The following is a 71,780-nucleotide window of genomic DNA, read 5'->3' on the forward strand; positions in this document are numbered from 1 at the left end:
GCATCAGCTCCAAACTTCTTTAAGGCACCTGCAGCAACTCTGCGGTTTACCCTATTGTCATCGACCACCAGAATTCTCTTTCCACAGAGAAGGCTCTGAAGGAAAGAAGAACCATTGGGCATGCCTTTCCCTTGGGACCTTTTCTTCCCCATGCCCAGCACCTGCAGAAGACATGCAGCCACCATACTAGATCTCAAAGGTTTCAAGATCACAGTATCGGCAAATCCTGCTCCCTTCGCTATATCAAATTCAGAATTGGTAATGCTGGTAGCAAGAAGGATCATCTTAGGAAGCTTGAATGCATGTCCATTCTGTTTCGAATCCAGTTGCCAAACACTTGAAACACCATCCTCCCCAGAAATCCATGAATCCTTCTCCACTAGAATTATATCTGGCTGGAATTTACCTCTGCCATTAAAAAAGAGAGGTTACACCGATCACAAAGTAGCATTCAATTTCACATTTTCAGAAACATGAAAATGTAGGAGCTCTGCCAATGATCTATTTATATTGGCCACTTCACGATTCATCTTTTATTGAAACTATTATTCACTGGGTTTTCAATTCAGGTAAGTTCTTTTATGATCATGTCAGTAAAATAACAAGTGCTCAGCATAATAGATGCGCACTTGCAATAATTCAGGAGACACCCCCAAAAAGCATGATTTTCTTTAATTGCATAACCCAAAAGTTTAAATTATTAAGTGAAGGACAAAGATAGGCTTTTATAGTTTTAACATGCCCTTTCACGTAAAAACCTGCCCTTGAAGTATATATTAAATGTAGACCTGCCGCTAAACTTACCATGAAATTATTTTGCAAACATTGGAACTTACTCTTGACAGTCAAGTCAAAAAGGAAAAAGAGCAAAAATCCATCAACCATCTCCAAGAAACACTCCCAATGCCATAACGCTTTAGCAGAAATCTTAGCACTATATAAACTCGATGAAAAATGAGCACTCCCAATAATGTTCATGGTATGAATTCTAAATGATAAACACACCATGCAACCAGAATTTTGGGCAGAAGATGTGCATCACAGCAGAAAATGACGATAAAATCAGTCATTTTTACTAAGATACAAGGGTGCCACTGTCCAGTAAACAGGCTTACCCTCATGAAAACAGAGGCATGAAAAGTGAAATGATTAACATAGTTTTTCATTGAGTTCGTGCCAAAAGACAAACCATAGTCATCAGCGATGGGCCAAATCTTCACACTTATTTCTTGTTGTTTCATTGGAACCTTTCAATTTCTTAATTAAGATAAAATGGTCAGGGACAGGGACAGCCAGCCAAGTGAACTTACCCTGATGTCAGAGAACCATTTTTCCCACAGCCAATGGCAGCCAGCTTGAGGCTACTTACAACTTCAGCTAGGATCCCAAGCCTCTTCAAATGGTATCTGGTTACAGTAGCCCTAACCGGGTTTCCATCAACAACGAATGCTTTCAATCCTCTAAAGCCAGAAGGCAATTCTTCAGCATTGTGTTTTTCCATATTGTTGAATGTATTTTTCTTGCATGTACCGAGAACAGCAGTGAATGAAAATGTGCTTCCAACCTCAGGCCGGCTAATGAAGTTTATTTGACCACCCATGAGCTCAACCAGACACTTACTTATACTCAACCCAATTCCAGTTCCTCCGTACTGTCTGGAAGTTGAACTGTCTGCCTGCACAAAGGGCATGAAAACACGACCCTGGGCTTTTAAGGGGATGCCGATTCCTGTATCCTCAACACATACTATCAACCCAACATCCTCAGAAGCTTCATTGTTGGTCATTACATTTATTGAAGCATCACATCGGAAATCTTCATCAGAAAAATGCTTAAACACATCCCAACAGTTCTGATCATCTGCTGCTTCACAACCACTCAAGGTTTTGAACTTTTGGGAACCTGATGTAAGCACGCTTTCTTTGGATCCTCCATTTAAACAAGTGTCCACTTTTGTATCTGTCATGGCCTTGGCATTTTCATATAGATGAACTTTAACGAATATATGTCCTCTTTCAGTGAACTGCCAGAGAATATATAGTCAACTATAACAGAAGGTTGAACTCTAAAGAAGGCAATAAAGCTAATAGTGAAAAAAATCATTTGTTCAATCATAAACTCAGTAGTAAATCATAAAATCTGTCTCACTAATTGATAAATGAACTAATAAGAAATAATACAGATACATTCTCGTAGGTTGAACTGCAGAACAAAGTTCAATCAATACACTTACCTTAACAGAGTTGCCCACCAGATTTGTGATAATCTGTCTAAATCTCCCAGGATCACCGACAACAATTTCTGGAACTTTATCAGAAACAAATACTGCCAGCTGTCCTTCCACAATTGATTATGCAACCGTGTTTCAGATATTTAGTACAATGACATATCACATCAAGAATGCCACCAACCATTGATGTCAAAAGTCCAAGGAAAACAGAAAAAATAGAAAAAGACAAAAGGTCAGTTTCAACATAATAGAGTATCTGGCAGTTTGTCTTTTAAAAAAAGCAAGAACCATGAGAATGAAACAGGTCTTTGGCCCTTTAAGAGAATTCATGTCAGCCAACAAGATATGAAAATGCTGACTTGCCTTTATTGTGTTTCTGTAGGACTTACCTCAATACCTTTGTTTCTAGACTTCTCAGAAAATAAAGAAAGGACATCATCTAGTATGGATCGAATATCGAATGGGACAGCTTCCAGCTCTAACTTTCCAGCTTCAATTTTTGCCCGGTCAAGCACCTCATTTATCAAAGCTATCAGTGCCTTTCCACAGACTTGAGCAGTTTGAGCATAATCCCTCTGGGTTGAACTTAAATCTGTATCTAGCAGCAAGGCAAGCATGCCTGCAATCAAACACGGACCACAAAAATGATTATGAAAGTACAAGAACCTAGAACATTTTTCATATTCCAGGAAAAAAAAGAAGATCTTGCATACCAAGGACGCCATTCATGGGTGTTCTGATTTCATGAGATACAGTAGCTAGAAACTGGCATCAAGAACACAATGATACTCAGGTAAGAAGATGCGGCACCTAGAAAACAAGTGGGGGTCAGTTATTCTTAACAACAATGTTCAGAAGAATACCTGGGATTTAGCAACATCAGCAGCTTCTGCCCGGACTTTCAACTCCTGCATTTCATGGAAATCATCCTCAACTTTTACAATATGAATTGCTGCACCATATAAGATGTAACCCACTAATAAACCGATAACAAAGAATAAGAAAGCTGTGGAGAGTGCTGTCCATGAAGTGGCTGCCTTCTCATTGTACCTGCTTAGATTTCAAATTGTAAGCATCTATATGCAGAAAACTCTTCCATTCATCTTACGAAATAATGATCAGCGATTAGATGCACTTACCTGCATGTCATCAGGTGCTTTCTGAATGGATCTCCAAAATCAAGCTTGCTTTCATGCAAAAGAGACAAGTCACCATCTAGATTTTGGTGACCGTACATGATTAAAAGGTCAGAAGAGTTAGTTATGTCATAAACATTCACCAAAATTGCCTGATTCCCAGCAAGCTGTCCAAGTAAATTCTCCACAAGGGACTCAATGTCAAAGGCCCCACCAAGGTATCTGCTTTCAATTCAAATCTCTGTTAATAAATGAAACCAAATTTTATACAAAATATGAATTCTACCAAACAGTAAGGGGTGAAGCATTTCAACTTGGAAGCCCAATTAGACCAGAAAGAAAGGTGACATGGGTGAAATTCCAGCCATATGATGAAACACTGCCATGAGCATACTGTTTGATTGCTAAATGCTAATAGTGAAATGCTCCAAAAGTTTTAAATTGCCAACTCTACACAGCTCAGTAGTGGTTCATGGTTGTTTAGAACAATGGTCACAGTGAGGAGCCAGCTTGCATATAAACACAACAAAACTATTTCTGAGATTCAAGCTCAGCATAAGCAGAAATAAAATCCATGATGTCCATATGAAAAGAAATAGCACCTCAGTCTAAATGCACCTGGTGCGATAACAATTGCCATGAATAAAAAAAATTTAGGTTAATGACTAGCATGTGAAGTAACAAAAAATTTACCTTGCCAAATGTTTTATGCTATTTTTTTTTTTTAAAAAAAAAAAGTTGAATTATCTTGAAGCAGCGAAACTGTCTGTGAAATAGAATGAAATGATCTCTCCTTTTATTAATTATACAATATTTTCGAACTGCACCATCGCAGCAGGAAGATAGGAAAACAAGGAAAGGAAAGCTGAAACAAAGTCACATATGTTGTATCAATAATTGTACCAACAGATTAAATAATATCTCCAGATAAATAATCTCATCACTACTAACACTAACCACCTACAAAAAGGCTAAAGTTTCAAGCTCAAAATTAGTATCTAAAGTAAAACCACAGCGGTGCCAATGAGCAAAAATAGCATCACTGAACCAATATTTTTTTTTTCAATCTTCTAGTCACCCTCAAAATTTCATTTCCGAGCAGAATTTATTTCAAAATGTTAATGTAAACCCCTACCCAAACCAGTCACCAAAAAACTTGGGTGTTCTAAATAGAAAGATAAGTGCACGCACTCACCCAGCAGTTGCTTCTATGCGCTGCGCCGCTGTTGGGCTTGGAGGAAGCTTAGACTTGTAAACAGGGAATGTCAACACAACACCGAGGTGATGAGAACCTAGTAACCTAAAGGGGCTCGTCAAAACAGCTTTCCCTGTAGCCCTAGCCCTCAGTATGTTTTCTCTGTCCTCCTGCATCATGCGGAAGAAAAGATTATTGAAAACTAGATGCTGAAACGTAAATGATGTAAACAAGATAACCAAATTCAAGTCACAAACTCTGAAAATTACCTCCCCTGACATCATGTCAAGAGACTCAATGTAGGAGACCGTCTCTTGAGAAAATATTACAGGAGCGTACTCATCTCGAATGGGTGAGGGTTCTCTCTCCATTGTCTTTATTGTCCACCCATGTTGCCTCTCGAATTCCTGCCTCTCTGAATCAATTACTCTTCGTGCATAGGCTACGCCACTCAACAGTGGCCTCTCAAATGCAGTTCTGGCAGTGTACTCAGCAAAGGTTTCCTGCATTTTGTCAAAATTAATTCTCAGCGTGCACAATCAGAGAACAAGGATTATAAGGATAAAATATTTTTGGTCCTACAAAAACATTTGACAGAGTCATCTTGTATTTTTCCTTTTACATCTTGCAAGCCAAATCGCACGAAAATTTAAACTTCCAAAATTAATTTCCAATGGATTCACCTTAATTCGTTGAAGAACAAAACAGCCTAAACAACTTCAAAGCCACAAACAGAAAGAAAAATAAAACATCTCTTCAGAAATCACAATTAACTAAGCCTTGCATGACTTGTTGCTAAATTGAAGTGAATTTTCCTTTTTGTTGTTTGGGAACATGACAGCAAAAAAACTAACATTCAAAAATCATCTTCCCTTTTTCAATTTTTGTCTTTTCCCCAGCAAACATTTAGAACCTTTAAAATCCAACCAGCAAAAACAGAAATCAAAGTTTCGAGAGAAAGGAGCAAGAACCTGGTCAATTGCAGATGGGTTCTTGTAGTAATGAAAAGTGGAGACAAGAATGGCTAGGGCATGAACATGGTTAACACTAACACTGAATTGATCTTGCAACATCCTTGCCCTTTGATCACACATGCTACCCAACACTTCCTTCCTCCTCACTCTATTATCCGCATCCATGCCATTGTATATCGTCAAACTAAAAAGTGCCATAGCCATGACCCAAAGCAACAAAACTTTAGGAAGCCAAGTCCTGTTGGCTTGTATAAATGTATACCCTCTTTTGGTCCCCATTTGTTGATCATTCACCTTAACAGCCACAGAGTGGTGGTAGCTTTGCTGCATCTTTAACGCCATGGATGAATTCAAACACAACAAGAACTAAGATTTCTCTGTTTCTTCTTGATTTTCTCCTTCTTTCTCTGATCCCAAGTTCATATCAAACCAAGAAAGACCCCAATAGCACAGGGACACAACACGTCCATGTATGTATGAGGCAGGATTCTTTAAAGAGGTGGCAATGTTGCAGCTACTTTTTTCCTTCTGATGTACAAAGAAAATGCACACTGCCGGTGCTTAACAACGAGTAAATGATCATTTACAGCATTGTGTTGCGTGATTTGAGCAAAAGAAAAAAGAAAAGGAAAAGAAGCAAAATTTAGACAAATAAACAAATCTCTCTCTCAATCTCTTCAAAACCCCATATTAAGAATTGAAAGAAAGAGAGCCAGAATTGCAAAGAAAAGGGTTCTCAATTGTTAAGACACAGTCATGAGGATTCTCAAAAGGTGGAAAGCAGCCCATATTCCAAAGACTGTCTCTTTCATTTACTTCTCAAAATAGACTGTTTTGTATAATAAAGAAAAAAAACACTAATCATTTTCATCTCCGAGCGTGAAGATTTTTAGTATTTTTATTTTTATTCTCACTTGTTTTTTACTACTCCTATGTGATAGATAGAGAGAGAGAGAGAGAGATAGACTGGTGGTGAGTGAGAGGTAACAAGACAAAGAGGAAGCACGTTCACTGTTGTTTGTTTTAATATTATAAAATTAGCAGCACTAATCTACAACTCTAAACACAGATTGACCAAAGAACACAAACAGCGAAGCACAAGCAAGCAAAATGCTTTTTCGGAGATTGGAGAGAGATAGGGTTGTTGAAAGAAGGAACAAAGTCAATCAACAATGGTGGAGTTTTCTGTAGAAGAGAGGGAGAGAGGTGGAGGTACTTTGAATGATGGCCAAGTTTACAAGAGTTTCTTTTCTTTTTTTCCTTTTTAAACTTAATTTGGACCGTCTTGATCTTAGGTTTTGTTTTATTTTATGTATTCATTTATAATATAATGTTTGTGTATATAAAACCTTTATCTGAACTTGGCTTTTTAAAGCTAACTGAATGGAATTTTTAGGATTGTTGTAGATACGCCAACTCTCTCCCTTCTTACACAATCTATTAAACTATACCCTGTTAGTCATGACTCTCGCTCTCTCTCCTGAACCCTCCCATGAAAGTCCTCTCTCTCTCTCTCTCTCCCCCCTCTGCCTTCCTTCTATATTTTATTACTGCATCTCACACACCATACTTTGTCCCCCCCTCTCTGCTTATAGTTTGCAGTTCACTCTGAGGTTGGTACGTTTTCGTTGTCTGCATGTTTTTTGGACTCGAACACACTGCAAGAAGCAGCGTTTTTAACGTTTTTCTTTTCTGTGGTTGGGTAAATCTCTATCATTGCATCCATAATCTCTAACAGGAACAAGTTTCTATTTAACATTAATTAACTCTATCAATTCATAACTAAGTTGACATGGAGTATAATGAGGTTGGCCTGATAATTATTTAGGCAGTTTTCAACTGGCTAAAACCGTGTTTTTTATGTTTTTTAAAAATATAAAAAGATAATTTTTTATTTAAAATATTTTTTTGTAGATTTTTATACTGTTTTGATGTATTAATATAAAAGTAATTTTTTTTTAAATATATATTATTTTGATATATTTTTAAATTAAAAATATTTTAAATGATAACCATTACAGTACTCTCACATACCCTGTAGTTATTCTCTTTAATGGATTTTAGAATTCAAACATCGTATTAGGTAGTGTTAGAACGTGGATTTTTCTGTCGACCAGGATGGCAGTATTGAAGAAGGCTAAGAGAAAATGTCAGGGAGACGAGAGTGTGGTCTCTTGGAGCAAGTACGTTATATTCAAAATTTCGATGTTTTATGACTTGTTTGTAATTTATATTATTTTTTAAATAAAAATATTTTTTTCAGTTATATAGATTTATTTTACTTTATATTTAATTTTTATCAAATAAATAAAAATAATAAAATTTAAATTTATAATCACTTAATTATTAAAATTTTGATATTATATCATAAAATCATCTCAATTCAAAAATTTAAACTATTAAATAAAACTCTAATATATAATTTATATTATTTTTTAATATATATTATTTAATTAAAAAATTATTTATATTATTTTTTAATGCATACCTTTTAATTAAAAGATATAGTCTTCTTGCATTTTAGTTTAACCATTTAATTTAATTAGAGACCTTTTACTAGTTATTCCGCCCTAAAAAACCTGTCTCCAAATTGTTAATAATATAAAAATTTCACTTGGATGTATTTATACAAATCCAAGAAGAATCAAACCATGTGCTCATTAATTTCGTTTGCAACTCAAATAAAAGTGTTCGTCGAGTTTCAGTTCCATGTGAAATGCTTTAAAGTCTGGTTATTTGTGTTGGTGTTGTTATTTTTAAAGTAATCATAATTATATTATAATTATTTAGTAAAATTAAAATTAAAATTTATTTTTTTATGAAGTTTAGTGTATTTTGCATTTAAAATATAAGTAGAATCAAAGTAGCTCTTGGCTATTTTTTTTGTTCTACTCTATATTATTTATTTTTTAAAATACATAATATTTTTTTAAAAAAATAATACCATAAATTATAAATTCACTTGTATTGTTCACATTGATGTGAACAATAATTTTTTAAAACAAAATAATTTAGAGTAAATTATAAATTTACTTATACCGTTCATGTTCACATGAACTAAAATTAAAAAAAAAAACTAATTTAAAATGAATTAAATTCATTCACAATGTCATGTAATAATATTTTTTTTCCTCAAAAAATTAACGTAAAAAATTAACGTAAAGTAAATTAAATTCATTCAAACTGTAATTTCAATTATATTCTTGATAATATTTTATTTAATTTTATTATATACTCAAAAAATAATGAAAATTTTAGTTATTATTAGATGAATTTTATATGTAATGAAATTATATATAATTTAATAAAACAATAAAAAATATTTTATATAATATATTATTTATTTTATGATATAACATGAATAGTTAAATTTATAATATTTAAATTTAAAACTATTAATATTAATATTTTATTATTATTTTATAACTTTAATTTAGAAGGTATTATCAACCAAATATATTAAATTATTTTTTATTCAATCTTAATTTTAACCAAACATATATAAATATTAAATTAATTTTAACTAAAAATATATTTTATAAAATAATTTTTTAAAATTATAATTATAAAAAATTATCATAGTATCAAACATATTTCTATCTTGAAACCGTGAAATCGAAAGAAACCATGGTATGGATAGAAAAAAATAAATTTTAATTGATTTTATTCTTCGGTCGATTACCTGCTAGGAGATTCCAAAAATGTCAGCCAACAGCCACACTTCCGCACCTCGTTTAATTTGAAGAACTTGTTTTTCGTACCATCCATTCACTTGTAATTTCAATCTATAAATCAACCATGTACAATTTCCGGTCTCGTTTTATTTGACTAATCATTTATATTTCTCAGCAATGTATTTAGAACTTTTTGAATTGAATTTAATATATATATATATATATATATATATATATGCTGGAATATTTCTTAGTGTTGGGAGTTAAATTTTAAATAAAAATTAATTTTTAAAAATATCACAAAAATAAATCAGAACTTGAGTTACTCTCACTCTAATTTAAAATTTCAAAAGAGAAAAAAATTGAACCTAATTATAGTAAAGAATTGGTTTAGACAATCTATAAAGAAATCATTTGAAAAAAAATAATGGACCCTCCCCTAAATTTATAAAAAGATACCAAAAAACTAATTCCATGAAATAGATTTTGTGGCACAATGGTCATGGAAAATCAGATGCAACCAGATTAACACTTTAGAGAGTATTGAAAAATATGATAACAGTTAATATATTTTTTATTTTTTAACTGCAATCAGATGAGTAGTTATTTTTTAAAATATTTTTATTTTAAAAAATATCAAAATAATATATTTTTATTTTTTAAAATTTATTTTTGATATTAATAAATCAAAATAATAAAATATATAAATATTATTTTAAATAAAATATTATTTTTCATAAAATATTATTTAAAACACAATTCCAAACAGCACTGTAGCCCACAAGATAAATGGTGATAAGAGGTCCATAACTCGTTCCTGGTACAAATTCCCCGTGCAGGCAGAACTGATAAAATATATGCATGATAAGTCGACAAAGACACTAGAATAACGGGAGAAAGAAATTGAAATTTGAAAAAAAAAATAAAAATAAAAAAAGGATGGGGGTCTAGATATCACTGTCACGTATCTCTGAGATAATGACACCGCGACAAGGCAATGGATCTTATTCCCACCTAATTTTCTTCGTATCTCCGTCTTCTACAATTTCCTAGACATCATGACCAGTCTCCTGTTCTATATTTTCACCATTTTTTATTTATGATTTTTTTTTTATTTGACTGATGGCATATATAGAATAATAAATGTTGTTTTTTTTTATGATTTTATATAGTTTTGATGTGCTAATTTAAAAATAAATTTTAAAAATTAAAAATTATATATTATTTTAATATATTTTTAAACAAAAAATATTTTGAAAAGTAATTATTACTATAATCTTATATATTATTTAAAGAATAGATAACTAAAATTAAAATTTTTATTATTAGTTTTATGAAATAAAATAAATTAAAATTTTAAAAATAAAACCATTGAATATTTATTTAAAGACAATTTAGGTAATTTTTATGTTTTACTCAACTACAGATAAAAAATTATTTGGTTAATCAGATAATTTATGGTTTTTACATTGAGCTTTACACATAACAACATTTTAAACCTTGATCTTGTAAATATAAAATAACATGTTTTTATTCATGAAAATTTATTTATTTATTTTACATGTAAAAATTTATATCATAATAATTTTAACATAAAATATAATTTTAAAAACTTACTTCTTTTTAATTATAACTATAAATATTTTTTTAATCATAATTATAAAAATTTTCATAATACTAGACACATTTATTTCCAGTTCATTAAATAACATGTAAGTGGATCTGTTTCCTTCGCGCTCCTTTAATTGTATGTGCAATAGCTTGTCATCTAGCTTAAGGGTAACTTGTTCGAGTGCTAAGGTCCAGTCTCTTTTGAACAGTGCGCGATCAACAACCTTCTTTTATATATATATATATATATATATATATAGCTTATTTATTTATTTTATCCACTTGGTGATTGCACATGTTTTCAAAATCGATTTTTATTTAATTTTATTACAATTAAATGGATATTTTAAAAAAATAATTTAAAATGTTAAAAACTATAATTTTTTATTAGGAAAAAATTCATTTTCTTATTAATATAATTTTTTCTCTCGCAAAAACCTATCTTTCTATTAATAGCATGTTTTTTAATAAAAAAACTAAAAACAATTAAAATACATGCACAGAAAAATTTCAGTCATTTAAATTAAGAAGAACAAATGTACATCTTCAATCAAAACTTTATGTTCTAGTTATTTTATTGTTTTGTTATGTAAATAATGTTTTTTTTTACTAGAATCATTATTTTTTTTTAAGAAACTTATTATGATATGGAAAAAAGTTTGAATTTAAAAAATAAAACTATGACTCGTACATTATAGAAGTAAAAAATAAATAAAAATAATTAATCTGAAAAAATTATGTAAAATATTTATAATAATAATAACAACAACAACAACAATAATAATAAAGATACATTCTCATTTAATATTCAATTATGTAAAATATTTATAATAATAATAATAACAGCAACAAGGATACATTCTCATTTAATATTTATGACCATGTTTTTCATAAATTTATATATTAGGTTTATATACAATAATTTACACAGTAATTGTTAATATTGTCTTTAAAAACTAGAATCTTATTTTAAAATATGAAGAAATTAAATAATATTTTAAATATCACTTTAATTATTTTATCTATTGTATTTTTTGTTCAAAATTAAAAACAAAATAATTTTCAAAAATGAATTAAAAGAGCCAGAAACTGGATTTGAGAGGATGAGCCTGCGCACCTGGCTCAAAAACAAAAGTCCATGCATGCCTAACACGTTTATCAATAAAATAAACAACGCCTGGGCAAATGTGCAACACGTGTTATCTTGTTCTTGGTGATCGAAAAGTTTGGTGCAGGTAAATGGGAAAGCTTCAGGAGACTAGTAAAAAAAGTGTAAGGTTTTAGGAAGTCCAAACACATAAGCCGTGGGGACTTCTGGAAGATGCATTGTTCTGGAAAATGTCCTGTTGAACACAGTTTCCTCTTTAGTGTTAATAGGTCACTGGCTATGGCTAATAAAGGAAATGAACTCTTGTTTTGACAGATAACAAAAACGAGTTTTAAGCTCATTATGCTCTGGAAATTCTCTTTATGATCTCCTCCTCCTCCTTGTGTAATAGAAAATGCGAGTTTTAAGCTCATTATGCTCTGGAAACTCTCTTTATGATCTACTCCTCCTCCTCCTCCTTGTGTAATAGAAAATGTATATTTTTATGTGAAGAAATATTGGAAGTTGTCGCCAATTATTCTGTTTGCTCAGCCACACGTCTTCTTTCATAAAAGGGATTCCATTTTTATTAAAAGAAGGGGGAATTTCTTAACACGTACCGTCTTGAGAATACAAAGTCAAGTCCAGAAGTTCGTTTACGTGTAAATAACTTTTTTTCTTTTCATGAGTATGTCTGCAGATGCAACGAAATCCTATCTAAGATCGATATATATCATGCTGTTACTCTATCCAACAATTGGTACTGCAAATTGAACCTTTTTATAGGAACTTCATATTCCATGCGTGCCCCTTTTACCAATTTTAAAATCTTGATTACCGGCTTTGACGTCGTCCCTTCATCTCGAGCTCGAACATGAAAGATTCAAGTGGTGCCGATAACAAAATGGGTGGCTTTATGGCCTTTCTCGTCATTTTTCATGCCCACACAACAATAGAGTAGATTTAGTGCATGCAGCGGTGTGTGGATTTGCTATGCATAAAACCTATATTTTACATGACGAAAGTAAATACTCGAACTTTACAGTATTGAGTGTGCATGCGATTCCTTCAAATCCTTTTCTACTTTTGGAGAACCGAAAAATACCCCTGTGAGAATTCCTGTCACCCGCATGTCGTAAATGGAGTGTTTCTCTCCTAGAACGAATAGTTTATAGGTCGAGCTGCTCAGCCTGCGTACAACCAGCTGCTTATGGAGTGTTAACTATCGAGGATGCACATTTCTATCTTATACGAAACCCAATTCCCACCAGGTATAGCAGGTATTTATTGCATTGTTTAAAGAGAGAAATTTTGAATTCTTAAATTCACATGATAAATCTCTTGTGGAGTTGATGGTTAAGATTTTCAAGATTTGTACTTTTCATGAATCTTAAAATATATATTTTTTGCCATAAAGAGGTGCCATATGTTTCCTACAATTCAGCCCTTTATTATTTATTTCATAGTAGGTATGTATAAGTATTTAAATATATGTCTCGTATAAAATATTATCTTTTTCATAATTATATATATATATGAAAAAAAACCATTATATTTAAGTTATGATTGAGACTTCGAAACTTTTGTTAGTGGAATTAATTGTGTTTAAATATGGCATTTCAACAAAAAGTCAGAGGCACCTAAGACTTGAAGCTGAATATTTTTTTTTTTTGTTCCTTTAGCAACACACACCTTGGATCCCCACCTTTCATTATGGCATATATAGTTTTTTTTATTTATAAAAAAACAAACAATTCTTACATTATATGGTTAGAGAATAAAATATCTTAGTGTTCTATACATTATCCATATTTATTTATTCTTGCGATCGACCACAAACAAGCTGTCTAGTCATCTAAAAAGAAATACGCTAGGGGCCAATAGGATGACGAACTGGCATCTTTGGGGAAGACTCGCAGATGCAAGACTTCCTCCGAAAATTTTGCTCAATTGTCAGAGTTGCCGAAGGAAATTAAACAGAGAAGTTAAGAGGATGTGTTTTTTTGTGTGTAAAACAGAACGCTTTTACATTGGATATGCTAGTTGGTTTGATTAAAATAATGGGCAGATCTTTGAAAGAAGATTTAAATAGTAGTAGATGCAGGGTGTTTTTTGAAAAAGGATATCTTGTGATGGTATAAGTGGGAGATTTCACGGGGACCAATGTTTTTAACCCAACATAGGCAAGCCACTGCGGGCAGGGGAGGAGGCACGGGGTGGCAGGCAGGGGCCCCCGCCCCTGCAAAATATTCCCCACCCCCGTCGCCCTTTAATAATTTTAAATTTTAACTCTAAAATTAGTAAGTCTTAACTTTTAGCCCTCCCTGTAAGTTTTCTTCTAATTCAATCCTCCAAACCTGGCTTGTCTGCTAGCAATGGCTTGTATTAAGGAGACCCTCTGTTTCTCCAGTAAAAGCTTTTGTAGCCACTCAAAGTGTGTGTTGTGCAGATGTCGGCCATGTGGGCTGCTATCCAGTCCCCACACACACATCCCTTTCCACAAAACGAAAGGTCTATGTTTCTATAGATGTTCAATAAATGATCATGATCATGTCGTCCTCTTTCTCTTTAGCGTCACCCCTCCTCTTCCGGCCCCCCTCTCTTTTCCTCTCTCAAACAAACAGTACGCGGGCAGGTGCTTGCTTCCCTCAGCAAAGATCCCGGTTTGGATTGGGCCCCTGGTTTTGCTCTTTACATGCCCTGCCATGGCTCTGTTGCGGTCCCCTGTTTAGGCTTTCATTCACCCACGTGATGCTCTGTGTTCTTTTCAATCAAAACCCATCTTAACAACGCTAGGTTTTATGACCTAACCATCAGTGCGTGCAAATATGTTACCGACAAACTAACCAATCTTTATTTTTTTCCCTCTTTCATTTTCTACAAGTGTCATTTCTTTTTCCTTTTCGTTTTAATAATTCTATGCAAGCACAGATTTGGTCGTAATGGGCGGCGGATTTACGTGAAGGAGAAGGGGGCAATTGCCTCCCTTAAAGTTTTCAAAATATTCATTTTAATTAGTTTCAGTGGTTTAAATTTACTCTCCTTTTCTAGACACTTGTCCTTTGTATCTTGAGTTTTTTTCCAGTGCAAAGTAGAGAAAATATTTCACACGGTTAAAAAAATATTTCTCAATGTAACCAAACTTAAAAATTCGATAAAGAGTATTTTGAAATGCAGAGTAACTTGTATTTCACACGGTTAAAAAAATATTTCTCAATTTAACCAAACTAAAAAATTTGATAAAGAGTATTTTGAAATGTGGAGTAACTTATATTTTTTTAAAAATTAAATATTTTTTTAAAAAAATTATTTTTTAATATTTTGATGCACTAATTTTAAAAATAAAAAATATTATTTTAATATGTTTTAAAATAAAAAATATTTTAAAAAATAATAATAACCACGCTTTTAAATAAATTTACAATCTAAATCATAATTAGATGGATTTAAAATAAAAATTACTTTAAAAAAATAATAGCAAATACACTTCTTAATAAACTCGCAGTCTAATAGCATCATTACATGCACAACCATCAAGATTAGGAATTAATTATCTTTTCAAGCTCCAAACAATAGAATGCTGTGAGAATAACAAATCTTGTTCGTCGCGCAGGCAGTGCATGCAGGTTTTTTTGTTGTATATATGCTACATGCACGAGTGGCATGTTGCGTAGTTTTTTTTTTTTTTTTTAATATGCTGGATTAATTAAGAAATATTTTTTCAAAAAGATGCTAACGTGGAACGAAAACTCAATTTTTTTTGGAAGATTTCTCTTCGCTCTAGCTCCTCGTCTTTGAATCCCATCGTACCCCGCCCTTGTGTTTGCTTGAAAGTATATCTTAATGAAACAAAGTTCAAGTCCTAGTAAATTGTGATTTTCTTTTTAGTGCAATAGAAGGCACATGTATGTTCTCGAAGTCGGAAGGGAGAAGGAGAGAGCGGATCATAACCACTACATTTGATATCATCATAACGTCAGAAAGTAAACGTGCAACGACATGAGATTTATTCAGTAATAACCAATAAGCTTAGTTATAAGATAATATAAATCCTTCTAAAAAAAGATGATGCTGGATCATAAAAAAAAAAATACGAGTGATCTGACCAACACAAATTTGTAAGTACTTTGTGAGTATTTAATCCTATGCTAAACGAGCTGGTTCGATCGGCTCCCAACTCCTAAGATTTATAAAAATGGTAGTAGTATTTCAAGCTCTTATATGCTATGCTTGATTATAAAAAAAATGCTATGCTCGAAATTCTTCTCTCAATTACATATCCTCTCTTGCAAATAATCCCGTAATATCTCTTGATTCTCCACGATTACATCCATTTTAAAAAATGTAAACCATATTCAAAGATATTAGCGGAACTAAAGGTGTTATTAATGCTAACCAAAACTCCATTATAGTTTATATATATAATGATTTGCTTATATTTGTAAATGATTTGCTTAAGTCAGCGAGGAACTAAAGCATGGAAGGAATTCATTAGTAAATGAGGAATTAAACATAGGACTTGATCCCAGGTGCTGAGGATCATCATGATACCGTATAACCAAGCCAAGTACTCATCATATAATTCTAAACTTAAAGCTCAACATGTGCTTTAAGTTTGCTAGATGAGACAGCTGTTGATTTAGGACCTCCATTGATGATTTTTTCTGTCTATTCCCAAAATCCGACCAATCAAAGGGACTTTTTTGACAGATTCGTTAAATCGATTGTCAAATGGCATTGCTTGCGCGCAGCAACTTGCTATTTTAGGTACTATTCACCAACGGTTTTTTACATTTATCATACTATTTGTGACGGTATTCATCATCTTCTTGTACATTTATAGTTTTTTACTCATTTCCTTTTCATGCTGCAATACCTCTTCTCACCTCATTTTTTTCAATCACAGTAATATATATGCGAAAAGGTTGATTTAGTTCTGGTTTTAAAAGCATTTTAATCTTAAAGCCTTGCGTCTTGGCATGCGAGGCAAGCTTTCTAAAGACATTGATATACATTGTGCGAGCTGTAACGTACCGCTTCTCATCATTTATGGCATTTCAAATTTTTATAATTAGCATTCTGTTTTAAAGTAAAATAAAATGAGTGAGGGGAACGGTATCAGGTGAAAAACGAATGGGCAATCGCAAAATATCAAAACTGAAGAGGTTGATGAATAGTGCCATCCAACGCTAAATGCTTTGCAAAAAATCCCATTTGATTTTCATTTTAACCGATTGGTGAAAATATCATCGATCGATCGAGTTTCGGGGAGCTGAGGCTCTTGATTTTGAAAACAAAAGGGCAGAAACTCAAAAAAAAACAGTCACAGGTGAAACCCAGTTATCATGTCCTGTTTATGTCCAGGAATCATGGCATGGTTTGCCCTACTTTTGACAAAATTTTCTGTTCACTGGCATTTCTTTTTAGGTACATGTCCCACCACTTCATAGCAGCTTTGAAGGTCACCTTAAAATGATTGTTAAAATTAATCATAATTTTGTACGGAAAATCATCGTTATTAATTGTAACAACTCGTAATACTATACAATAAATATGAGTAAATTGCCTTCCAAAGCCAGCTTTTTCTTCCTAGTAGAAAATCAGGAGGTCAAAACTGAGAACTTCCAGTGGTATTTATCTTATTCAGAATAAGTTTGTTTTTCGTTTTAAAAGTATTTTTTTAAAATAATTTTTTTAATGTATTTATATTAAAAATAAATTTAAAAAATTTAAAAAACAGATTTTAATTTAAAAGGACAGTACTCCTCCCTATCTGCTCTAAGTTCAAGGACAGTACTGGTTCGAAGTTGAAAAAACATTTAGCTGTCAAGGGGGGCAAACCCTCTCATGCCTCAAGCTCGGTGGAGCAGAGATTCTGCACCTTTTTTATCCATTTAAAGGGCAGTACTGGTTCCCAGCTGCTCCGCTTTCTCCCTTATTTTATTGCTTTTCCCAATCATTTCCACAAATACTAATATGATATATCTTCATGGGAAAGTATTCTTTGAACTTTTCCTTTAATTTTCACAAGTGTACTAATTTATTTTTTAAAATATTTTTATTTAAAAATACATTAAAGCAATATTTTTTATTTTTTAAGATTTATTTTTTATATGAAAACACAAAATCATTTAAAAATATAAAAATATTAAAAAAATAATAACTCAACCCTGAGCACAAACCTTCCATTAATGTACTACAAAACAACTAAAATCAGCACGACAGTACGACCAAAATTATCTATTATGTTTTACTCTTCAACGGTCCTACTGAGACTAGAGCGGGCTTCAAAATGAATGAATCCTTGGGTTTCGTTAATTCTCGAGAGACCAATAACTAATTATTGCTTTTCCCAACCATCTCCAAAAATATCGACAACAAAAATACGCGGCTAAATGTTTACTCGGGTTTTGTTAATTACTTGGGTACGGCAACAAATTATTTACCCTTTACTTGACTCATCAGTGGATAACATGACCACTTACCACCATAAAATTGCGGCTTCGAGCCCCTAAATGTTCTCGAATTATGGAGACATGTAAAATTATAGAGACTAATTTGAAACCTCGACTTGCTTTTGCTTGTTTGGTTTTCGGTCAAAGGTCGTTTAACCTGTTAAACTGTCGGCGTCTCTCAGGAATCGAGGTGTATTTTCTAGTGATGTTGAAGACTTGTGTTTTGTTTTTTTTGGTGATTTTGTTTGCAGAAAACGGGAAGGAATGCAAGGTGACCGGTTTTTTTTTTTTTTTTAATTGTTATTGTTATTAATGTGTGTGTTCCGCACAAGCAAAATATACCCAACCCCACAGTGCCTTTCTGTAAAATTAAGGTGAACAAGCCTTTGCTTGTCCGATTTTCTTAAACAGCTGTTTTGAGAACTACAAATAAGTCCTGCAGGTGCTATGATGTTCTCACTCTGATTCCTAGATAAAATACTCAAGTAATATTGTCTTAAAAAAACCCATTTTAATCAACGTTGTAACGTCATGTTTGTTATGATAATATGTAGTAAAATATATAATATAATGAAAATTGTAATGTAATATAGTGAAATGATTCATTGCATTCCTTTCTTTGGGTTCCCAGTAATGAATTGGAGGTGTTGGTAAATTTTCATTTTAGTCCTTATATATTTTTATTTATAAATTGATCCTTCTTTGAATTTTCTGGTCCCTTTGTTTTACAAAAATTGTAGTCTAGTCATAAGATGATTAAAAAGGTTCCAATTAGATCTCTATATGATCACTCTTCAGTATATAAATTTTCTTTGTATAATCTTTGTATGCAATGCTTGTACCTTGACAATTCATTATAATTACACAGCTAATCATGGGAATGTAATTTAACAAGTCGATGGAAATGATATAGTAGAATTTACTTTTGTTGTTGTTGTTTCTTCTTAATCTTAATGAGGTTTTAATTCTTTTCAAAATACACACATTTTCTCCTCTCTACAGGTAATGAATTATTAAACTATTATTTACCACTAAATAAATCATTTTTTAATTCATTGGGCTACACAAAGAAGACAACCCTCTTTTCTTTTTAACAAAAAAAACTTCTCTTATTCCTAATGTGAACCGTATTCTATTCTGATGTTTTATTGCTGCATCAAACGATTTTATTTTATTTTATAAAAGAAATGCTCGAATTCAAGAGTCTTCAGAGAAACAAGGGAATAAATGTCAACTGAGTTGTGCGTTCATAATTAAATGATCGTCTGAACTCTGAAGGGCCACTTGCTAAACAATATTATAAAAGACACGACATCGTATCTTGTGAAGTATATTTACAAATATTGCTCACTGCGTAACAGATATGCTAGGCTTAAAATAAAAATAAAAGACATCTGCATGCCAGGCGATATATCTGATAGTACATCTCCCTCGCAACCCTTCATCCGAATGTTATCCTTTTAGTTGAAAATGTCTATAAATTGAATTTCAACGTACTTAGAATAAGTTCCCTAGTAATCTGACGAGTTGATTGATTGAAGATTGCGTGCATAATTCTTTAAAGCCAGAGGCTATCAAGCCTGCACTGGGCTCTCTCATAATTTGCTGTCTGTCAACTTGAGGTCCCCTTGTCTGTGATGCGATTGGTGGCATACAAACCCTTTTGATTTGCTCACAATTAAATAAAAGCACCGTATTTTCAAAATTCTTTCGATAAAGCACTATAACGTTGAATACAAGATATGCTGGTGCATTTCGTTTTTCTTTTCTTTTTTAAGAGATGCTGATACATATCCAATTAGTCAAAACAAGACATCTACAAGGATCAATGATCCGAAAATATACCCTAAAATGACGTAGTTATGCATGCCTTTTATTATTCCTGCGTTCTTTTTTTTTTTTGTTTTTTTGGTTTGGTGTCCTAGTCCTTCTTTCCATTACTCCTCGCTTAACCAATTTTCTCAGCATTATTCGTCATCCATCGACTCCATATTTAAATTTTGTTGTAAAAGTCAATGAAAGCATAGCTCCATGTCGTAAAAGGACAGATACTTCAACGCGTTTGGGAATTTTAAAGAAGAGGGAACTGGAAATTGTGGAAGGAGAAGAGGTGAGGGTGAGGAACCGAGAAACACCTTTTGTAACCAATTTAGATCGCCACCGTGACATGAACAGAGAAACAGGAATGACTGTAATCGATTCCAACCTTTTGTCTTGTTGTTTTAAAGTTCTATTTATGGGATTCATATATATATATTTTTATGAAACATTACCAGGGAAAAGGAAATGCAACAATTTCTTCCTATTTATATCTATACATGCAGACCTGCGCTATCATGCAAGAGTGATTTAAAAACAATGTTTGAAGAAATATTAAAATTTATTTTTAAAAAATAACTGCATAAAACAAGGTGAAGTTATCACAAGTAACTTATCAAATCCTTGGCCTAATCATGAGATTAAAATAGCTTGGCATAGAAAAATCACAAACTTTTTTTAAGCAAAAAAAATGAATTTTGAATAATAAAAAAAAATAATTTTAAAAAATAATGTTAACCCATATTAAATTTTTAAATTTGTTACCTGGATTACTAAACCGAAACACTCTGCCGAGAAAAACTATGAGACTTAATTTTTAATTAATTAAATATTAAACGATAAAATTAAAAAAATTAATTTAATAAAATAACCAAAAAATAAAAAAAAATAATTAAGTTGAAAAAAATTAACATATTATTAATCAAGATTGAACACTGAAATTTGAAATATAACAAACTTTTTACAAAAAACCAAAAACAAAAATTATAAATAAAAAAATTAAAATCTTAATAAATAAAAGAATAATTTTAAAATTTTACCTGGCAATAGAAAATTTCAAGGAAATAAAGAGAATAAAAAAGAAAGAAAGAAGGTGTCATCCTAGAATGAATAAAACACCGTGATGGTTTTCAATGACACAATTGATCGTTGGAAAGTGATGGCCATGCAGTCCAGAGAGGCAAACCAATTTTTATTTTTTATTCATTTTTTATATTTTTTATTTACCAAAATGTCAAACTATTCCTTGCCCAACTTTATTATAATAAAAAATTAAAAATACAGAAAAAGTCATTGGGTATAAACTTTAAATTTTTTTCTTTTTAAAGATAATTTCATCGTTTTATTGTATTTAAAAAATATAAAAATATCAAATTGTATTTGGTTAATCTAATAATAACTAGTGATTTTTGTAAAAATACTGTATTATCAATTGATTTTCTGTAAAAAAAATAAAATAAAGAAATATCATTACACACAAACAGATTTCAATCCTCACGAATCTGAATGAATGGTGTTTTTCAAAAAAAGAAATTGTTATTTATTTATTTATTTATTTATTAATTGGTAACTTATACGAGTTGAGAAGTTATTCGTGTTTGTTTAGTTTGAAAATGAGAGGTATTTATTATACATCACATCTGCATCACTGGACCAAATTTTTATAAATAATTCGGGATTTATAAATAAAATACTTAAATTAATATTATCTTCCACCGCAATTGCAAAGTCTCTCCACACACACAAAGGCATGAAAAAACTGACTGCCTAGTCAGCCCGCAGCATTCTCTGTGTGGGGACAAAGATGGGCTTGGCCCATTCCGATATATCTGTTCGGCACAAATATTTATGATCAAATGGAAAATTGATTAAACCTTTCACCACTCTAATTATCAAGAAGATTTTAAAAAAATTAATTTATTAATTCATTTGAAAAAAATAATATCCTTTCTTCAATTCTCTTTTCAATCTCTTCAAGTTATGAGGATTGACTTCTAATTTTTATTTTTATATGATTTTCAACTATTTTAATTTGAATGAATTTTCACTTTTTTCATTTTATTTTTTTTATCCGACAATTAGATGGATAAAAACTCGTTCATTTTTTTTTAATCCTTTCACTTTATTCAACTCATCATTCCTTGTAACAATTCTATTCGCGGGTGCTTGTGATAGACACGATAATAATTTTTAAAATTTTAAATTATAAATTAAATAGTAAATTATATTAATATCCTTAACTTCTTTTTCTGTTTTAATTATTTTATTATTCTATCAAGAACTCAGACTAGGTCATATAATTATATCATAGAATGTGTCTTGAATTTTTATTTTTTTAACATGTATCATAATATATTGAAATGTAACCTGATAATGTAAAAATAACCCATCTTTTGTCAAATAAAAATTAAATATATAAAGATAATTTAAAAAGTAAAAGATTAACATTAATACCGAAAATGAAATGTCCATGATACAGTTCTTCTGTCAAAATTAACCACTAATATTGACAAGTATCCATTTACAATAAGGAATAAAGAAACATGAAAAAAAAACCAGATTCTTGATTTTAAATAAATAAAATGAAATTTTCTTAAAAGATGTACGATTGATTAGTATTAACTGGTTCATTTTATTTTTTTAATTTAAAGAGCATCTTAGCTGCTGTCTCTTGCTGTCCTCGAGCTCCACCAATAATAAAATTTTAACACTGATAAATATTTAATAAAGATGAATACTAATTAATATTAATTAATTAAAAATCAATAAATAAAAGAGGGTATCATTATTACGGCTCCAAAATTTACCCTTTTGTTTTTCCTGTTCAACTAGAGAATCGCCCTCAACTAGGCAACTAGATTCCAATTGTTTTTATTTTTATGATAATTGAGAATATTAATTCTAAAATTAATACACAACATGCAAAGCCAATAATTAAGACGGTGGCTTGCCGGAGAAACTTAAAAACCGCAGACTTTTGTCATGGCACTGATTCTACTGAACAATAGCCATATCCATAAACGAAAAGGACAGCTTTAAAAATTGGCGTTGGAGCGACAGGGTTAAAGGACAGGATATTGAATTTGCGGGAAGAATTAATGCGTGAAAGCAAAATCACGAGACCATCTCAAGCATCCAGTTCTAATGGACAAGATTGAAAAACTTAGGTATGAGCTCAACAAGGATCTGCCAACGCCTCCTAATTAATTATGCGAGCCTGGAGTATAAGCTTGACATGCATGTTGATGGAGTTTTCGCAGCCTGGAGAAGAAAAGCAAGGATGAGGAACTGAAACTGGATATAATAAGAAACTCAAAAGGTCAAGGATCGGCATGAAACGAAGGAGAAGATGCAAGCACTAAAGGCAGAAGTTCAAACGTCAGGGGCTTCCAGTTCTGAAGATTTAGATGAACATACAAAGGAGAAGAGCATAGCAAAGATGAAGAAAGATATAGAGTGGGGATTTTCAAAAGTCCATGGATTTGAATGCCGAGACGGTGAAGGCAAAGGAACTTACTCATCATGATATGAAGGCTGCCGGTTGAGGCCAAATGACGAGTGACGAGACATCCAAATATTTCAGATCACACGAGATCTTCTTCTTCTCTTAATAAAACCATGGAAGCTGGTGGCGAGGGCAAGGGTATTTGTAAACACACTTTTGGAAGCTGGTGGCGAGGGCAAGGGTATTCGTCTCTTATTTTTATTTTTATTTGAAAACACACTGCAAAACATTTTACGGATCTCAATAATTTTATTTTTAATTGTAAAATATATTTTAATCATTCTAAAAACTAAAAAACTAAATCAAATGAAAATACTTACTATTACAATCTATTTTTCTAATGACAAAATTCTAATCATTGAAATTTATTTTTCAAAATGAAACCATAATACATAAGAATTATTATTTTTTGTTAAAATATAGATAACCAAAGTCTTTCTTTCATCTACCACTTTTCAGGTAACTTTATCTTCCATTTTATAAAATTTGAAGACCGAAATAAAAAATAAAACAAAACCATAAAATCATATGAACGAAAAAAACAAAAATGATAATGAAAGTGTACTTTGCAGCGTGAAGTACGAGGAAACAATGAAATTCACTGTAAGCGAAAGATAGTGGGTGAGAGTGCAGGAATGATTGATTTGCTTTTTATTTTTTTAAAAATATTTTTTAAAAATTTATTTTTAATATTAATATATTAAAATAATTCAAAAATAAAAAATAATTATTTCAAATAAAAAATAAAAATAATAATTTTGTTCAGAAGGGAAAAACATGCTCAAAGTATAATGTAATATAACACAGTATACTAAACAATTCACAAATTGAGACATGGTGGTGCTACAAGTTTGCATGTTTGGCAATATATTTGTAGTTATATTTTTAAAATATTTTGTATTTTTATTAAAATAATATTATTTTATTTTTTAAAAATTATTTTAAAAATTATTACATTAAAATAATATAAAAACAACAAAAACTAAAATAAACAAACAGGCCTCCATCACGGCACTCGTCATTTGACTGGATTGATGTAGCCTTGCCTAATCCGTAATCGCACCGAGCGAAAATGAAATTAAAGATGCCTGACTATATAGTCTAAAAAGCTAATTTATTATTATTATTTTCTTAACATCGCTGGTTGGTTTAATGATTGACGCGAATCTAATAACTTCATGCTAAAAATCCTCTCAAAAAGTAAAACTTGTATACATGTGCGTTTGTGTGATTTTCAGATTCAATAATATCTCTCAACATTCTCTTATGACCATTACAAAATTGATTTGCTTCTTAAACGTGCGGAGCATGCTATGCTGTGCTTACGCTAAAGAGTTTGGGTTTTCTATTCAAGAAACAACCAACAAAAATGGCTGGGCTCCAAGGTGGTCTGTGAATTGTAAGAAGAAATGGGTACTCATCGCAGGTGAAGTCTGGTCTATGGCCTGTCTCCATCCCGAGTGACATCAATAGTCCACATTATCTTGCAGAGTGGTGAAGATGACATGTGATGTAATAAAAAGACAAAAAAGTATGGGCTATGTCACGGTTCATGTGAATGTAAACTGCACAAACCAAGCGTCAGAGATGGAGGTGTTATGGGAGTCCATCTTTACAATAAAATGAAAAGGAAACAGAGGGTGAAAAAACATTGTAAAGAATCTGACCCACGTACTATTCGACTCGGTCTTCTGGGGTGCTCTCTCTCTCTCTCTCTCTCTCTGTTAAAGTTGGATGAGAGCGAAGTTTTAGAAATGAAGAAGTCGCAAACATTTGAGTGTATTTCTGTGGGGCTTCCTATCTTTGTTTCTTTGCTTTCTCTGTCTTTTGGTTTGCTTTTTCACCCTCACACATCAATTCTCTTTCATGTAGCTGTTGTCGATTGAAAGACTAGGAAAGAGCCCAAAATTCAACGTTCTGAGTGGTTGCTGCATTATCTGCTTTTCTTTTCGTTCCTTTTCTTCATTTATTTCATTCTCTGACTTTGCACCATCTTCACCTTTTCTTCAACTTCTGCTATCCCATAATTGTTCGCATCTCTCCCCAGTTATTCTTTTTTTTCTCTACTTTCACCCCCTCCATAAGTGGTAAAAAACCCACTTTGTTCACTCAAATCTTCTCTCTTTTTTTCTGATACTCAAACGGACTCTCTCTCCCCCTCTCTTCCCAAAGCAGTACTATGTCCCTGAAGCACGCTCAGAAATCTCAAGATACCATGTAAGGAACTTCTGCCGCCCATCTCATCACCCTTTTATTATCCTCTTCTTCTTCCGGTTTCTGAAGCTCTGTTACTTTCTTTGTGTTCCTTTTTCTTTTTATTTGGACAACTTCTTTTGTGTTATAATTAATCTTTTGTTTCTTTGAGGGTATAACATATCTACATATTCTAAATTTCTAACCCCCCCATCATCTAGTGTTTGTTCAGGTTCTTGAAATGTTTTTAATATGTGTTGTGTTGTTGCTGATGTGGGGTTCTGTTGATGGCCTGAGGTTGAGTTCAATTATGTGCCTTTTTTTTGTTTTTTTATAGTTGTTGATAATGTGGGGTTTTTGCTTTTACTCCCTTGTCTTTAGCTGTTCTTGCACACAGAATCGGAGCGGCTAATCTGTAATGCCCTTTGTTTTGAATGACGGAGTCTGAGGCAATCTCTGCTGCTTGCACGAGCATAGAGCTTTTGTTCAGATTGAAGATGCATCAAACCATTCAACTAATAATTGTTTTTGCATCACTTAAATCATTATCTTCAACATCTTCGAAAGGAAAAGGAGTTATAGGTGCATTCTTAATTTCTTAAAATGCTTTTCCTATATGTAGGATTGCTTGGTTTCTAACCTGAATGATGTGTCCTTGAATGTAACCTAGTCACTGTATATTTCGATATGGGGCGGTGTTGCAGTTCTATTAGTTTTAGGTGTCGCAAGGATTGATATAATCGAATTCAGACAGTTTTATCTAGTTGGATATCATTATTCACAAGTTGTCAATCAAATTCAGTGCCATTTGATCACAAATGTCATTAAGTAATTTTCTTGAGAGCAAATTTCAAAAAACTGCAGATGTTCCGTCAAAAATGATCTAGTCTGGTTGTGGAAAAAAATTAAATGAATAATGCCTACGTTGCTTCAAAGAATTATGCATGATAGACCGTGAAAATTCATGAATTGTGTTGGAGTTTGGGAGATCTGCTGCTTTACCATGTGAGATCAAATTTGAATAGTTGTGAGATGTTCTACATCGGTTCAGAGGTGCATGGTTTTTACTTTCCATCACTTTAAGGGGCTAGATGGAAAAGTAATTTGAGGAAATGGTTTTTTGACCTTAACCGCTGCAATTTGGGAATCTAAAAGCTCCAACACACTGCTAATTCTTTGCAAAAGTATTACGAAGTAGTTAGTATAGATGCATATATACATGTATTTGAACTTGTTTACAGAGATCTAGATATCGCAGACACAAGGAAATAGGAATAGCCACCCAATTAAAGTGTGAAATAGGAAGCATCTAGTGGTCGGTCCAGTGAAATGGTTAATCATCCATAGGAATCTTGTTAGGAAAACGACGCTCAAAATAACTGACGTAATGCCATTATAGTGATTCTTTATGATGTTTACTGAAATGAGAGAAATATTTGTGACATTACAGCTTGCATATTCAATGCTTCTAATTATCCTTCGTACATGTAGTTGGAGTGTGAGAAAAGAAGCGAGGTGAGAATAAATAAATAAACAAAAATTTCATCCCATTCCGTATATAAATGGGGAAAGATGTGGAGAGAAGGAAGAACTTTCAGTTGTAATTTCTTCTCAAACAGACTTCCTATTCCTCTCTAAAAGCTGAGACAATTCAAGAGAAATGAGAACTATGCTGCCTGTGAAAATTTTCTTATCTCAAGATTGATTTATCTTGGTGTAGTGCATTTCATGAACTTTCTTATGGTGTGCATTTTTAGATCCATTTTCTTACTCAAGATGTTAAAGAGATTGAAGATTAATCTTGAGTTCGACGGTAGAGGTCTTACTACTGCTTGCAACTGATATTATGAGGTTAGTACTACTAATCGAGTCTGACTCGTATAGGTTTAGACTGATTAATTAGTTCGAGCCAGGGGATAGAAAAAGTTTTTGGATGTTAATCATCAGACAGGGCGGGATTTGACCAATTTGTTGGTTAGTATAAGTTCCTAAACTTGGATGGAATAGCATCTTGATGTGACCAATTGTACTGCTCATCCAATTTATTTTCGGGCAGAAGCATATTTTTCCTGGGCTCGAACTGTTGCCAAATTTGCAAGAAGGTACTGCAATTAGCATCAGTATTGTTGGAAGGAATCACATACCATCATACCATGACATTAGATGGTCGTAAGTTAGGAGAGGATGCATTACACCTCCAAATGGTATGCTAAGGTTATCAAGTTGAAATGCTGAGTGTTTCAAGCGCAGGAGTGAGTCAATCAAGACGTTAACAGGTTGGCTGGAGAACTTACTATAAATGAGGCTACAAATGGTTTAGATGCTGTCCACATGGACACAGCATGAAGGTCGCAGAAATACACCATTTTTATTGGAAGTCCTGATTAGCTCAGGAAATTCCCTTAGAAATTTGAGGCACTGATTTAGAAAAGTTGAGGGAAGCTCTTATACAGTGGTTGATCATGTGTACTGTAGGTTACTGGATGTCAGTGAGTGATAGCATTCAAGTAGAAGAGCCAGGGAATGAAGTCATCCATCTGAAAGTCAATTTGGTTTAAGTTATGAAAAAGGAGGTGACAAATTAAGTTATGAGAGAGTATATAATTTCTTGCTAAACATCTCATGGAAGATACGAGTCTGGCCATGAAAGCAGGAAGATGTAATTCCTTGCATGATTTGGTACAAGTAAGTTGAATATATTTAAATGCTTCAAACCATCTTATTTACTTGCTGATTCAGAGTAAGTCAGGTGTCCAAAATCCCTTTAGATTGTCTATCATCCTCTCCCAGTTGGAGAAACTTTGCCCAAAGTTTTGAAGTGATGAGATATTGGTTTGAATGGTTCTGATGTTATGCGCCTGTCTTGGAACGAGAACATTTTCGATGATGGGATAGCCTTCAGAAAAAGATAAAGGAGAATAAAAAGCCTTTCCATGGTATTATTACAATCATTAGGAATGAAGAAAAATATATTGGTGAGAATAAAGAGCCTTTCCATGGTTTTGTTACAGTCATTAGGAATGAAGAAAAATATATTGGCCAGTTGATTTGTTCATGGGTCACCTCAACTGGTGTGGATTGTAAATTATGTCATGATTGTTGTTTGTTCGTCATTGTTCTGGAATCTGGGGCGTGTTTTAGAATTGCCAGGTAATTTGGACGAGTTAGAATTATTGTCCTGTGATGTGCTTGCACTGATTTGTTGTGTTTTCAAGGTAATGCAAACAGGCACTATATGTTTGCATGCTTGGTTTGTGGATACTGGATAGAGCTGACTGTATACATACTTGTTCCAATGCTTTCTCGTTATTTTCATGCTCACATCAAGTCTATTAACTGAATCCTTGTAAATGCAGGCAAAGCACTAGCCGGTTCTAAGCAGTTCTCCATTGGCAGTACATATAGACCGAAGTGCTTTACTGTTTCACCCAGTCATGATATCTCCAAAATCCAAATTGGATTTTGAAAATGATTTAGAAGTTAGTAGCCAAGTAGCATCCAACATATCTGTGCACGAACTATCCCCTGATCCCTTCAAGGATAGCACCACCCCTTCCCATCTCACGGATCTCGTTAAGCATCAAGAGAATCCTGTGCCAGTTTCCCTTGACTTATCACTCCACTTCAACTCCAGTGAAATTGAGTTGAAAGGAACAGGTCAGAAGAGCATTGAAGTAGCTGCCCATACTCCAGCCACAACCATCCCAAGAGTTTTCTCTTGCAACTACTGCCGGCGAAAGTTCTACAGTTCACAGGCACTTGGTGGCCACCAAAACGCTCATAAGAGGGAGCGAACGATGGCAAAGCGAGCCATGCGAATGGGAATGTTTTCAGATAGGTATACTAACTTGGCTTCTCTGCCACTTAATGGCTCTGCATTTCGGTCTCTTGGGATCAAAGCTCATGCTGCAATGCACCAAAGTATCATACAATCACAAACCCCTCCTGTTACAAGAGGTGGAGCTAGGTTTGAGCAAGGCTATTATGGAACGCCGATGTTCATGGAAGATGATGATGTGGGTCCATGCTGGCCTGGGAGTTTTAGGCAGGTTGGTGAGGCAGTTGGTGGTAACTCAGTTTTAGAGATGGCTCAAAGTCCGAATATGAATTTTGAAGCAAGAGCACCGCCACCAAGGACAGATTCATCAGCACCTGATCTTACTTTGAAGCTCTGAATTCCTTCTACTTTATTGAATCTTATTTTTCTCCTAGACATACTACTCATATCACTTTTCACTTTGTACAGTGAGATATGCCAATGGCTATGAGCTTTCTAATTTTCATTAGAACTTTGCTCCCTGTCTCTCTCTTATTATCATTTTTTTTTCTTCCTGGTGTATTTTTATAGTTCCAACTATGTTGTTGTGCTCCTTATCTACAAGAATTTTGGAGGTCGAAATCAATGGAAAGATCTCGCAGTATGTTTATATTTATATTACTGTTTTTTATCTTTATTTTTATGGATTCAATATGCAATGAAGTTGTTTCTTTTGGTTTCTTGAAACAATTATTTTTTCGGGTCAATCACTTTTTGATTACCATCCAGGGAGTTGAATCTTCCCCTTCCTGCAGGACCATTCTAATGGGAGGCTGCTCTGCCGAGTCTGGTTAGGAGTGGTTGATCACCAAGCTCCCATGCCCACCTTCAATGGGCTCCAACTGGAAGGTTATTTGGAAACTTCCGCTGCAGAGAGTAATCAGATTCATTTACATATTTTACAAGAATTCTTTTATCTGCCGGAATTCAGATGCAAGCATGTCCTGTAAACTTGGAGCCTATTTGATATTTACCCAGGGCTTCTCTCCGTAAAACCTGCTGAAAAGTTATTGGGAAAAACTTTGAAGATCCTTCCAAAAACTTATTTAGGATTCAAGAATCAGAAGCTGCGAAACAAAATTCTTAAGACTTGATTTTAACAGCGCCAAACACTAGTACAACCACAATCTTATTAAAAGCTACAACTATACGAGCAAGCTTTGTTTTCGCTGGCTTCTGCTATACATCGAATGATTCGTTACGTCGATTAAAACGTATTCCATAGAAAGTTTCCAACAAAATTTGTTGTCGTTTCATTTCTCACGATTGGAAATTTCGTGAGATGTCTCTATCTTTTACCAACTTCATCAAGTTCTTCTTTGGTAGCGTATCTTCCTGGATGCAGGACAATATTATATTCTTCAACATTGGCTGCAAAATTCCAAAATTAAACGTGTTTCCTCGCTTATCTTAAACTCGTTGACCAAGTCTACTAGTAATCTTCACTTTACGCGTCTCTGCTTTCTACCAAGAAAGTCCTTCTGTTCTTCGACCTTTTCCTATGCCACTCAAGAAAGAAACGTCTTCTGCTTCTGAGAATTTCTTGTCGCTTGATTTTGAAAAAGGAAGGAAAGAAAGAAGACAAGCTTATAATTGGTGTTGCTGGTGTTGATCGTTGAACACAATCACACATAATGAGGAAAAGACTTGATATTTGCATGTGTCAGCATGCAGGTGACATTTGTCGAAACCATTTCTCTCGACCTTTCAATCTTCAGATGAGATTCTCTTAAATGTTCGAGGTAGACGATTCCGGCTAAACTATATTTTTGACTTTTTTAAATTTTCTTGAATATTTAAGGTGAAAAATAGATATAACGTGATGAAAAAACTACTTTATCGAAGAAAAAATTAAACCTAAAAAGAGACTTTAGAGAACAAAAGGTCTTGGGAATGACCAGATGGAGCGAAAACCCCACCTTTCCTGGTCCATCAATTACGGATAGATTTTATTTTTGTCCTCGTGAATTCATTAATGTTTTCCTTCGACCCCTGTAGTTTATATATTTATATTCTTGCACTTCTAGTTTCATGTGACATTCCAATGTTACCCCGGTCCATTGAATGATCTACTTTTTAAATTTTGACTTTTAGATTCTTAAGGTTTCCATGTGTTATTGTGTGTGTGTGTGTGTGTATAGATGCGCGTGTGCGTGACAGCATTGGTGGGAATTTGAAAGAAAAGAAAAACAGAAAAACAAGAAAATTTAAATGGAATTCTAGAGAAGTGAGCCTGAAGGGCAAAATAGAAACTTACTCAAGATTTTAGAGATAAGATTAAGAAATATTAAACTATATATTAAAGTAGAAGCGAAACACTAATATCTACAATGACACGTCAACAGATTGACTTTGGAGTTTGGACTTGGTCGTGGTCCTTTTTTTTTTTTTTAATTTTATCTTTTATCAAGATGCGGTGTTAATACTGTAAAGGTACTTCGTCGGTCCTCACTCCTCAAGCAAAGGGAAACGAAACGCGTCCTGTTGCTGCTTTGGGGACTGCTCCCACTTCCCTGCTTACTCAATCCCAGGCAGAATTTGTATATTTTTTTACATTTTTACATTTTTAGGGATTTTTTTTTTTGCATTTCTATTAAAAGCTCAAACTAACACAATATTACTCTTATCTGTTTCCTTTAATAATATAATCATATCTCATTAATTTCAAACCAAGATGAGAGATTGGTCGGGACGATTGAATCCGAGGGGTTTCTACCCAATATTAAATAAAAACATTTTCTTTAGCGTAGATCCCCTCCCACTCCTCTCAAGCATTTACTTTCCAAATATAATAATATTAATAATTACTGATACATGGAGGGTTGGGCCGGAGACAGATTCCTTCCAAAACTCTCAGGCATTTACTTTCTAAATATAATAATAATAATAATTACTGATACATGGAGGGTTGGGCCAGAGACAGATTCCTTCCAAAAAAAATGCTTTGTGAGACATACCCTGTCCTAAAATAAGATTTCAGTGCATCGTACCTCGTACCGTTAACCAACTTTAAGTAGACTCCCCTTCGCCACCATCACCATAACAAGGGAAGTCCACAGCTTTTCTTCTTTTGTATGTTTTCGGGTGGAAGCAGCAGTGAAAACTGGCAACAGCATTTGAGTTATATATATATATATCAACAATAACTCAAGGGTTCAATAGTCAATACTGGCTGACTGTGAGCCGTTTTGTATGAAAATTAAAAGCCTTTGAAAGTTTCAGCCTTCAAAAAACCACAACCAATACAAAGACAAATCTGAAGACTTGGTTATGTGATGCTGTCATGTTAGACTTTGCTGTTGAGAATCAAACCCACGCAGCTTTAAATGAGGTAATAACCCTCACCCCCCTAGCCCCCTCATTTTTTCCATCTTGCCCCTCCAGTCCAGTCTACCATTAAAGCGAAGGTCTTCTTGACTCTCTACCCCCCCGCCTCTCTCCTTCTGTTAAAGGCCTGACGTTTGAAAACAAAACAAAGGCCATGTTTGGAGAGAAAGATCATTGTGCCTCTAATGTTGAGGCTGGGTCTGAGAGGTCTCTAAACAAAGAGAACCCTGTAGAGAAAATGATTGGTTTGTCTCGAAAGGGAATTGATTTTCTCAGAGAATCAAAGATGGGTTTTGAGGGGTTTGGCTTAAAACCCCAAGAACTCACTCTCAGCTACCTCTGTGAAAACAACAACAATAATCCCAAACTGGGTTTTTCTCTCAAGGGAAAAGAAGTAATCTTTTCAGAGCTTTCTATCCAAGATGAGAAATGGGTTGAGAGGGATTTCTTGAATCTGAGCGAAACCAAATCCAGTTCTTCTTCCAAGAGACAAGTCCGCCATGAAGAAGATGAGGAAGAAGTTGAAGAGAATTCCTCAAGAGACAAGAAACAAAAGCTAGGAAGCACTTTAAATCTTTCTTTAGCTTTGCCAGATGTGTCTCTCTCTTTAACCGCATCAAATGCATTGCAAAATGTTGATCCTCTGATTGAGCCAAATCGTAATGAGTCCTTAGGTACAGCAGGAGCAGCAGCGGCAGCAGAAACACAATCCAAAAACAACAACACAAAACCTACATGTTCTAATGATTTCACTGCTGCTTCACTTTCTTATTCGTATTCACACCCGTTTTCACACAATCCTAGTTGCTCTATGACTCACAATTCAACTGAGAATTACGAGTATTCTGTAGGGAGAGATGATCAAATTTGGTGTGGAGGGGAAGGGACTAATGGATCAGTTCATAGCCGGTTTAGGCCTATTGGAGATGGGATTGTTGCTTTGAACAATAACAATCATGGTGGTGGTGGTTCTATAATGCAAGGTAATCGTGCAACGAATAAGGATTCGTGCAATAATAGTGTCTATAAGACTACTAGTTCGGATAATCTTTCATTTTTTCCATCTGAATTGCCGGCTAGGCCACGCTTAGATGCTTATTCAGGTGATTCTAGGAGAAGGGATTCAGAGAATTTGAGAGGTTTGGAGAGTGGAGATGGAGAAGGTGACGCCAAAAAGCTGTCTAGACCAGGGAGAATTCTTCGTGAGATTGTTTCTGAGTCCATTCCTGTTATGGCTCAGATAATTCAGGAGGTAGCCGAAGAAACATTGGAATTGACGAAGGAGTACTTGAAGAATCTAATTGCTATGACTGAAAAGAGAGACGAGTTAATTGACCTTCAAAACCGGCTTCAGAGAAGGTCTGATCTTACCAAGGAGGCTCTCTTAAAGTGTCAAAGGGAGCAGCTAGAAATATTAGTTGCGGTCAAAATGGGACATGGAAGTTTTGTATCTGGGAAAGTTCGGGTTCCTACGAATGAGTTGGTGGAGATTTTCCTGTTTATGAGGTGTAGGAATGTGAATTGCAAGAGTATACTGCCTGTGGATGACTGTGACTGTAAGTTTTGCTCGGGGAATAAGGGATTTTGCAGCTCGTGTATGTGTCCTGTCTGTATGAATTTTGATTGTGCTAGCAATACATGCAGTTGGGTTGGCTGTGATGTTTGCTCCCATTGGTGCCACGCCGCTTGTGGCATACAAAAGAATCTCATTAGACCTGGTCCTAGCTTGAAGGGTCCATCAGGGACTAGTGAGATGCAATTTCACTGCATTGGATGCAATCATGCTTCGGAGATGTTCGGTTTTGTCAAGGATGTGTTTGTGTGCTGTGCAAAGGATTGGGGACTAGAAACTCTGATAAAGGAGCTTGATTGTGTTGGGAAGATTTTCAAGGGAAGTGAGGATTTCAAAGGAAGGGAGTTGCATACTAAGGCTGAGGACTTGCTCTCCAAGCTTGAAAGAAAACTGATGTCTTCTAGAGAAGCCTGCAACGCCATTATACAGTTCTTCAACTGTAAGTCTTCTAACTTCGAACTCCTCCTTTTTCTATGCAATTTATGTGCTATTTCTTCTCATTATTTGAATCGGGTAGATGGTTGAGCTTACCTTGTGGATTGGTTAGTAAAAATCTGAATTCTTTTGTCACTGCTGACCTTTGATGTCTGAAAGAATTGGGAAAAAAAGAAAGATTGATGTGTTTTGGTTTCTCAGTTACTGTTCTCTGTATGGACAGAGCTTTGTTGATTGAAGCTTGTTCTTATCTGGCCCGCTGATGTTGTCATTCTTTTAAGCTGTAACCTCTATCCCTTTTCTCCAAATAAGTTTCTTTACATAAATAAATTAATCTGTCAGAGCGCTAAAATAAATGCCATCAGATTGAGCTTAGAGTTTATTGAAGGTAGTGTGATAAGGTGTGCATTATTATTCACCAGTCAATTAAATGAAGAAAGATTGTATAGGTTATTTTATGTTCAGAGGTGTGAATAATCGGGCTGGGTTCTGCACCCTAAACAATTTTTTTATAGTAACTAAGATGAGTGTTTGGCATGGCTGATGAGTTTTTGATGTTATTCTTCCAAGCTTTCACTTTTGAGCTGGTACAAGTCCCATTAGTCTCTAAAAGTGTAATAAAAAGAAAAGGTCTCTAAATAAGGAGTTAAAATGTGAGGGGTGCAGAATGGTTTTTCTATTTCTATGTATGCTCAAGCTCAGCTATATAAAATTTGATAAGGCTTTGGTTTGGTTTGAGATCCACTTGTTATGCAAAGAGGAGAAGCTCATGCCTTTCCTGAAACTTGGTTTCTTTATTATTGCAAGCCAGGCTTGAGTGCCAATCTGAAAATAGTGCTTTTTTTGGCTGCAAGTGAATGGAGTTGCTTGGAGATTTGATAAAAGTCTATCATAGATTCATTTAATTGTATTACTAATTATGCTTAAAGCATAAATTGAAAGGCTTTTACTGAACAGATGGATTCAAAGATGTTTGAATTCATTTTTCAATAGCTTAATTGGTTCATATTTAGGCCTGTGAATGTGGTCATTTTTGGTGTGGCATGTTCTTTAAGCCTTTTGATGGTGCTGTAGATTTGCTAATTTTGTCCGATCAATTGAGGCTGTGTAAAGTACCTGATTATGTATGATGGATTCTTGGAGCTTGAGCTTGGTTATCTTGATTGCGTAAGGAGAACCCAAGCATCTGAATTCTTGAGCCTTTTCAGGATTAAATATAGGGTTGAGTTGAGGTTGAATGCATAAAAAATAATAGCATTGAAGGAAGTAAGTGCTTGGGACTAACTAGAAATAAAGGCCTCCCATAACTTGCATGTGCGAGAGGAGTGCCTTCAATCATTGGCACATGCCTGCCACCTGTGCCATAAGTCGTAACAAAAGGATTTCTGGAGAAGGAACCTGCGATGGAGGAAAATTTCCAGTGCTTAAGAGACAGCCGAAGAACATATATTGTTCATATTTTTCAGGATTTCACTAATTTTCCTAGTAGTGAGAGTATTCAGCTTACATTCAAAATATCTTTGCATCTAAGAAATATTGAAGGTTTAATTGGTCCTTCCGTACGTTGGTTTAAACAACTCCAGGAACAATTTAACTGCTCTTCCAACAGCCTTTTCCTTTATGAGATATCTAATCTGTAATTTGTCTGAAAGTTGTAGTTTGAATAAACTTGATTTGCAAAATGGCCTAGGTTATTTCCTTAATTCAGGATGCCTGATTTCTTATTTCTGGGTGCTTACATGCATTAGTTACAATCTAACAGCAAATCATTTCAAACACAAACTCTGCAGTGCTTGAGCTTTGCAGTTTTGAGCACCAAAGGTCCAAAGTCATTTAGTATGTGTGCTTATCCATATGAAATTTCCAATATCATCTTCAAAAATATGAAGTTAGTGGAAAAAAATATTTGGTTACAAGCAATTTGCCTATTAGCATGCGTTATCATATGGGATTGGCAGTCAGGATTCACTGTCCTTGTGTTGTTTCGAACCTCGATGGAGCAAGTTGATTTTCATATGATTTCCAGACTTGCTCACTTGTGCTGAGGTTTTATTTCCATAACCAGGAAACTACATCTTCCTGACTGGCTGTGCTAGACAGTAATATAACTGGGGATCTTAGCATGTCTGGTCTATGACGGAAAAAACAAGGTGGAATGAAGAAATAAATTGAAAAAAGAATGGAAAAAAATCCTTCTTTTATGGCATTAATCAACATTTTCTCATCACTAGATTGTGAACTTCAAGCTTCCTTTAATTTTCAAGGTTATTTTAGTCATTTATGCTCAGAAATTCAAATCGTATATTTCTTCTTTTGGGATTTTTAGATGCAGATGGTATGTCAGATTTTCCTGCTTCTGGTGTTTATGCGAAAGAATTGATGCCAACAGAAGCTACCCTTAGAAAAGATGCAGTACCTATGCTGCCAGCAACTTCTCTCACTCCAAAATATGCCATTTACAACATGGGCTCTTCAAGTGGAAGACGTGATTCACAACCAAATGATCTACACCGAAATGATCTCAAAGCTTCCCTCCTTGATGTCCTAAAACTTGAAAATGAGTTTCAGTTTGGGAAGTTATCAAAGAATGATGGCTTCAATAGCTTAGAAAGCATTGTGCAGATCAAAGAAGCAGAAGCAAGAATGTTCCAGAACAAGGCAGATGAAGCGCAAAGAGAGGCTGAAGGTTACAGGCAGATGATTCGGGCAAAATCTGACAAGTTAGAAGAAGAATATGCAGAGAAGCTGGCCAAAATGTGTTTTCAAGATACAGAAGAAACACGGAGGAAGAAAATGGAGGAACTGAAGACTTTGGAAAATACATATTGTAATTACTTCAACATGAAGCTGAGAATGCAAGCAGAGATTGCTGGTTTATTGGAAAGAATGGAGGCCACAAAGCAGCAATGGGTGTAATTTATTCCTTCGGTTTTTATAATTTGCTCATAGACGATGTGTAATCGTGTGCAATTGTCTTGTATCTTTGCCATTTTGAGCTTGAAATGTTTGTTCTCTAAATGCAAAAATGCACGGCTTTCCTTCCTAGCTGTGGAACTGGGGAGCTTGGAAGTTCATGGCCTTGATGGGAAGATCAAGGAACGAAACCAGTGAAATTCTATCTTATAGTATATCAAAGGTTGTTTGATACTGTTGGATTTGTTTGGTGGCTGTCCAAAATTGGTAAATACATGGCAGGATCAGACTTCACAGGGCCACTTTTGCTGCTGCTTTTGACCTTAAACTCTATGATATCCCTCCAATATAACAACTGAATCATTGTCTGTGCCCATGTTATTTCATATACCAATATTTTGATTCTTAATTACAATTGTCAAATATTACCCGCCCTAGTTGTTGCAGCTATCAGAAAATGTACTCTAATTTATGTATTATACGATTCTACAGATAACATATAAAATTACCAGTGCTCATGCACGTTGTTGAAGTTGTTCTTAAAAGATAATTTTAATGGCGAATAAAGGTAATGAATACGATCCCTTTTCTTTTCCTTTTTTGTTTTTTTTTTTGTTTTTTTTTATGTATTTTAACATATTTGTGAACTGGGACCATTAAGCACCGGTCACTGCGAGTTAGAACCATTAAATTGATTCCATAGAGCGTCAATTTTTACACATTGAAATTTTCTTTTGGCCTGCACGTCTGCTAAGTATTTAGAAGTGTAATAATAGTTATAGTTTAAAATAAATTTTATTGAAAAATATATTAAAACAATATAAAAGCATAAAAAATTAAATTTAAAAAAAAAACATGGTTGAACCACCTTACCAAATCACTAAGATAATACCATGATCATGAAAAATATGTTTTTATATTAAAGAATCATTTCATCTAAAAACTTAACTTTTTAAATAATTAAAGAATCATTTCATCTAAAAACTTAAATTTTTAAATAAAATTTTACAATATAATGTATATTATTCTCTAACATATTATTAATCATTAATTAATTGCTCCATTGACGCAGGATAGTAATGATAAGAAGTGCTTCGGAGTTCCAAGTTCAGACAAATTGTGCAAGTCCAGCAAACTGTGCTTACTTGCTAATGTATAATTATATATGAAACAATAATTTCCTCACCGAAAAAAAATCTGTTCCATAAAGTTATTCTTTGAGGTTTAGTGCTTTTGAAAAGAGAGTTTGAACTTGTATTATCGTTAAACATCCAATAAATAAAGAAATTAGTTTCAATGTACAAAAACGGAATATAATTTTTCCTTACCTTAAAACAAAGTCTCATAAAAAAGAATTGAATAGATAAAGGATTTCCCTAATAAATGTATGTTCTTATGAAACATTGAAAACTAAATAAATGACATTATGGAAGGAATGCAACAATTTTTTTAAATTTTAATAAATCATTATTCTTAAAAAATAAAACATCTTGGCAAATGCTTTTTTTTTATTATTATTATTCCTTAGTTAGGCTAAAAAATGAAAGCAATCAAAAGTCAATAAAAAAACCATTATTAATTTTGAGGGATTTAACTCAATGGGTTAGATTTTATATTTGTTTTTTAAATATTATTAGTTTAAGTTTTATAAATTTTAGGATCATTAAAAATTTATATAATTATTAATTTTAAGACTTATAAAATTAATTGAGATGAATGTAAACAAGGACATCCATGTTAGTTAAAAAAAAACCATGATTTGGTTTTCTTATTTTTATTATGAACAGTTCATAACAGCTCCCAGGAAAATCTCTCAAAATAAACATTCCTCACAAAAGGGGAAAAAAAATCTGCAATTTATTTAACAAATAAATAAATTATAATACCATACAAGTGCGGCGTAGGAGGAAAGACCAGCTTTCGAAGCTCGAGTCTACTCCCCCCCCACCCCTTCATCAAGAAATTACAAGTGGTAGAAGAGAGAACAAATCAGAACCCCATGGGCACAGTGAAGATCTGATACCATTTGATGTTAATAATATGCTCGAGGAAGGACACTGCTCAGCCCAACACCGACTGCAAATAAAAAAAGCAAAAGTCCAGTGAAGTTGACAATAAGTCCTTCTTGGCTGAGGCCTGGGCCTAAGAAATTTGAAGTTTGCAGCAAACCCGTCTGGGCTGCGCTTATTGCAAGGAAAAATATGACCAAACCACCAAAAACGTGCCATGGCCTGTACGAGGCTCTTGCTGACATTTCTGCGCCCGGGAACACAAATGAGAAGAATCCCAACAACCACTGCCCAGCGTCCCATTTTGTGTTAATCAGTGATCAGAATATTAAGAAAAGGTAACAAATGGTACATCTTGTAATCTCAAGAAAAAAGATAATACCTGTAAACCAAATAAACAGATGGTGATCATGCCAAGCCAGGAATGTAAACTAGTCATGTCTTTTTCCTCCACCTCATGCTTATACTTGAAAGCCGTATAAACACCCACTACTCCAGCCACAAGTGCTATCAGATGCAATGTTACATGAAAAGCTTTCTGCACCTTCCTCTTTGCTGGAACTGACTTGTATGCCATAATAGCTTATTCAAAATGAAATTTGATTAGAACCTAGCTACAATGTTTTCTTTTCACTGCTAGAGTGACAGACATACTATGGAGCAATCAGGAAGAAGTCTACTATGCGCGCAGTGCAAGTGCATGGTCGCATCAAAGGTTAATCCTCTAATTTTTCTATGAAATGTCAGCCCTTGCTATCAAAATTATTGATATGAGCAGTGATTATTTGTTAAATTAATAATAATGCTCCGGTTTAGCATTTTCTGATTCATTTATTAATTTATTCATTAAGCTACATTTTATTTTCTTACCTTCTCCCGCAAAAACTATAAATCCAACTGCCATTAGAAGAGCATGCATCTGAATTGAGAAGAATCAAGAAATTAAACAAAGAATTCCTAGTTAGAAAACATAATGAAAATATCTATAAATGATTAAAGCCTGATTCATCTTACATTCAAAATCTTGCCTTTGTTAGCGGATTCGAAAGCGAGGCCTCCTCGGAAGTGTAAAAACCGAACAAGAACAAGGGTTGTGACTGCTATAGCTAACAAATGGGCAAACATTGTTACGGGGGTCGCTGAGACTTGGAAACTTCGACTTTTAGGTGGCATTGCTCTACTAGATGATCTCGAGTCTATTACTCTAGCTCAAAGAGACAGGGGTAAATGGAAAGGGGGAGATCAGTGCAAGCTGGAAATAGGTGCTCTCTAGCAGTTGTGTGCGTGTCTATATATATATATATATATGTTCAGTACTGTTCTTCAAGTACTTGAAATCATCATCATTGTTTGCTAGTATTCACGAAGTTGGACAATACAAAGTGATTCGTTTGTTTTCATTGTAAACTTGCTAAGGTGTTGAATTTTTTATTATCAATAAACTATATTTTTGCTCATATAAACTCACTCCTAGTTTACTTCTACCCCCATAAATAAAAATCTCCATATGTTTCTCCTGTAGTTATTAAAAAGTTTAATTTCACTCTTAGGAAAAAACTGATAAGAAATTCACTTTTCTTCATATTTTCTTTTTATTATTTTATCTCACCCTTTCCACTCAAATCCCTGAAAATGCCGTACCATCTCACATAGAATACCTAGAAAACTAAAAAAAAACAAATAAGGAAGTGGTCTCCTTAATGGTCAGGGGTAACATTGAAACTTCCTGTGAACTATTAGGGTAACATTGAGAAATCTTAAACTATAGGAGTAAAAGTGGAACATTGACGAATCTTTAGGGTCAAGAATGAAGTTTACTCTTCTTGATTAATTTTACGTGGAAATTTTGCTGTGTACATTGTGATGTGCACAAGGAAAACCTTCCTGGTTTTGCCAACGCAAGAAAGACGGATCCTCCGAATCCCACATATAGAGTATTAGGAAACGTCAAGGCCGGCGAGTGTTGTGACAAATTAAATGGAGAACCAGGGTTTTGTCGGTATGATCTTGAAAGTCTAGTATTTAATTAATCAAATTATTATTATTAAAAAATAATATAAATTATATTTTAAAAAGTTATTTAATAATTTAAGTTATTAAGTTGAGATTGTTTTTTATATAGTATCAAGATTTTAATAACTAAATAATTATAAATTTAAATTTTACCATCTCTATTTATTTGATAAAAATTAAATACGATATAGTATGAATATGTATAAATTTTAAAATTAGAAGATTTTTACTTAAGAGTTTGTACAAATTTAAGGTTAAAAGGATTTTACTTGAAAAATATAATAAAAAATAATATAAATTATATTTTAAAATTTTATCTAGCATATTAAGATATGGTTCTTTGATAATTATAAGGTTAAGATAAAGTTTACTGAATTATTTTTAATTATTTTTTTTAATTCAAACTTTTTTTAACTTGGAATAAGAATGTTAATGCTCAGTATCACCGAACAGTGAGATCTGCGAAACGCGTACTTTATCATGTGAAGTTTGTTGGTAATGCTACATCTTGGGAGGTGAGCAGAGAAGCATGGTGCCATGGCGAATGGGGGATGGTCCGCAAGAAAATGTTGACTAATTTTGAAAAGTTTCATGGCTCGATTCTTCGCTTGAATTGATTAGGTTATCGGATATGATTGTTTACGAGGCATTGTAATACTATTAAAACTTGAGACTTAAAATATATATGGAGTACAAAGGTTAAAATAAAATTAAAATAAGAAAAAGTTGCTTTCAAATATTCTATCAGATTTAATAGTTCTAAATCCAGGCTCATATAGAATATGGTGTTGTTATTACTATTTTTTTTTTGTTCTTTTTTCAAACTATATTTCTATTAGATCTTAAGCAATTCTAGCCAACTTGTATGAAATTAAAACTACTACCCAATACAGATACAAAATATGGAAGGTAGTATAGAATCATCACACATAACGGGCAATAGCAACCGAGAGGTCAACGAATATGCCGAAGAGAAGGATAAAGAGTCCGGTGAAGTTAATCAAATGAGACTCGCAATGATGCTTTAGCTCGAGGAATGCAGCTTTCTCTATTAACCCAGTCAGTGCTGTACATGTTGCCATATATAACAGTGCTCTCCCCCCACATACGTGCCATGGAAGCATGCATGCCCTTGTTTGTTTCCCAGCTTTTGGAAACATGAATGTAAAGAAGCCGAGCACCCACTGCGAATCGAGTTCAAGTATATAACAAGTGTCACAATCTGAAAATATACCATGCTGAAGCTACTGGGATTTCTTTAGAAAAAGTCGATTCAATCCCCATGTTTCTTAGGTTTGCAATACGGTCCCTTTTTAATAGATCAACGTATGACAGTTATTGATCGGGGCCACTTGGCCAACATTTTCTCAGATTTGGTGTCACTCGAAAAAAGTTCAAACACTGAAATGACCATTGTCACGAATGAAGGGACGAAAGGTTTGTTTTTGCCTAAAATTTAATTAATTCAAAGGATGTTCATCACTAGCTAGAGGTCGTGGTTAATCGGGTCTAGTCTGATAGAGTTTACGCACCTGCAAGCAAAATAAACAGAAGGTGCTCAACCCAACCCATGAATGCAAGCTATAAACATCCTCTGCTTGGATCATATCATGGAACCTGAAAACAGCACATACGCCAGCAATACCAAGGCACAGGGCAATCAAATGGAGGAACATGTGGATAGAATTCTGGACAATCATTGCCGATGATATTGTTTTGTATGTCATCATCGCTGCTCACATCACCAACATATATTTATATAAGAACTTAAGAAAGCTGTTAAAAGTAATCAAGTAGATGAGACATGAGAATGTTGTTAATCGTGTAAAAATACCAATAAGGCTTGAATTTTAATCAGATTTTATGGTTTATGGTCATGGAGGAGTAATTAATAACATAATACTAACTATTTCTTGAAACTCATTTTAAAATATATATAAGAAATTATGAGTCATGGATCCGGTGAGTAATAACTAATATAATATCATTAATAACTTTCCATACATCAAATTGTTTTGTTTTTTTTTTTTAATTTTCAAGTTGTCAATTAATTATATCCTCCCAAAAAAACACACAAATGATGAAATAAATAAAATAGCCATTCCAACGCTATCAAGTTTCAATAAATGAGATTTTTTACTTATAATAAGTAATTTTTGAAATTTTAATATATATACACACGAGCACGTACCTTCCCCAGCAAGAAATATGAGTCCGCAGAACATAAAAAACGGATGAGCCTGCATACCAAGATTAATACTAAAATTAAGAAATAACAAGATTATAATTATATGACAGTAACAAAAACAAAGGTTGCGGAAATTCTAATTACATTGAAAACACGATCAGGATTATCAGAATCATACTCGATGCCCCCGCGATAATGCAATAACCAAACCAGCATGAGAATTATAGCCAAGATGCCAAACAAGTGTGCTATCACGGTTAGACGAGAGGCTGATTGCTTGTGGATTGTGCTGCCAGCATCCATTGAAGAAAGGGTTTTGTCTGCCAAATGTAGTGGCGATGGGTGACTTCTTATAGAAATCTCTCTCAAAATATCACCACCGGTAAACGCTGTTCTTGGGATTGCTTGTCTAGTTGGGCTTGGCCTGTTACATGGGAAACTTTTCTCTTCTTTTTACGAGAAGTGGAAGCTTTGTCCAGGGGAAAGCATCATCAGTACAAAAGTATGCTAGATCGAATTGTACCGAGGTTTTTTTTTTATTTGTCTCGAAATAATTAATATGTCGCACGATAGAAAGGTCAATTACTCCTCTATGTATTATTAATCCTTTCGTTCTTCTGACGAACCAACGTGAATACGTAATAATATGTTTAGGGGAAACTTATCAATATATCCTTCTTACGTTGCATCATTCATCAATGCTGTAAGAATATTAACCCATTGTAACCTTAAAATTTGCTCTTATTCAATAATATACCATTCTTTCAATCATTTTTGTTGAAAATCATGGGCATGTGCGCAAAACATGATTATTTTCGATATGGATTACTTGTATGATGCTTTTGGATTAAAGATACTCAATGGGTGGATTTGGTCGGTTTCAAAAGATATTGCCAATGACCTATTCCATATTTCAAAGAAAAATCGAAAGAAGAACAGAAAGCACGAAGCCCAACACATGATTAGATATTAAATCTGAGCGGTACATCAAATTTCTAGAGCCGAGTCAAGCCTAACATGAATTCATAGAAAGAGTGTGCGGGCTTTCATGGATGCTTTCAGCTAGACATTAAAAATATACGTAGATGACTAAGCTCAAGATTAGCAACCTAAATGAAGTAGATCAAACTGTAAAAGGGGGGTTTATAGAGATAGAAAATCCAAGCAAAGGCCAAAGGAAGAAAGGTTGCTCATATTTGTGTTTGATTAGTGCTTTAGGATATAAAAAATAGATACATAATGAATAAAAACATATTTAATAAAAAAAGGAAATAATATATATATATATATATATATATATATATATATCTTTGTTATCTCCATTCATTTTCATTCAATTTGTTAAAATAGTGGGCTCATGATCGAACTAACCACTTATAGAGTTAGACAAGTATTGGACCTAGCTCATTTAAATAGTGCCAATAGATTGCTGCAGTCATAGAGACCATGAAAGCGGCCCAAAGGCATACCCACTATTCTCCTGGACTTTCATAAAATTAGAGCAATAGGCTGGTGATGGAGTAAAGAAACGGAATCGCGTCTTGCAGTATTTCGGAACTCTTCAGCTGCTTTTATTTTTTAAAATGTTATTTTTAGAAAAATATATTAATATAATATTTTTTTTATTTTTTAAAATGTATTTTTAATATCAGTATATTATAATGATCCAAAAAATTTTAAAAAAAATATAGGTTCACTCAATTTTAAAACTCGATCCGACCTGGCGGGTCAACTTGGAACCCGGCCAACCCAGAGCTAGAACCAGGCCGGGTTATTAAAAAAATAAAATAAGTCATGACCTGATCGACCTGGCGGGTTAACCTGGAAACCCGGATGACCCGGCAAAACCCGGTCAAAAACTCAGTTGCAACCCGTTGATTTTTATTTTATTTTGTTACTGAAACGATGTCGTTTTGAATTTTTTTAAAAATAAAAATTGATCCGGCCGACTCAGTCAAAACCCGATAATTCAATCACAACCCAAAACCCAAGCCTTGAACCGAACCCGCCACCTAATCAAGTTTAAAAACTATGGTTCACCACTCAAACAAACATTATCTTCTATGTTTCTTTCTTATTACGCATATTTCTTCATACAGCACATTCATTGACAGCTGTAAATTGACCAGTAAGGAATATTGAAAAAGAGGAAGGATTGCTTGGGAATTGTGGTGTAATTGATGCAAGCATTCGTGACTATTCTAGCTCTACACAAGAGTGTAAGTTTCTCTGTAGTCGCTCAGTTTTCAAACTAAATCCCCAAGTTCATATAACACGATGGGATATTATTAGAACTTAGAACTTGATCATCGCATTGCATAAGAAAATAATCCATTTCTCAAATGATATCCAAAGTTCCAAGAAAGTTGACTGAAAAGCTCGAGGAAAAGGGTGGACGTTGCTTTAAGAATCGGTATTTTGCTATGCAATCCAATTATCCAATTCAAATAAATCTCTACGAATGAATGCACCTGATTTTATTTTGCTGTTCTGATGAAATTCGGTGAATTCCCCAAGTTCAAGGTTCAAGGCCAAACAAACCTTAGAAGCTAGTTACTTGAAGCCAGGCTCATGCATGCTTGTTCTCCATTAATTATGATAGGTTGCCGGAGTACATGCAGCTAAACTCACAGCATGGAAGTAACATACCTTGTAATTTCCATCACCAGGAGCATCTGGATTTAACGAAGAACCAGATTTTTACAGATGTCTAGAAAATGCCGTGACCTTATCAATCTTATCTAGAAAGTAAAACGTTTCCATCATATCATATACCGAATCATGAGTGTGATGCAGTCTTTTCCAAAGCGGGCGGGTGACTTGTTTTTGTCACAATCCACACCACACAACACTACTTTGCATCTCAACTTGTAATCCAAGTTGATTTGCTATCCATTGATCACCCTTCATTTCCTATCCCATTCTCTGGTTGCTCACACTAAGGAAATTAACGAGAATAAAGTTGTTCTCTTGACTTGGCTTATACTGTCATTTTCTTTGAGGAGGACATGACTAATCTGGTGAAGGAGATTAATCGTTGAAATAGAAAGGTCTTATCCATTAATTGCAAATTAATACAATTCCCTTTATCTCACGAAGACCCGCCACCAAAATTATATTAAGCATTGACATTAATCACTAGTACAATTCATGGCCCTTCGATCAGTTTTACTTCAATTTCCACGTCCCCCTCTAGATGCTTCTTGTCGTGGCTTAATCCAAAGCCAAAATGAGAGTGCACTAAAAGATTTAGACCATACAGTCCCCCTCTAGATGCTTCTTGTCGTAGCTTAATCCAAAGCCAAAAATGAGAGTGCACTGAAAGATTTAGACCATACATCCCTAATGGAATGATAAAAGGCGATCGCATCAAACAAAATACAAATTGATATCATTATGCCTGCTGATTTATACGTTTTTTGGTATTATATTTTACTTTTTTTGGCCCGCTTTGGACACCGTGAGAGGTGGAGGATCCATTCCCTGCATCTCGAAACTGAAAAATATTATAGATAAATGAAAATTGTTATCAGATTTTATCTGGACACACACAGATATATATATATATATATATATATATATATATATATATATATAGTATCTATTAACATCAAGTTGATGCAAAATACATTAGCATCTTCACATCATTAAAAAATATCAAACGTTCTTATCGAAGATTTTTATTTTTATTTTTAAATATAGCTTCGTTTTCTTTTTTCTTTTTTCTTTTTTCTAATCATACACCGCCGAATCTCTAGCTGCTATTTGATCATGGTTTTTTTCTGCTTGATATTTATATATTGTATTTCCATAATCTGTTAGACTATTAGGCATTTGGCCCATGTAGATGTGCCGCTGCTAGTGTCTTCGGCCGTCCCAAAAATTAAGCGAGATGCGTGAAATTGATCTGATTTCTAAATCTTTATGCATGTCGTTGTGGAAAAAAGATACCAGCCATGTCATCTCTAAAAAAATTGATAAAATCATATGGCATAAAATCACAAAATTATTTTTAATTATAACAGCTAAACTCTGACAAAAGAAAATCCTCAATTTATCTTCATTAATTTCTCGAGTTAAACCAATATCATTATGATAGAGATATAACATTTCATCATTATGATTGAGATATAATATTCAGACTTTTGAATTTCCAATTTAATTCTTATATATTGCTGAAACTTCTTCCAAGGATATTGATGTTTTCATTGCACCAGCCTTCTCCATTATTGATTTCATGAAATTGGGTCGAGAAAGGATGGATGCGTGAAGACTTTTTAAATGTCAAAATCAACTTTTGCGGAGGGATTCAATGAAAACAAGATGGGCAATTGCTAGGAAATTTGCAAATTAAGCAAACTGAAAGCATCTATATGGCAACGGAGGCAACATGGCATGGGATACAATAGGCTTTAAAGCTCTCATTCTAGCTTTAACTATACGAGGGTAAGAAACAAGAAGGAAAATGATATGCTAACTAGATTGCGGTTCTGATAGCATTGCTATATATTCTATATTTTCATTTGGAGTTTCTGAAGAGTCGGGAAGTTTACGTTAACTTTTCCTTCATTTACGATCAAGGTTTTTGTGAAACGACTCGGCAAGCCTGAATATGGTACACCATGGATAAATTCAAGAGAGGCAGTACTATATCTTCGATGGGGTTTACGTTAAATGATTTTTCGAAACAAGAAGAAACTTAAAGGACAGCAATAAATAAGAACAAAAATGAAAGGAAAGAACCATCTAGGTGGTGGTCAAGTGGTAAAGATTTAGGATCAAAGGGTTTGTTCCCTCTATGGTTTCAGGTTCGAATCCTTAATTGCTCATATGATGGTCACTGGAGGCTTACATGGTCGTTAACTTCAGGGCCCGTGGGATTAGTTGTGGTGCGCGTAAGCTGATCCGGACACCCATGTTAATCTAAAAAAATAAAAAAAAATAAAAAAGAAAAGAAAGGGAATGTCAATGTGTCAACACGGGCTACGCTTTGCAATCATGAGTTGAGACCACAGCTGAATGATAAACCCATCCAATACAGCAGTGGTTCACAGCTACTCCAATTTCTATGATGCCTTTGGGCTAGGGAAAGAAAATAAAAAAATATTGCAATGATCACTGCACTATTTAGCCTGTCGAAGCCAGCTACTCCCCCATTAATTTGTCAACGCCGATTGAGACCATTCAGTATATAATGTCTGGAGGTATGTATGGACAGCACCTCCGTGAACTCTCCAACTCCAAAAGGAACCTTCTCCCATCGTCGCTCAAACTCCTAAATATTTGTCCAAACCGTCCAAGGACTCCCCAGGTTGTCCATTTCTTCTTTTTGGGTGCATAACTTGCCTAGCATACGACCATGCCTACCTAACAAAATTATAAAACGGCTCCACTTCTCTTTTTTTTAATCTCTTTTTGTACTTTGCATGAGCAATTTATTTTAAAAACCAGCCAGCCTCGATTATATATCACCGGGTTCCTCCAAATACATGCCTTCTCTTTCTTTTTCTTTTTTTTTTTCAAATTTTCCCTGCCCTAATTCAACAGACAATACTCAAATGATTGCAAAATGACTTGCGGATTTAATTGATAAAATCACTTATAAAAGACCTAGACCAAATTCAGCTCTCTCTTCATTTGTAATCGAAGGCTTGAAGGAAAAGGATTTTGTCCACTATGATCCAATTGTTGGGTAGAAGACAATATTATTCGGTTACTCATGGCGTTTGGCCCCAGAATATATACAATTATTTTTACAGGATTTTATTTTTTTTCTGAACTTTAATAATCATCTGTTTACAGTTGGGTTGATGGAGACGTGGATTCAGTAATTATGTATCTTTTTTTTTTCTTACACACTTCATTATATTTCGAATTATAAGAAGAATACGGGAGGCTTTTTGCCTTTTAATATTATCTCTACATGTGTGCAGGTTTATTTGAGAGCAGGCTTATGACTTGGTATTGTCTCATGTATGTGATATGTCGGGAATAATGATATTAATGGACCTACATAAATACCAATATATGACCCAAAATTTCATGAAAAATCCTGGAACCCCACCACATTTCAGAGAATGCACTGTTTTTCTACTCTGACTCCATTGTTGGGGTTCGGTGGAATCTCATGATTTTTATGTTATAGTATTGTCTTATGTTATCATTTCTCGCAACGGTTACATGTGATTCAAACGGAACCCAAGCGTTTCATGTTTGTGCTTGCCACCTAATTAGCACCCTTTCTTAATTGAAATGGGTTATTTCAATAGCACTCAAAAGATATAATTTCCATGGCTTATAGACAAGCAAGCAATTAGCTCCTATATTTGCTAAGTTGAATTTGAATATCGTTCATGTTTTTTTTTTTTTTTGCCCTCAATATCATTCATGATCAAATTAAAACGGAATACACTGGTAAGAGATGTTGTTAATTGTTTGATTGAGAATATATTAAATGTTCATGACATTAAGAGATCTAAAAAAGGATGATAATAATGATAATTTAATTCTAAAAAGGGTTGATGATTTAATTAAAAAAATAAAATTGTAAGGCAACCTAAATGTATTGAGATGTTGTTAATTATTTGATTGAAAATATATTAAATGTACATGACATTAAGAGATATAAAAAAGGATTATAATAATGATGATTTAATTATAAAAAGAGATGATAATTTAATTACAAAAAATAAAATTGTAAGGCAACCTAATTCATAATTGAAGCGCACCATGATAAATAGGTCAGACACGCACACGCACAACTTGTCTCCTGGTGTCGTGTATACTGTAAATTTATGTTCATCACTGAATCCTGTTATTAAAAAAGAGAAAAACAAATTAAATACATGCACCAATGCATTATGGATAGGTATTGCTAATGTCGTCTGGGTATACAGCATCGTGGGTGAGCGATCAAGAGTAATCGATTATGGAAGTTATCAGCGATTCATTACCTCATTTCACGTATGTAATGTATGGCAATTTGTTAATGAATTAGTCTAGCATTATATGGCTTTGCTTAACTAAGAAGATTGGTAGGTTATTAAAAAATAATATAGATTATATCTTAAAATTTTATCAAGTAATTTAAACTTCTAGATTGAATTGATTCTTTGATAAATTATATAAATTATATTTTAAAATTTCATTTAATAATTTAAATTTTTAAATTAAATTGATTCTTTAATAAAAAATAAAAAATAAAAGTCTTATCTTCTAGTAAAAGTCATATTTTAATCCCAGCCTGAGCTCGCCAAGCTTTCTAGCGAAGCATCAGATTCTTGATTCCTTTTCCTTCTTGTAAGGTAAGCTTTTTATCTTTAGATTAGATTATTTTGAAGTGGATAGGATGTATGGAACCATGCATTGTTTGCTAATGCAAGATCATATTATATTTATTTAATGACAAAGGTACCGTGCCAAGTGATCCTGCGACACCGAAAGGTATTCCACTAAAAAATTCCGAGAGTTTTGTTTGCTTCCCCTTGAAAAATGGGCCGCGTACCACCATGCTTTCTATTTTCAATTCCCTTGTTGAAAAAGAGAGAGATGATAAAAGTTTGATGAGCAAACACGCTTTATTTAACAAAACTCTAAAAACACTTGTTAGACATAATTTGCTCTAGATTATTATAGTTAATTTATTTTTGTATTTTTCGTTGGAAAAGCTAGAAAGATATAATATGAGGGTATTTTAGTTTTTTTATGCTGATTCATTAGTCATTAAAAAATTAAACATGAATATTATTATTTTTTAGATTATTTTGCATAGTAAAATTAGTTTTCTATAATCAAAATCAACTAAATTTAAACCTATAGATGAAGGGATTTTTTTAACTTTGCACAAAATTTAAAATAAGTAAAATATTTCTATACCCTTAGATAAAACAAAATAGTTTGTTGTGCATTTAATGGTGTTTTGGTATTCTCACATTTTTATTTTTATTTTTGTTATTTACAAGATTCTAAAAAGCTTTTTAGTAACATAACATTTATTCTTAATATCAAATTTATAAAAACGGTTGGTGTTTGTTTATCATGCACCAATATATTGGTGACATCTGCATTTTTTCGATGATATGTGCAACTCCATCATTTATCTAAAAAAAACCTTTCGTTGTGTTACTAGAAACACTGTCACGTTCTTTTTCTTCTTATGTGAAGCGTGTTGGTGATGGATAAGTGATATGTTGTCGGTAGTCGCTTTTTCTTTATTCTTTCTGATTTTCTCTCTTATATTTAAAGTACATGTTTGTTCTTTTTTTTTTTTTTCAATTTCAGCACTCGTTGTTTTATTATATATTTTCATCCTTGACCCTTTTAGAAAAAAAGAAATTATGTTTTCAAATTAGTTTTTACATTACAGTTTGTTATAGATATTATTTTCTCTAATTCATTTCTTTTTTATTCTTTTGATTTATCATTTTTACCCTTGGAATGTTTGTTAAAATTTTATTAGTATTCAATGTCATCATTCAGTCAAAGTTTATGTTTTTTTTTTTCAATTCAACCTTCATTCTCTTTTGATTTCTTTTATCTATTTGTTAATTTTTTTTTCTTTTCGATTTAACCTTGCAATTTAATTTTTAAATGCCCTCAAATTTATTTTTTATTTTGGTTTCCATCTTTATTTTTTAATTATTATTTTATGTGGTTAATTTTTTTCCCAATGTTTGATTTATTTGGGATTGGGCTTTACAATTTTTCTATTTGTCATATTTTCAATTTAATGACATGGATCACAAGTTTTAAATATTAATACGGCTAGGAATTCTTTTTTTTCTTATTTATTTTGCGATTTCATCATTTTACTTTGTTTAAAAAAATTGTTCAGTGGTTACCTTTATATTCTTTTATATCACTTTGTATTTGTCTTGTTATCTAAACTACAAGTTTTGCAAGTTATTTTTTTATAAAGGTTTTTTTTTTAAAAAAAACTATTTTGTTACGTGTTTGATTTTTGTTGATTTTTTATTTTACTTTATACAAGGAGGTGTTATTTTATACAAAAAATAGTTATTTTAAAATAATATTTCTCATATGTTCAGCTAGGTACACTCCTTTTTATTTACTTAATTTCATTTGTTTTTGTTTTTATCATCTTTTATTAATTCTAATGAACAAATTTAATGGACACAAGTGATTAAATTTTTCATTTAGTGAGATTAAATATCTTGATTTATGTTTATTTTTTAATTTTTTTAAGATTCTCCTTTTAGTTATTTGTAAAAATTATTTATTTATTTATTTATACAGATGATTATTAAATAGTTGGGCAACTTTTCAATTTACATTTATAATTTTTATTATATAAAAAAACATATCTTAATAATCTATATACTTGAGTTTTGTTTTTAGAAATAAAAAATATAACTTGAAGCACATATCAAATAATTTTTTAAAAAATATTTTATCATTAATACTACAATTGGTATCGTTACACTATAAAAAACAAGCACAAATAATACATTTAACAACATTCATCATCAATGATACCATTATTATCACAATCCTACTTTCATCACAAACAAAATACTTTTTTTTTTAAATAATTTATTTTAGATACAAATATTTTTCTTAATACATTTAGAAAATAAATCTCTTTTCAAAAAAAAAATCTTTCACAAAAATATATTTTTCTCGGCGATATTTTTTCCATAAAAAAACGGGATCCAATAAATTTGTAAATGCATTGATTACATTGAATTTAACCGGCCAGCCACCGATAGCAATGAAACCATGAGATTGCAACCGATCACCTTGCATCTAAGCATGTAACCGGAAAAAATAGTGAAATTTACAGGTGAAGTAAGCAGCATGTACAACACCCTTTATAGCAGAGCTGTCACGAATCAAGTGGTTATGATTTTCAATCTGGATCGGAGCACAAATGATCAATCACCCAAATGATTAATTATAAATGAAAGACCTTTAGTCAACTTACAAGCACGTGCAGTATTGAAAGGAATGAATCCTTCTGGAATAACTACTTAATATATATTATGAATATACATCCTCAGCCTGGCCATGCTTTCTATAAAACGGTCCAACATTCTCTCAAAAAATAAATAAATAAATAAATAAATTATCATGGGATTTGTGACACTTTGTGATCCTATGATCTATCCCCTTTACGTAAGAATCTCAACAAAAGAAATTAAGCCAATAATCAAGGCATTTATGCCAAGCCTACCCCGATTTCATTTTTTTTAATGTGATAGTGTTAGGATTATTCAATAGAAACAAAATTCAGCAAAATATCCATGGTGAACTTTCTAAATTTTCCTAAAAATTCATAAAAATACGTAGCTTATTGTTCAGTACACACACTAGTCAGGGTTGGCCGCACTACCCTGCAAGTAGAAATCCAAGCTAACTCCCTATATAAAAGGAGTCTTATGCGTTGTGGATAATAATAAGAAATAAATAGATATTTTATTTGCATTAAATATTCATGAGGGGAAATTTGTAAAAAAACTAAGTATATTAGGTTTGTGTATAGTTATTAAAAACTAGTTGTTACTATCTTCGTGAAAGCTATGATATTATTTGAAAATTATACCATGATTATATAATTATTTAGATATCATCTAAATAAATTTATTTAAAGTAAATCCTTTATATATATATATATATATATATATATATATATAAAATCAAGGCCATTAAAAAAAAAGTCAAGCGTGACTAGGCTAGAAACAGTGACCAAAATGCATTGACCAAAATACATGGCTTGCAACTATAAAGCCTCGGCATGTGAACTTGGAAGGCTAGATTCTAGGGTGCCTCGTTCTTATTTTCAAAATGAGCAAATGATATATCGTATGCTCTTATGTATATATTTTTTCTCAAAATAATACACACCATGAATTGTCCACTCACAACATTTTTCGATCTTCAACGATCAAACAGCCAAGGTGGCACGTGATCCTGTTTCTCTATTTATCAAGGTGTTAAAGGCTGAACTCTGTACAGATTATGACTAATTCCTATAAGTCATATTAAATTTTGTTTTGGTTAAGAAGAGAAAAGATAAAAAAAAATTGTTTTTTCGTTATTTGTTAATCTCTTTGGGTTTGAACATACATGGATGAGAAATACTTTTCCGAAATCTTTTACGTTATTTGTTAATCTCTTTGGGTTTGACACGCACACAGACACACCCGCACAAAAACTTGACTTTTCTTAAGGACACGTATGCATGTAGGTAGGTATATCAAGGCTATATATAGAGGTGGCAGGAAGGACAAAAACAGAGAAGGTCAGGAGGGAGGCTGGGCCTCAGGCACCCAACGGGAACCGAATAAATAAACCGAAACAGAGGGAGTGACATGACAGGGCATATCTGGTTTACCAAGTCAGCACGCAAAAAAGAGAAGCTGGCAAACGACGAGCCTTGCCGTTTTAACACGTGGTGAGAATCATTGGTGGACCCATGTCCTGTCACAAAAGGTTCAAGGTAATTAATAATGCTAGCTGCGGCAACGGAGGAGGGAGGGAGACTGAAAGAGATAGAGATTTTCTTACAAAGAGGCAAACATCTATCTAATATTTTGATGTGTTCAAATTTGATGTTATTTTTTATTTATTAGTATAGATATTTAAATTAGATTGTACAAATCTTGATTAATTTTACATATTTTAAAATTAATAATTATATAATTTTAAAAATATTCAAACTTATAATTATTAAAAAATAAATGAAAAGTCTAACAATTTAAGCTACTGTATAATTATTGATGTTAATTTTACTAGTTATAATACTCCTTCTCCTCCTCCTCTTTTCTTTTTTTTTAGTCGAAGTCAGTTTTTTTAAGGGTGACATGAAACAAATAATATAAAAACTCAAAACACTCGGGTTATTTTGTTTTGGCTCCAAACGTGCACTGTCAGCAGGAGTACTGTATCCATTATCTGCGTTCACTTTCCTGTTTATTTTACTTGTTGAATGTGTCAGTGGGCCTGAGTCACCTGACTCGTGTGTTTGGCTCTCTGCTGGATTACTGTATTCTCGTGACCTCGTCCGTGCTTTGGTTGTCCAGTCCTGTTTACTCTCACCGAAGTAATCTAGTTTAGTGCATTTAATTAACGAATTAATTATGTGCAGTCTAAGTAAGCAATTTGCTGATTAGTTTTACGAGAACAACCTCACAGTCACGGAGCACAGCTATCAAAACTGAGTCCTCTGTTCAATTCCAAGTTGGCTCGAGAAGGGTAAAGATGGGAGCAAGGGTTTCACCATGCGAGGTTTTATCTCGAAGCGATTGATTATATATTTTTCCTAGCGCTATGCTGCTTTGATCAATTTCTATTTTATTTCTCCAGAAAACAATGGTGACGCCATTTACGGAACACTTTCGCTGTTATGAATATATATATATATTTGATGATTTATAACAATTTACCGGACGGGCACTGGATTTTGAAAAGACAGATGGACTCTAGTGACAAGGTTGATCTATTTACAAGTCAAGACGTGCCTTAAATTTCCCCGTCGATGTCTAACCACCTAATCCTCCGCCCCCTTCTTCGCCATTTAACTGCCACTGACTATATATGTCTGCATGTCTCAACTAGAACTAGCTCGTTCTGTTCGGTCTTCACTCTTTACTCTAAAGCCCCTGTACAGTCAACAATCTGATATTATTGCATCTGTGACGAAGACAAATATTTGCCACTGCCAGCCAGAACACGTGCCACCTATACCGTTGGCTATTAATGTAATTAAGCTTTAACTTTTACCGGCTAAACCCTGCAATTAACACAATGCCCACTGGCCGCCCAGTCACTCTAATCAAGGCCATGCATGCCAGCAAAATCCCACTTGGGATGGTGACTAGCCAGTGGCAAGATCAACGGTTGTGATGAGCAAACTCAAATCTTCTTGCTGGCAAATGGATGTTCATTTTTGGTACGTATGGATATTGTAACTCACGTGCATGCATGGTATATCTATAGCATTAGCATCATCATCAATGTACCTAGGGATCCAACATCAGGTAAAGATCCCCATGTGCGTACGTTAGCACAACATTTGTATGTCTATCTAACATGAACCCACCCACCAGCAGCACGTATAAGATAACATAAAGTTAACTATAAAAAGTTAATTATCTAGGTGGTTATCAAGTGATAACGATTTAGGATCAAGGAGTTTGTTCTCTTTGTGATCTCAGGTTCGAGTCCTTGGTTGCTCATATGATGGCTACTGAAGGCTTACATAGTCGTTAACTTCAGGACCCATGGAATTAGTCGTGGTACACGCAAGCTGGCCCGGACACCCACGTTAATCTAAAAAAAAAAAGATAACATAAAGTTTTAAGTCAGATCAAATTATTTTTAAATATAATAAAAAAATCAAGTCATAAAAAAATATTTTATTTAACTTAGCTTACTATATTAATTTTAAAATTTTAATAATTGAATATTTATTTAACCTTAATTTAAAATTAAATTATATAAAAACTAGTTTAACATGACTCGCTCAATCTAAAAACAACTCAATTAATTAATAAATAAATTTAAAGATAAAATTATAAGAAAATATCTCTTCTAATTTTTTACTCAATATAAATTTAATATTAAATAAAATAAAAAATATTTAGGTATGATTCAATCAATTAAATCAATTTAAAAACAACTCAATTAATAAAAAATATAAATGAAATTAAGAGAAGAAAATAATAAAATTGACATAAAAAATTATTTAATATAACTCACTCAAATTTTAAAAAAATGAATCCAATTAATTTAAGAGTTTCAATAATAACTCAGTTGATCGTTAAATATGCGACTAAAATTAAAAAATAATAACAAAATTAAAAGAAAAAATAAAGATGAAGAAAAATAGTAACCATTTTCTTCTTTAAATATTACTATTCATATCATCAACAACAGTGCTTGCTTAGGAAATCAGTACAGCCCTTTTTCAAACGGCACATTTTCCCATGAAAAAAAAAAGTGGGGCAACAAATCTCTTTTTCCTACCTAAATTTATACTTATTAGTATTGAATTCTTAACTAGATGCTCTTAGAAAATGGTCAAGATGGTAAGAAAATTCATGTTCGTTTTTTTTTTAGAAGTTGCATGTTGCTCCATGAGATATATCTTGTAAGAATATACTAAATTCTTACCTTAACAAGCTTCTTGAACTATGTTCCTGACTATATTTCATTGACTTTTGATTTTTATATTTAAAATTATTTTTTTAATTAATTTGATGTGTTGATATTAAAAATAATTTTTTAAAATAAAAAATATTATGTTAATATATTTTAAAATTAAAAAAACTTTAAAAGATAACCATGAACGTGGATGTGATATAGATCTCTTAATAAATCTAAATATACATAGACATGCAAGGAACAGTGTTAAATGAATTTCTTGTTTCTCAGATTAAAAAGAATAAAAATTCCTAATTAGATGCGCGTGATGACAGTGTCCGTAAATCAAGTTCCGAGGAAATTAGTGAAAAGGTTATGGCGCCGTTCTCGACGGACGGAGGTGAGTGAGTCCACCGAAATTGAATTGAATCGAACCCCCCTTTTACTCACTTTAACGGGACTGACCCCTTGATTAACGGCGTTAACTTCGCCCTTCAACCGCATATGACAGCGTTTGGGAATGCAGCCACACGTTATTTATACAAAAAAATTATTTTTTTAATGTTTGTTTATTGTTTTGATATATTAATATTAAAAATAAATTTTAAAATAAAATAATAATATTTTAATATAAAAAATATTTTTAAAAACATCTGATATTACAGAAAATCAAGGAAAGCTATTTGCCAACGGCTACGCCACTGCAAAAGTGAGGGGACGTCAGTTCAGGAAGAGCACCTGCTTTGACAAAGGTATTAATACCGTAGAAAGGTAATTCAGAAACAAAAATAATAATCGAGCGCATTGAAAGTGTGGTTTTTAGTTTGTTTTACTTTAATATTTTATATATAAAATTAATTCATGGGTGATCAGCAGGAGATTTCATGGAATGCTGATCTCATTACATAAAATTAATATGTTTAGTTTATATAGAAAGGGAATATTATCTGATTACATAAAATTTAATGGAATGCTGATCAGTAGGAGATTTCCTTGTGGGACAAAATTATTATTTCTTTTACACGGTATCCCCATAAATACTTTATAATAATATTATACAAACAAAGTTTTCGTACAAGCACAACTAATAACTATTTTTCGATGAAATATTAATTATTTAAATTTTATCATCTGTAGATCCACACATCGGTTTACATGAAAGATTTATATGAAAAATTATCTGTAAAATCATTTTAATTATTTTATCAGAAACAGTAGAGGGTTGGAGCGTTGATTGTGGGACGCGTATGGTCACTAATTTATGGTGCGCTTAAAGTTTGCCACGTTTCATATCCGTGTCGAGTAACTAGGCGCCGAAATATAGACGCTGGCCCACGCGATTCTCGTTGAATTGATGGTATCTATCCTTTTCTTCCGTTGGACTGTTCGTTTCGATATTTTAAAAGTATTTTTTTAAAAAATTTATTTTATTTATTTATTTTAAATTAATATATTTTTTTGTATTTTTAAATTATTTTAATATACTAATATAAAAAATATTTTTTTAAAAATAAAAATTATTAATATATATTTTAACATAAAAAATTATTTAAAAAACAATTATAATAACAATTTAAACCAAACTCTAATTGCTATATTTTGATTTATAGTGGTTTTTTGAATCACGATAAAAATTATTTTAAAAATATTTTTATTTAAAATTATATTCAAATTATATTTTTTATTTTTTAAAAAATTATTTTTAATATTATCATATCACAATAAAAAAAATAAAAAAAATAAATTTAATCTGCAAATAAAAATTAATTGTTTTTCAAAAATACTGCTGGACCAAACGAAGAAGAAGAAGCGTAGCCTTACTTTATTTACCACGCTACCAAAGGTAACCTACCACTAGGGTGAAGCAGTAGACCTCGATGGGTCATTGAAGGTATTTTCAAATTTGAGTATGAGTATTTAATATTATGATATTGGTTGTTTTTTAAATTATTTTTTATTTAAAATATATATATATATATATATTTTTTTTAAATTCAATTTTAATATTTTCATGTCAAAATAATTTAAAATTATATAAAAGAAATTTGAGAATGCGTGGTGACAAGCTCTCTGTAAAAATCTTAAAAAATGGGGCGGCGCGTGACGAAGTATACAGCAAAAGAAAAGAGCCGCCCATTTAGCTTTTATTTATTTATATATTGGTTAAATGGATTGGCTATTTATTTTATTGTATCCATTGAAAGAATAGAAAAATTATTAAAGGGGAAGCTCTTTTTGGCCCAAAAAAGTCTCAATAATCATTATTTTTGCCGTAATGATGCACCCTTTTCCCTCGTATTGTGCTCTATACTGCTGGTCATGTACTCTCGTTGATTACTGCTTTGTTTCCAGTTTTTTATTATCACACTTTATCCCTCTCTCAAGGCTCGAAAGTTTCTTGTTCAAAGTTTATGAATTTATCTTGGACTATTCTATTTGGAAGTCTTGCAGAAGGGATAAAGTGCCCAGAATCATTCTAGGTGCAATAATTAAATTAGGACTGCTATTTTTATGTGTAAACGTCTGTGGTTTAATGTACTTCTTTCGACATGGTGAAGATGTTTCCACTTCGGCGGATCGTTTGGCTTTCCTGCTGATTAATGATACAGGCAAGACACTTGAATGGCTATCATTCATGAATGCAATTCATTAACTTTTTCCTGCGCTCCAAATTCACCTTATTAATCAACAATTCTGTTCTTCAAGAGATGCTTGTGAAGATCAAATGATATTTTAATTCAAATAACGATGACATGCATCATATTACAAGATGAAACTGCGTTTGATTTTCTAAAATTTAAACTGCACCCTCCCTTCCTAATTCCAACATACCCTTGGACATGGTTAAATTTTCATTGTTTTAAATCAAAAGGGGGAAAAAATCCAAGAAGAAAGAAGGTTAAGAAATCGACCATGCAAAGATGTAGAGTCACATATTGCTGTAAAATCAGACAAACACATTCCTTTCATTCCCGTTGGACTGTTCGTTTCGATATTTTAAAAGTATTTTTTTAAAAAATTTATTTCATTGGACTGTTTTTTTTTTTATTTTTAAAACATTTTAAATTTTAAATTTTTTATTTATTTTAAATTAATATATTTTAAATTTTTAAATTATTTTAATATACTAATATAAAAAATATTTTTTTAAAAATAAAAATTATTAATATATATTTTAACATAAAAAATTATTTAAAAAACAATTATAATAACAATTTAAACCAAACTCTAATTGCTATATTTTGATTTATAGTGGTTTTTTGAATCACGATAAAAATTATTTTAAAAATATTTTTATTTAAAATTATATTCAAATTATATTTTTTATTTTTTAAAAAATTATTTTTAATATTATCATATCACAATAAAAAAAATAAAAAAAATAAATTTAATCTGCAAATAAAAATTAATTGTTTTTCAAAAATACTGCTGGGCCAAACGAAGAAGAAGAAGCGTAGCCTTACTTTATTTACCACGCTACCAAAGGTAACCTACCACTAGGGTGAAGCAGTAGACCTCGATGGGTCATTGAAGGTATTTTCAAATTTGAGTATGAGTATTTAATATTATGATATTGGTTGTTTTTTAAATTATTTTTTATTTAAAATATATATATATATATATATTTTTTTTAAATTCAATTTTAATATTTTCATGTCAAAATAATTTAAAATTATATAAAAGAAATTTGAGAATGCGTGGTGACAAGCTCTCTGTAAAAATCTTAAAAAATGGGGCGGCGCGTGACGAAGTATACAGCAAAAGAAAAGAGCCGCCCATTTAGCTTTTATTTATTTATATATTGGTTAAATGGATTGGCTATTTATTTTATTGTATCCATTGAAAGAATAGAAAAATTATTAAAGGGGAAGCTCTTTTTGGCCCAAAAAAGTCTCAATAATCATTATTTTTGCCGTAATGATGCACCCTTTTCCCTCGTATTGTGCTCTATACTGCTGGTCATGTACTCTCGTTGATTACTGCTTTGTTTCCAGTTTTTTATTATCACACTTTATCCCTCTCTCAAGGCTCGAAAGTTTCTTGTTCAAAGTTTATGAATTTATCTTGGACTATTCTATTTGGAAGTCTTGCAGAAGGGATAAAGTGCCCAGAATCATTCTAGGTGCAATAATTAAATTAGGACTGCTATTTTTATGTGTAAACGTCTGTGGTTTAATGTACTTCTTTCGACATGGTGAAGATGTTTCCACTTCGGCGGATCGTTTGGCTTTCCTGCTGATTAATGATACAGGCAAGACACTTGAATGGCTATCATTCATGAATGCAATTCATTTACTTTTTCCTGCGCTCCAAATTCACCTTATTAATCAACAATTCTGTTCTTCAAGAGATGCTTGTGAAGATCAAATGATATTTTAATTCAAATAACGATGACATGCATCATATTACAAGATGAAACTGCGTTTGATTTTCTAAAATTTAAACTGCACCCTCCCTTCCTAATTCCAACATACCCTTGGACATGGTTAAATTTTCATTGTTTTAAATCAAAAGGGGGAAAAAATCCAAGAAGAAAGAAGGTTAAGAAATCGACCATGCAAAGATGTAGAGTCACATATTGCTGTAAAATAAGACAAACACATTCCTTTCATTATATTCCTTTCATTCTCCATTAGTTTTTTTTATTTTTTCTTTTTAGTTTCGGAAGTATATAATGGTGTCCGAGGAGGAACAATCCATGCTCCTAAAAAATGGTGAAAAAAATTACATCCTATGCGAAAAAAAAATGCCGAAATTTAGTTTTTTTTTTTTTTTTATGTATATATAAATAGACTGTGCAGTTTGACAAGGCAACAATAACGATTACTATTATAATTGTAACACAACTAAATTAGAAATAACAACATGAATAATAGCAGTAGAAGGAGGAGGTGGGTACGTTCAAGAAACCTGTCTACATAAGAACAGCTCAACACTTCTCATTCCCCAATAAAATGACCTCCCTGTTCTCTTCCTGCTCCTCCCTTCTCTCTGTCTGCTCACATTAGCCTTTTGTCCTCCCCCCCCCAACGCTCCAAGAGATAAAGACACTCTCCTTCCTCCACCCGCTTCTCTCTAATATATATCCATACATTCACGCGCACAGCTAAGAGTTCATTCTTTCATTTCAGTCAAGAAAAGAACTTTCTTTCTCTGTTTCTTCCCAAAGGAAGCACACCAACAACAAAAAAGAAGAAAAGAAATAAATGGCGTGCTCTTATCTTTGTCCTTGTTCTCTCTTAATCTGCTCCCTACTCGCTTTTCTTGTTTCTGGGTCTCCAATTCAAAGAGCTTTACTGCCTGTCATATCCTTTGATGAAGGATACACACAACTTTTTGGTGATGATAATCTGGCCATTCACAGAGATGGAAAGACAGTCCATTTATCATTGGATGAGAGGACAGGTACTTATCCTTTCATGGTTTCTATCTTGGGAGTTTAGAGTTATGTTTTTTCTTTTGCTTCTTTGTGTTGGCTTTCATTGGGAGTTTCTTTGTGGTTTTTTATATGCAGGGTCTGGATTTGCTTCTCAAGACTTGTACTTACATGGATACTTCAGTGCTTCTATAAAGTTGCCTGCAGATTACACTGCTGGAGTTGTGGTTGCTTTTTATGTGAGTAGCAATACTGATTAAGAACTAGTGTGTGTTTCAAATAAATAAATAAACGGAGGTTTAGTATTTTGATCATTTGATTGGTTATTTCTCTGACCCAGATTGATTCCTTTTCTTTCTTTTCACCGGGAGTGTCCTTTCTAGTTTTGTGCCTTGGTTTTCACCGGGAGTTACAGAAACTCGGATTGGTGTTTCTTTGATTTACAGTTTTTGGGCCCCATGCTAAGCTTGAAAATCTGATCAAAACTCAAACAACCTCATTTTCAGGGGTTTGTTGTCAACTGATTTTAAGGTTCATTTCTAAGCTTTATTTTAGGAAGGCTGAAAAATTACAAATTACTCATGATTGCCATTTTTTCCACAAAATGTTACTGTTTCTTTAGTATCTAGCAAGGAAAGTAAGCTGATCTCATTAGCATGCTATTTTTCAGTAAATTTCAAAATTTTGATCAAATATTGTAATCCTTAATCCATCGAAGTAGACTTAGGAAAAAAATATCTTAAAAAATGTTCGCTACTCATCTGGACAGATGTCAAATGGTGACATATTCGAGACGAACCATGATGAAATTGACTTTGAGTTCTTGGGTAACATAAGAGGCAAAGATTGGAGGATACAGACAAACATTTATGGCAATGGCAGCACCAGTGTAGGCAGAGAGGAGAGATACAGCCTCTGGTTTGATCCCTCTGACGATTTTCATCAGTACAGCATTCTCTGGACTGATTCTCAGATCACGTAAGCAAAAGAACCCACTTCCTCATCTTTTTTTTCTTTCTTTGTTTACCTTTGTTCTTTTTAATTATTTTGTTGATGTTGTTTGTTGCCTTTACAGCCTTTAAAGGCTGTGCATTACCATTTAACCATTAATAACCTCATGGTCTACATAGTATGGAATTCACCGTTTTAGGGGTATTGATGTTGACTCATCTGCTGTTGTATGGTATAGGCAATGTGCTTCCTTTTAGGTGATTAGCAGAGAAAGCTCTCTGTTCTTCTTGCCTTTGAGGACATTCCCTTGTTTCAACAGAACCAGTTTTCCAGTTTTGGCATGGCTAAAATTTAGCAAGCGTCTTTTTTTTTGGATTTTTGAGAGAAGTTAGATTTAATTTGAGATAAGGATCTATAGAAGCGCTGATGTGATGGAGCATGACCCTGTTGTTTACTTGAGATAACTAATTGATTTTTTAGGGAAAGACCAAAATAACATCCAATCTTGTCAGATACATTAACTATATTATATTTGTTTTCTAAAATTTTCTCATTTACCTGGTGTAACTTTTCTGGCTTTCCGTTTTTACATACGAACAGGAAGTACGGATTTAGATTTAGGTTGGATTAATCGTGTCTGGTGTTTTAACCGTCGCTCTAACCTGTGTTCTTTTCCTTTTTGCTTAGATTTTATGTGGACAACGTTCCTATTAGAGAGTTTAAAAGAACAGAATCTATGGGGGGAGATTTCCCTTCCAAGCCAATGTCTTTGTATGCAACAATATGGGACGGGTCTGGTTGGGCTACCAATGGAGGCAAATACAGAGTTAATTACAAATATGCCCCCTATGTCACCGAATTTTCCGACCTTGTTCTGCACGGTTGTGCTGTCGATCCAATTGAGCAGTTCCCAAAATGTGATAATACAGAGAGTTCTGAAGCGATTCCCACCGGTGTCACAACTGTGCAAAGAATTAAGATGGAGAGTTTTAGGGCCAAGTTTATGACATATTCCTATTGCTATGATCGGGTTCGGTACAAGGTTCCTCCATCAGAGTGTGTAATCAATCCCAAAGAAGCAGACCGGCTCAAATCTTTTGACCCTGTTACCTTTGGCGGAGGGCGCCGCCACCATGGGAAAAGACACCACCGGAGTCGGGCAGGTCATGTTGAGGCCATCTCAATTTGAGGAAATGCTATGGTTTGCATCGTCATGTTATTGCCATCTTAATATATTACATTTATGCTATGATTTAGTTGGGGTCATTTCTTTTTTGTGAATAGAGAAAACGAGCATGGATTCTTATCGAGGGTGGTGATACAGAGAGTTGTGGTTATTTATGGTTCATGGTGGGTGGGTATGTGTATAGTTCATACCTTTAGTTTGCCAGCAGTTCATTTCATCATTGATGTTTGCTCTGGGCTTAAAAAAATGAATTTGGTTATGATTTTTCTGTACTCTTTTGACGCCCTCGCGGGTTAAATAAAATATACTAGGCATTTGGAGTTCCTCTGTATGTATGTATCGGGCATTGTATGGGTTTTGGTTGTTTTTTGCACTAAAATGAATGTCATCAAGCGTCCTGTCTGTTGTCCAATATTTTATTTTGTTTTCTTTTATTTTTGTCCAGCTAAAAAACATTTTCCGGTCGGAATCCACCGGATTATTTTTTCAAGGTTCAGAATCTGGGCCCCATCATCTGTATTGTCTCATGCATTTTTTTAAAGGTCATACTTGTCAACTTCAGAGGACATTTTGTCTATGGTTAGTTGGAATCCAAAGTCGTTTGGATGTGACGAGTGGCGAAGGCAACCTTGTTGAAAATGGCAGAATGTTGGCCTTGGTTCACAGGTTTAACATCCATGGAGCGGGTCTCTAGATTCTCAGTTTTGCAGAGGGATACTGGGTTTTCTTAGAAGTTGGATGGTATTTTAAATAATTTGGTTTGTTGATTTTAGAAGTAATTTTAAAAAATAAAAATAATATTATTTCAATATATTTTTACACAAAAAACCACTTTAAAAAACTTCGACTGCAATCTAAACACCCTTTAAATTCCCACATATTACGTCAGCACAGAGTTATTTAAATTTGTATGCAACCGAATATCTTCAACAACACTGGAATCATTTGTTAAGGATGAGGAAAAAGCGTTGTGTGAACAACGATTGACAAATTCTTAAATTTTTTTTCATGAGTACCAACAAAAGCCCTCGATTTTCTTGTTTTCTAGTGTCAATTTTTCGGCAAAGGATAAGAAGGAAAGCTCAAGGATACATCCAGAGTGGGGCAGGCAACATAGAGGATTTATTTTAGCCACCGTGGCGTGGTTTTCCATCCCAGTCGGGATCAGACTTGGCCTCGCAATTAGTTGCCCTGTAACTCTATGATTGGTTGCTTTAACGCTGCAAAGATTGTTCAGACGTCACTCTGAGGATAAAGCACCGAATTAATAAAGAAGCTAATGGTTTTTTCTATCTCCCTCCTAGATAAATTATAAGTACACAAAATCGAAAGCACATCCCTGAAGAGAGGACAAGGTTGGGCAGATTGGTTGATTAGATGAGCAAACCAATTAGGACACTGGCTTTAAATTCGACTAAATTAACCAAACAAGTTGAGCATTATTATGAAAACGCAATCAGTAAAGCCAAGGACCGTGTGAGTCAGTTCCCCTTCCGTCATTCGTTTCTGCACCACCATCTTGCCCTTTCAATGTGAAAATGTTGCGGCAATTTATTTGAAGCTTGGGGGTGTGTGGTAAGTTTGTTTCCAAGTGTTTTTTTTTAAATTATTTTTATATATTTTTAAATAAAAATATATTTTAAAAAGCATCATATATTATAATTCTAAATAACATTGGAGTTGAGTAATATTTTCTTAGCATGTATTTCACGCTGTACTTTTTAAAAAATTAAAATTTATAGTTTTTTGTTTTCAATGAATTTTTTTAATGTTTTTTTTATTGTTTTGTTATGTTAATATTAAAAATAAATTTTTAAAAAATAAAAAAATATTTTGTAATTTTTTTTTTAAAACAACTATAATAAAAAACAACAGCTTAGACAACACAATCCAACCCCATTAAAAAAAAAACACAAGAAGGAAATAAGGTACAGATGAAAGGTAAGTAACAAATGGATACAAGGAGATCATATCCAATATTCTGAGATAATCAATCAATCATTCATGGCCAACCATGTTTGCTGCCTTTGGTGAATCTTCTACCTAACTGATCAAAAACTTTGTAGGAACGGATATATCCTTGTCTGAAAAACTTGGAGGCGTGTCCGTCTGACAGGCAAACTTGTTAGCTTCCCACTCCAAGAATATATCTGTTGCAAAATATTAATTGACTTGTTTAATAAAAATAAATCATTCTCTGATAGGATTTTAAACAAATCATTTACATTAAAATTACACCATCATAACAAATTATGTTGTCGCGAAAACTTCCTATGATTCGAGATTCTTGATGCTCATATGCATGTGGAACTTATTGCGAGAGTTCAGTTTTTTATTCTTTATTTATTGAAAAGAAGATGGTGAGTAATAAAGCTTTAATTTTTAAGATTGTGTTTGGTGTGGGGTAAACAATTTTAGAAGGAAGATTTTAAGGGTGTAAAAAAGTTAAGGAATAAGGTAATAAATAGGATGCTTAGTAGAAGGTAAAAGAAATATAAATAATAGGGGGCCTTGAAAAAAAATCAATTTTTAAGCTTAATATGATTGTAAAGAATTAAATAATATATATTTGTGCTTTAAAATGGTGTTGGAGTTTTTTCGAAAAAGAGAGAAGGGCATAAAATCCAAGATTTCTTTATCCATCCCCCACAAGATTGATGTTTAACCTTAATGCCGAGAGGAAGATTGATGTTCATGTAAATTTCTCCTTTTTCCAAATTTCCAAGCATAAGGCAACAGGATAAAAAAATTACAAGAGTAAATTTATGTTTCCTCGATCCTCCTAGCAGGCATATCCTTAATTTTATCGGTTCAATCGTATGGAAAAAGTTCCATGATCATAATGGAAAAGCTAGAGAAGTGGTTTTCTGAAAGTTCTTGGAAGCCTCCGACCGCAAAGGTTTTGGGTGGCTAAGACATAATTGGTGGCACAGCTGGAAAATGAGAACCAGCTTCGCAAAAAAATATCACAAGCTCTCGTTACCGATTTTTTCCCAAAACAAATCAGGTGGAAAGGAGTGCTTTGGAAAAAACAATGTTTACTATCATGTCTGACCCTCCAATATTGCAAGGCTAGCCAATTCGGACATTGATGAATCATAAATAAAATCTCGAGTCAATTTACTCACAAAGTTGCTATCGTTCTTGCCAACTAATTTTTGTAACTAGATGATTTTGACCACGAGATTTTCAGTCATCAAAAGCACCTCTGCTGATTGCTACAAATTACATGATCGCCTTTTCAAGGCTAATGCAGGGAAGGTTGTATTATCGATTGCTTCCGCTGTTAGATTTAGATTCGAGATATGGTGCTTCTATGATCACAATTTTGTTAGTAGCTTTTGCTGGGCAATCTCTTGCTCGAAACTTGACTCGGAAAATGGGTTCCCATTCCTTTAACTGTATTTCTGTTGTTAGAATGGTTTGCAAGCTGTTCATTGCCTGCGTAAGATTGGAGAAGCAAATTCCCCTGCTCTTTCATTGTAAATCAAACGCTATTTATTAGCTAAAGTTTTTCTAAAAAACATTGTTTAATTTTAGAAAGTAGTATTGATTAAGGAGGAACGCCTATTCAACGATGCTCTCTTCTTTATATCTATCCTCAGATGTAATTTCATATTACAAACACAATCGTGATTCCTTCTCATATATAATTTTGTTCTTCTGCCTTCGTGTTTGTTTGATAGGAATTCTCTGTTCATTTTATTAATCAAATGGATTGTGAAGTTTTTTGACATTATTGCATATAATCTGGAGGTTGGGATATGAATCTGTTACAATTCGAGAAAGAAACCAAGGCATGCTTACATGGGTTTTGAAGATCTCTTTGACCCAGCGCCAGCCTGGAATCATGGTTTTAGCACATGGTTGAGCTTCTGGATCAGTTGGTTGTGGTAGCTGGTGTTATTAGGGGGCATGCTATCTCTAATTCGTCACTTCAAAGCCTTGTAGTCCTCCTACCTTGCACACCAAACCTGTCAATTGCTGTCTTTTAATTAAATTTCAGATCTATCCATGGCTATGGGCTGTGGTGTGCAGATCTGTGTTAGTTTCTGTGATTTTCTTGCCCTTTATGCCTCTTTGAGCAGGTTGGAGAACAATGCTTATTGTTCCAGAGCTCGAAACAGAGGTTGAACTGCTTTGGGAACTAGGGATAATTGTTGAAATTTCTTATGCTTTGATGACAATTTACTCTGTGCCTCTTGCTAGTTGAAAATACTAATGCTGGAAGTTCACGATTCCGAATCTCCGAAACAGGGATCACATTTTGTTTCTGCGTTTGCATCTCATCTTGACAGATATGAGTTGGAGATCTATTTGTTTGTCGATGGATTTGGAGAAGTTTCAGTTGAGATTTCTTTCAACAAGACAAGCTCCTTCCAAGAACAGGCGTTGTTTATTGGAGTTCTAGCACGAGTCAATTTTTTTCTTTTGATCTATCTGTTAAGGTTTTATTAGTTTTTGTTTTTAATTTGATTATAAAATAGTAAAAACAATATTACAATAGCTCTTTTAATGATTAATCATATTCATGTAAAATATAACAACATTCTTGCAATTTTTGAAAATATTTCATAGACTTTTTTTTCCGCATGCACTTAAGTTCGGAGGAAAAGTGCTATAAATATTATAAATTATAGTGTCTAAACTGTAATTTATAAAATTTCAAAGGGAAAATGTTACAAGGTGAAAATATTAGGAGGATGAGAGTAATTTTTTTCTTAATTATTTTTAAATACAATATAATTGGATGTTAAAACCATAGTTGTCAATCTTGAGATCTAATCTAGTAAAATATATAGATCAATAAATCAACTCATTTTATTTAACGAAGGACTAAAATTATATTGTTTTTATTTTTAATATATATCTTAAATTGACTTGATTAGTTTGTTATTATTGAATATTAATGACAACAAATGTTATTTGTTTTTGCATATCAGGGCTAATTTTTTTTGAAAATTATGACATAATTAGATAAATAAATAATACAATGAACAATGCGTTCAGGTCCAGTAAAGTAATAGTTTTGTTTACAAATGAATTATTTAAAAAACTAAAAGGGATGTGTATTTTATTGTAAACTAATCTACAATAAAATATATCTTAAGTTATAATAAAATTATCTTTGTATCCTTTGATTCAAACAAATTAAACCTTTATTGGGTTGAGATGTTAATATATTTTTTATTATTTTTTACATAAAAAAATACTATTTTACCTTCAAAGTCAACAATATATAAAACTGTTAACCAAGAACTTTCTTAGTTTTACATAACTTTCTTTACAATAAAAATATATATTTACTCTATGAGTAAAAAAAAATTATTATATAGTTGGATAAATTGAATAAGAGTGTTTTGAAGTTTTTGAATTTTAATATACATTGCGATTATTTTTTTAATCTTGAAAGAGACATGATATAATGTTAGCATTTGGGGTATTTTTATAATTTTATATAGGTATTTTGTTTAATTATTAGGGTCATGAGGCGTATTTAAGTATTTTTTATATTTATTTTTAAATATTTTAATACTTAAAGCTGTTGAAGCGTGCTCAACATCCCCAATGTGTGATGTCATCCGATAAATGTAATTGACTTTTTACCATCTTTTTAGATACATTATTTTTTGCATATCAGGTCTAATTTTTTTTGAAAATTATGACATAATATTTTAAATAAATAATACAATGACCAATGCATTCAGGTCTAGCAAAGCAATAGTTTTGTTTATAAATGAATTATTTAAAAAACTAAAAGGCATGTGTATTTTATTGTAAACTAATCTACAATAAAATATGTCGTAAGTTATAATAAAATTATCTTTGTATTCTTTGATTCAAACAAATTAAGCCTTTATTAGGTTGAGATATTAATATTATCATAAAATAATCTAATTTTTCTTTAAATTATGACATAATTAGATAAATAAATAATACAATGAACAATGCGTTCAGGTCCAGTAAAGTAATAGTTTTGTTTACAAATGAATTATTTAAAAAACTAAAA

The 71,780-nt window shown here is 32.8% G+C and overlaps 6 protein-coding genes across 8 annotated transcripts in view; 3 read left to right on the plus strand and 3 right to left on the minus strand.

Annotated features, from left to right (window-relative positions):
* The window catches only part of LOC105125658 (histidine kinase 4), an 8,157-nt gene extending 1,400 nt beyond the window's left edge, over positions 1-6,757 (minus strand). Inside the window, exons 1-10 of one of the 2 annotated variants that reach the window (XM_011026219.1) lie at positions 5,533-6,757; positions 4,831-5,064; positions 4,562-4,731; positions 3,370-3,588; positions 3,094-3,280; positions 2,944-2,995; positions 2,620-2,849; positions 2,234-2,332; positions 1,311-2,023; positions 1-408 (exon numbers count right to left, since the gene is read on the minus strand). The exon at positions 1-408 is cut by the window's left edge and continues 99 nt beyond it. In XM_011026219.1, the coding sequence (XP_011024521.1) occupies positions 1-408; positions 1,311-2,023; positions 2,234-2,332; positions 2,620-2,849; positions 2,944-2,995; positions 3,094-3,280; positions 3,370-3,588; positions 4,562-4,731; positions 4,831-5,064; positions 5,533-5,877 (2,657 nt within the window). In that variant the 5' untranslated portion in view covers positions 5,878-6,757. Of the gene's footprint in view, positions 412-1,310; positions 2,024-2,233; positions 2,333-2,619; positions 2,850-2,943; positions 2,996-3,093; positions 3,281-3,369; positions 3,589-4,561; positions 4,732-4,830; positions 5,065-5,532 lie in introns of both variants that reach the window. The other variant, XM_011026211.1, reaches the window with a different exon arrangement.
* An 18,599-nt stretch (positions 6,758-25,356) lies between these two features.
* LOC105125671 (zinc finger protein 4-like) lies at positions 25,357-30,332 on the plus strand. Of its 2 annotated transcripts, XM_011026239.1 has the most exons (3): positions 25,357-25,902; positions 27,636-27,729; positions 29,235-30,332. In XM_011026239.1, exon 3 carries the CDS (start codon positions 29,313-29,315, stop codon positions 30,051-30,053), a length of 741 nt encoding a protein of 246 aa, XP_011024541.1. In that variant the 5' UTR covers positions 25,357-25,902; positions 27,636-27,729; positions 29,235-29,312; the 3' UTR covers positions 30,054-30,332. The 2 variants fall into 2 exon arrangements, with proteins under 2 accessions (XP_011024541.1, XP_011024534.1); XM_011026232.1 differs by lacking the exon at positions 27,636-27,729 and having other exon boundaries at positions 25,359-25,902.
* Positions 30,333-32,920: 2,588 nt separating this feature from the next.
* LOC105125686 (protein OBERON 3-like) lies at positions 32,921-38,245 on the plus strand. Its single transcript, XM_011026251.1, has 2 exons — positions 32,921-35,034; positions 37,357-38,245. The coding sequence occupies exons 1-2, from the start codon at positions 33,177-33,179 to the stop codon at positions 37,944-37,946; spliced, it is 2,448 nt and encodes an 815-aa protein (XP_011024553.1). The 5' UTR covers positions 32,921-33,176; the 3' UTR covers positions 37,947-38,245.
* Positions 38,246-39,975: 1,730 nt separating this feature from the next.
* LOC105128234 (probable ascorbate-specific transmembrane electron transporter 1) lies at positions 39,976-41,125 on the minus strand. The gene is made up of 4 exons (XM_011029804.1): positions 40,967-41,125; positions 40,823-40,871; positions 40,335-40,534; positions 39,976-40,239 (listed from the first exon to the last, which is right to left on the minus strand). Exons 1-4 carry the CDS (start codon positions 41,123-41,125, stop codon positions 39,976-39,978), a joined length of 672 nt encoding a protein of 223 aa, XP_011028106.1.
* Positions 41,126-42,787: 1,662 nt separating this feature from the next.
* On the minus strand, positions 42,788-44,559 carry LOC105125694 (probable transmembrane ascorbate ferrireductase 3). The gene is made up of 4 exons (XM_011026261.1): positions 44,298-44,559; positions 44,157-44,205; positions 43,498-43,697; positions 42,788-43,149 (listed from the first exon to the last, which is right to left on the minus strand). Exons 1-4 carry the CDS (start codon positions 44,454-44,456, stop codon positions 42,889-42,891), a joined length of 669 nt encoding a protein of 222 aa, XP_011024563.1. The 5' UTR covers positions 44,457-44,559; the 3' UTR covers positions 42,788-42,888.
* An 18,582-nt stretch (positions 44,560-63,141) lies between these two features.
* LOC105125705 (probable xyloglucan endotransglucosylase/hydrolase protein 28) lies at positions 63,142-66,101 on the plus strand. The gene is made up of 4 exons (XM_011026273.1): positions 63,142-63,662; positions 63,772-63,872; positions 64,403-64,611; positions 65,272-66,101. The coding sequence occupies exons 1-4, from the start codon at positions 63,464-63,466 to the stop codon at positions 65,771-65,773; spliced, it is 1,011 nt and encodes a 336-aa protein (XP_011024575.1). The 5' UTR covers positions 63,142-63,463; the 3' UTR covers positions 65,774-66,101.
* The last annotated feature ends 5,679 nt before the right edge of the window (positions 66,102-71,780 follow it).

Source organism: Populus euphratica, unplaced genomic scaffold (assembly GCF_000495115.2).
Source record: "Populus euphratica unplaced genomic scaffold, PopEup_1.0 scaffold1.1, whole genome shotgun sequence".
Classification (NCBI taxonomy): Eukaryota; Viridiplantae; Streptophyta; class Magnoliopsida; order Malpighiales; family Salicaceae; genus Populus; species Populus euphratica.

Excerpts from the sequence above, each read along its gene's own strand:
- LOC105125671 (XM_011026239.1), top strand. The coding sequence starts at position 29,313 with ATGATATCTCCAAAATCCAAATTGGATTTTGAAAATGATTTAGAAGTT.
- LOC105125686 (XM_011026251.1), top strand. The coding sequence starts at position 33,177 with ATGTTTGGAGAGAAAGATCATTGTGCCTCTAATGTTGAGGCTGGGTCT. Across the intron at positions 35,035-37,356 it reads CATTATACAGTTCTTCAACT|ATGCAGATGGTATGTCAGAT; the intron begins GTAAGTCTTCTA and ends TGGGATTTTTAG.
- LOC105128234 (XM_011029804.1), bottom strand. The coding sequence starts at position 41,125 with ATGCCACCTAAAAGTCGAAGTTTCCAAGTCTCAGCGACCCCCGTAACA. Across the intron at positions 40,872-40,966 it reads ACAAAGGCAAGATTTTGAAT|ATGCATGCTCTTCTAATGGC; the intron begins GTAAGATGAATC and ends TTCTCAATTCAG. Across the intron at positions 40,535-40,822 it reads TATAGTTTTTGCGGGAGAAG|CTATTATGGCATACAAGTCA; the intron begins GTAAGAAAATAA and ends ATTTTGAATAAG.
- LOC105125694 (XM_011026261.1), bottom strand. The coding sequence starts at position 44,456 with ATGGATGCTGGCAGCACAATCCACAAGCAATCAGCCTCTCGTCTAACC. Across the intron at positions 43,698-44,156 it reads CATATTTCTTGCTGGGGAAG|CGATGATGACATACAAAACA; the intron begins GTACGTGCTCGT and ends TGATGTGAGCAG. Across the intron at positions 43,150-43,497 it reads TCTGTTTATTTTGCTTGCAG|TGGGTGCTCGGCTTCTTTAC; the intron begins GTGCGTAAACTC and ends CTCGATTCGCAG.
- LOC105125705 (XM_011026273.1), top strand. The coding sequence starts at position 63,464 with ATGGCGTGCTCTTATCTTTGTCCTTGTTCTCTCTTAATCTGCTCCCTA. Across the intron at positions 63,663-63,771 it reads ATCATTGGATGAGAGGACAG|GGTCTGGATTTGCTTCTCAA; the intron begins GTACTTATCCTT and ends TTTTATATGCAG. Across the intron at positions 63,873-64,402 it reads GAGTTGTGGTTGCTTTTTAT|ATGTCAAATGGTGACATATT; the intron begins GTGAGTAGCAAT and ends TCATCTGGACAG.